Source organism: Peromyscus eremicus, unplaced genomic scaffold (genome assembly GCF_949786415.1).
Source record: "Peromyscus eremicus unplaced genomic scaffold, PerEre_H2_v1 PerEre#2#chr23_unloc_1, whole genome shotgun sequence".
NCBI classification, from domain to species: Eukaryota; Metazoa; Chordata; class Mammalia; order Rodentia; family Cricetidae; genus Peromyscus; species Peromyscus eremicus.
The window spans coordinates 713,724-785,812 of NW_026734287.1; the positions used below are offsets into that span (position 1 = coordinate 713,724).

The window sequence follows — 72,089 nt, forward strand, 5'->3', positions numbered from 1 at the left end:
CACATTCATGTTTTCTTTAATATTTTTTTAGAGAAACAATTAATTTTTATAGAAATAGGCTTTCTGATTTAGAAAAATATGTAGAAAGTATTAGAAGATGAGAGAATAAAGATGGATTTCATCAATAAATGAAATCAATATATACAAAACCTTAAATTGCTATATAATCTCTGAAATTGGGTTTGTGCTAAACAGGCTTGAAGTGTTCAATATAACTAAGAAAAACGTGAACTAAGTTGTACAATTCACTTTTCCTCTAGAAGGTACTTTGTTTCTGACATGATTAAGCACATTCCTATGTTGTCTGAACAAAATAATATAGCACTTGGGGAGAAAGATGCATCCTAGGAGGCCTGCACTGGAAGCCAAGATGGAGAAGACTTCCATGGCCACCATGAGTTTCCCCTTGGTGCTGTGGTAGACAGGGAGGAAGGTGACCCACACACTGAAGAACACCAACATGCTGAAAGTGATGAACTTGGCTTCATTGAATGTATCAGGCAGGTTCCTGGACAGGTAAGCCAAAGTGTAGCTCCCAAGTGCCATGGAGCAGAGGTAAGCCAGGACAGAATGGAAGGCAATACTGGAGCCCTTGTTGCATATAATAATTATGTGTCCATGTTCAGAGTAAGCATCTGAGTCAATAAAAGGAGGAGAGGTGCTCAGCCAAACTCCACAGAGCACAAGCTGGATGAGGGTGCAGACGGGAATGATGAGGTTAGGAGCCCTTGATATCATTATCCACCTCATCAGTCTACCTGGTACTGTGATCTTGAAAGCCAGAACCACGGTAAAAGTTTTGGACAAGACTGTGGAGAGAGCCACTGTAAACAAAACTCCAAATGAGCTCTGTTGCAGGATACATGTGGCTGTGTTGGGTTTGCCAATGAATAGCAATGGACAGAGAAAACAGAAGGTCAGAGTGATGAGCAGGATATAAGTGAGAGCCTGATTATTTGCCTTGACAATGGGAGTGTTATAATACTTCACAAAGACCCCAAGAACACCAGCTGTTAGTGCAGAGAAGCCCAGTGCCAAGTAGGTAAGTGCCATCCCCAAAGGGTCTTCATAGGCCAGAAATGTCACTACTTTCTGGAGGCATTGGTTCAGTTCTAAGTTTGCATAATGACTTTCTGGACACCTCATACATTGATCCATATCTATTTATGAATTAAACTTATTGTGAGTCTCTGTCTCTGCTCAGGTTCCCCTTTTACCTCAAGTCTCTTCCCACCACCAGCTCTCTGGCATTTGCCCACATTTCCTTTGTTATTTCAGACTCAAGTGAATCAGTGCTCAATAGTGAGAATTACCATATGCTCTTTAATCTCTCAATCCAGATCAATATTGCCCATCTTTTTTGTTGGAACAAAAGTGAACAAGTCTATCATTTTCATTGTTATACTTAAATATATTTTCAATTAAATGATAATTTGTATTTTTATATTGTCATTAATTATTGAATTAAATTACATAAACATAACTTGATCATAGTATAACCTCATTCTGAATTCCCTTGTGTGACTTTGTCATGTGAGTTAATTTTAAGATCACATGCTTTGAAATTTCTTTCTTTTAATATTATTCACAGTTCTACATAAATCAAGTATGAGTATCAATGGCCAAAGTACCATTTAAAATGATGATAAAATGAACCAAAACATTTTATTCTAAATGAAAGAATCACAGGACTTATCTCTGCTCTTCCTTCATAGAACTTGTTCATCTGCTTAGACATTGCAGAACACTGTAGAGGTGAGAAATACCTCAGTAACACTGGCACTTACCTGTCTCATTGGAAATCTCATTATCTGGACAATGAGTGCAATCATAGCAGCAGGCAGCCTTGCCTTCCTGGGGGGATTTCCTGAATCCAGGAACACAGCTTTCAGTGCACACAGAACAAGGAAGCTGGGAATTAAATACAGAAGAGAAAATACTCAGGAGTGTATAATTTTAAAACAATGATTTTATGCTATATTTATTTAGCATTTTCAGATTCTTGTTTTGATGCATTGCTTCTAATTTCAATATAGCACAGCCATGAAGTTCAATGTGTTAAAACAATGATCTAAAGACAATAGAAATCTGAAAAGCTGTGAAAATATGAGGTAGGGCAAAATAAGAATATATTTGGACAAAAAGTACATGTCTAAATGGGCAGCTTTATTGCCATATTGGTCCTGTTGTGGACTTACTGACACATGGAGTGAACAGTTTTGTTTCCCAATGATGATGCTTAATTTATATTTGTCAACTTGACAAGATTCAGAATTACCCCATAAACAAGTATTTGTAACTTTATGTGAGAGATCATCTACATTACGGTATTTGTAGTAGGAAGACCTGTTCTATAATTAGGTAGCGCCATTTTATTGGCTGTTTTTAAGGATTGAATGTAAAACAAAAAGGGATGTGAAGAGCAGTGTTCACCTCTATCTACCTCCTGACTGAAGATAACAACATGTCTCACTTTCTCAGATTCTTGACAACATGATTGCCTGAATCATTATAAACTGCTCACTCCAAGTGTGACCCAATAAAGTCTTTGTTCTTATGTTATGTCAGCCTGGTTTTTTTGTTGTTGTTTGACAAATTGCTTCATTTTTATCAGGAAGACATATAATTAACCCATGCACACATGCCCTTCATGCTACAGAGCATTGTCAAGTACCTGAAAGCAAAATGACCATGGACTGATATTTCCTAATCTGGGAGTCAAATTACTACACTCATTAGGTTGTTTCAGTACAGGAATGAAATCTTAATAAATAGACACTGTAGGTATAGCTGGAAATAAGTGCCCATAAGAAAAAGTATGGTAAAATAAAGAATCCCATTACTCAGAATAGGGCAAGAATACGTTCCTCATATGACTGTAGTTTTGTGCATTCTGTAAGGAACAACAATCATTACATCCACAAACGAAAAATTTTTTACACAGATAATACAACAATGAGATAGGATCCAGCCCACCTCTGTAAATCCTATAGGCCACTGTATCATATTGTCAGACAAGAACAGTTCTTGGCCCTGTGGAGCTTTAGGAGAAAATGTTCCAACTTTCATCTTTTGTCTGAGACCATCTGGAAAATTCCAGAGGTTGAGAATATCATATTCTGCATTAAATTTCCTTTGTGAATCCAAAACCACAAGGTTTCCAGCACCATTTTTGAAATGGATATTCTTGAGATAAGGGTGAAGCTAAAAGAGATGCAGAATTTGATGATAAATTTATTCTCAGTTGAAACCAATGAAGTCATGGGCCTAGTATCCTAAAACTCTGACATTAATTATAAGCTATACCAACCTATCTAAATTTTAAAGGATGAAGACTAAAAATGAATATATCATAATGTTTCCTGTCAGTTTCAAAAGAAAGAATTCACACACACAAACATAAAACAACAAATAAACTATCGAAATGATTTAATTACTGAATGTTGATTCAATAAAATGGTCAGGATACATAACCAAAGCTTCAGAATTTGAACTATAAAATTCTAATAGCATTTGACCATTTAAGGTCTAGAACTCCTATTTCAATTCAGAAATATACTTAGAGATAATGAAGTTTCAATTGAGTATAGTATCATGAGAATATTCTGAGGTTAATTGTAACACATACACATTTAAACATTCTTTTGCCACCCATTCATCATGAACAATGACACATGTGTCTGCAAAGACTTCTGGACTATGAATTACAAACAGTCTCTCAAGATGCTTCATGGTAAAACCTGTCACAGTGTACAATCATGTATTGTATGCTTGTAGAAAACTTCAGTATGACACAGGCTATTGATAAAATATACAGGAAGAGAATTTACCTCCCAAGGGTAGGTATTTACCTCCCCATTTGCATGATGGTGGATTTCTACTTGTTTGAGAGTCATCTCACGGAGACTGTGAGCCACAGCATATACAGAATTATATACATTGTAACTCTCTTCAGTAATGTCCATTTCCAAAGCATGTCCAGGCAACATTTCCAAAGAAGCATTGGGTAGACAGTTATCCAAAATTTTACAATCAGATCCAGAAAAAGAGCAATTGAAGTATTTGTTCCACAAAAGAGCAAGGATATAGTCTTCAGGATATTTGGAAGGGTTGTATGTCTGGATAAACTTCCTAAAACCAGAAATCTCAGCATGGTGTTGTTCAAAAATGAGACTCCCATGGAAAGGATCAAATAAGAAATAAGGAACATCAGTAGTAACATCCCATTGTGACTTTATGATCCACATTTTCCAAGTAACTGAATATTCCCCATATATTATTATACCATAAAAAGATTTAGTGACATCATAAAGGATAACCACATTTGCAGATGATTTCAGGATCTGCCGATGACTTGTTCTGGATTTGTAGCCCAAGTTAATCCAGGTGTCAGAAATCATTTCTACAAAAGCTACACACACATGATTACTGTCCATCTCTCTTCTGAATTGTGATAGGATCTCAGCCCCATTGTGGTCATCTATAAGAACCAGTCCCACCCAGGTCCAGCTGAAATGAACCATCAAAATGACAATGCTATGTGACAGAGATGTATCCTTGGGTGCTGTCTGGTAGAGAGAAGAAAACTGGACTCTGTCACTTAGGATAGTGTCAAATTGCCCAAAATTTATCTGAAGGAAATTTCAAATAGGAAAGAAGAGGGAAAACATTGACATAGAACACAGTCTTAAAACTGAGGTGACACACTTTGGATTGGTATAGACTACCTTCTGCTTATGGTGTTTTAAACTCCCATCTTATTTCTGAAGACATTTATAGGGAATTACTCACAAGACACAGAGTTTTTTAAACACCCAGTATAGGCCCCAACCTCTTCCTCTTCTCTATAGCAAGCAAAGTATATGAGGACATACATCCAAATGCCTGATTTATTCTCTTTGATAGATGAATGCCACAGCCTCATTTTATATTTGAAAACACCTCAAATGCCTACAGTTTAATATGGGTTTCTTGTTCCCTCACAGCCATGTTCCTCACCTGTGGATAGTTGTAGAGATTCAGCAGTCTCCCAACTTGTGCAGATATTTCCCATGCTGTCCCTGTAAGTAAAGCAGCAGCCTTTTTCTCCATTCTACATGTGTAATTGGGAATGTTTCTTCTCATTCCCGTGATGCAAAGAAACGTTTCCTGCAGAATATCCAGTTGATTGCTTTTGACATTATAGAGCTCAAATCCTAGAGATGTGTTGGGTAAAATGTTCAAATTCCTGTTGATCTCCTCAATGGCAAATATGAAGGCCAAAGAAAACTGGTAGCTCCTCAACCTGAACCTGCAGAAAAGGGTTGTCAATATATATGATGGGGACTCATATCATATTTAACAGTATGATGCTGAACCACATTATGTATGATATGAATGCAATGGCTTTTATATTATCAATGTTATATGTCTACTTACAACAAGTTTTGTCATTATGGTGATGGTAATAATTTGAATGCCATTGCATATAGTAAGTGATGGTTTAATTACCTAAAAGCCTAGGGTATATTTAAACTTTCTTGACAGGAATGTTGCCCTGAGCTAATATCAAACTTGTAATCTCTAGTATGGGATAAATACTAAGAAAACTCCTTAATTCTTGGATGCTTTAGTGAAATAACCAACAGATGGAAACTTACTTCCTTAAAGGCTCCCCTGTTCTGCACTATAAAAACCACAAGGCTACAATACCATATTCACTCTGTCTGTACATAGATGGAGAGAGTTCAGCCTTTCTGTTCTCCTGATTAAGGGACAATGTTGCTTATGGGAATATCTGCCTGTGTCTCATGCATCAATCCCAAATCAATAACCGGTTTGAGCCTGTGAGGGGTGAGGTTTCTCACACACATGTACATCTCTTTGAACAACCTTTCCTCTCTTCCATTGCCATCTCCTTTTTTCTTTCTGAGAGGCATAAAATGAAGAACAGAATATGTGAGTGTGCTTCTTATGTTTTAACAGCATACAGTCATGACTTGAATCCTCTGTGGGTTCTGTATGCTCAGGTTTTTTTTTTTTTTGTATTTTCCACCATCTTCCTGGTTCTCTCTTTATCCCTTCAGTGTGTTCTTACCTCCCACACAAAGTAGATTACACAAACTTGAATGCTCTGATATTTGATTAATTGCATTATTCTGAGATGAGTCCAACTTGAACAGAAAATATGACCTGGTTTATTGCACATGTGACTTCAGGATCCTCATCAATATGGAAGAAACCAGGTGACTTGGTGGCTAACTTTTCTGATGATATCACAAAGAAAGCATATGCCATGTGACGTTACCACCATTTTGGTAAATGTCACCACTTGGAACAATTCATAATAGTGGCTGTCATTATATGTCATTTTCCCAGTGATCCCAATAGGATCTCCACATCCATTTTATATATGACAATGGAGGAAATATTGGAACTCTATGGTGTTTATTTAGTCATTTTTAATATTTTTCTTTGTTTTTGACATTAATAGGTTATTAAATGATATAATTACTGGCTTCTACTGAGATCCTAATTGAAAATCACAGATCCCAACAGAGACTCTGAGGATGAATTGTCATGTGAGAGACAAACTGTAGCCAGGAAAGCACTACTATGGTGGTCTCCTGGGTCTAATTGCTAATTCTGACTGGTAAGTCCAAGCCAGTTTTCCTCAAACTTAGATAACTTGCCCCTCACACTCATTTGTTCTCTGAATATCTGCTTTTGTTTCTGCCTAAACTAACATCTTGTTGACTAAAGACCCCTTTGGTAAGTTTCACTTTTGTTATGCAAAAGATAAATATAATCCAAACAAGCAACAATCATAATTTTTATTAGAATTTGTCTTTTGCATTAATTATGTATAGACTAGACTGTCCATATGAAATATGTTTTAGTGTTCACATAATGTATTTAATAACAAAATGATTATAAGTAAATGCTCCTGTAAAGTGAAATTGTAGACATGGCCCTAGTTAATTTTGTTCATAGTAATACTAAACTTAAAAAAAAATCTTAAATATGTAGTTAATCAACATGACCACATAGGTAAAACAAATAGAAACGACTATGTTCCTGAACACTTCTTTGGAGCAATTAACCTGAGGTTTTACACATAAATTTAATGTCTACATTTAAGTCAAAGTCATTTGGAGTCATAGAATTTTGATCAAATGATATCTCCTTTATTCTCATAATAACTCTAGGTCTATAATACGGTTCATATCCCTTAAGGTTATCAATTACATTTAAGATATTATTATTCCTAACCTGGGATATGTTACTCATATTGGAAAATTGCCATCCTTCATGTACAAATAATTTATAACTGTGCTTTTAAATGTGATATATATACATACACATATGAATGCACATACATAAATAAATGTTTTAATGACTATAAGGATATTTCCCACCAATGGAGCCTCCTAAAATCATTAATGAATAATAATTTGTTTGAAGATCCATCTCTGGGTTTTTGTCCTTTCTGTTAAGTTAAACAATAGTCACTGTCATACCTTAAAATAATTAAAATAACCACAAAGGGACATCTTAATAGTTAGTACAACTTTAAAAATTAAGAAGATGCCTTGACAATATTTTTAAAAGGTGGGAGGAGAAAATCTGTCTAAGAAATGATGAATTATCTTCACACACACTGTGTAAAGCATTTTCAGTGTGACTAGGTCTGGATCCCCACACTCTCATCAGAAAGACCTTACTTATTGTCTGGAAGTAAGCCTCATGAATCATGGGTTCCCCATGGTAAACTTTGATGAAAATGAAACTTGGTGTTATTAAGAATTTTAAAAGAAGGAACAGGCATTACTTGAGGCCTTCCCATTGAAAGAATATTTTCACAATATAGAATAAATTTATTTGTTAAATCTCCTATGTTTCATGGTCTGTTAATTTGGATACTAACCACATGAAAATGATGTATGATTGTGTTTCCATTTGGCAAAGGATAGACTTGCAATGGTTATTCTTGGTTATCTACCTCACTACATATAATCTAGATCTTAGAGGTAGGCAAACATTTGTCTAATTCAATTATTTTACACACTTCCTTAATCTAGATCTTAAGGTAGGAAGACACACCTTTAGTGGAGATCAGATACGATGGACACCTATATAAGGACATGGAAGTAGGAAACTTTTGCTTTTTGCCTGCTTCCTATTGCCCCTCTAGAAAGCCCATTCCTTCACTGGCATTACAACCTAAAACTTCAGGATTCCAAAATATATATGAAGACATATGTCTTTGAAATTTCTAACCCTGTGATTTACCTTGATCCCCTACATCATGTACTCTGGAGTATATGTATACATGCAAACATGTATAAAAATAAAAATGTATCCATTGAGTAGTAATGCACACAGTAATAACTATATTGACAACAAAGTTAAAATAAAGCTTAATGTGCAGGATATAAATTTTAAAAAATATAAATAGAAAAAGAATATTTTATTTATAGAATTTGTAAGCTGTATCAAAAAACCTAAAGTATTCATGCTATACCACATCATCCACAAATTCAACACACACTCACACACACACACACACACACACACACACGTGCTCACGCATGCACGCACACACACGTAGTTGAAGAGCTAGAAAAGAAAAGAGAATGTTCTCATAATGAAGAAATGGTTAATATTTTGTGGAAATGTCTATCTAGTTATGCAAACATAATGAGATAAATGCAAATTTAGAGTAAAAAATAAAAAATAAACTTGAAAAATGTATTTAAATTATAAAACAAAACATTAGTAACTAAATACAAAAAATGGTAAGAATGTTATTCACAGTGATAGAAAATCCCTATGACTGAATGTAGAGTCTTCTGGAGATGAGGCCAGAAGTGGAGTTACTGTTTTATATGTCATTTTACTTAACATCTTTATAGATTTTAATGCCCACCAACATCAAATAAGTATTTGTCTTTACCAAGAGGCTTTCAAACACTTATGGTTATATTTCTTAATTATAGCATTATATAAGGGTAAGCTGTTACTTCTACGTAATTGTAATTACTTTTACACACCAATGCTACAGCCAAATATTTTGTTTAAGCAAGGAGGATAAACAGCCTATAAAACAAAGGCAGCTGAAAGCCTGGGTACCAACACACAGTAGAGTGTAAAGGGACCATTATCTTTCACCTTGTATAGGAATCAATTTGAAACAATCACAGTCCTTAGCTTAAAACATGAAACACTGAATGTGATAGGAGAATGAACACCTAATAATTTTCAAGACATTAGTGAAGGCAAGAACTTATTGAAGAGAATGCCAGTGTTACACAAATTAGCCTCAGATATCAAAAGATGGAACCAAAGAAAATGAAAATGTAACTAAAAAAAGAAAAAAAATTCTGTACAGCAAAGAAATCTACCTACCGAAAACCATATAATGGTAGAAAATATTCCATTTTTTCTTTGGATGTTGGACTAATGTCAAAATGTTTTAATTAACTAAAGAAGTTGTAAATCAAGAAATCTGTACCAAAGAAAAACACACACAGCTAGCACCTGCTTTATAAAGTTTTAGCATCACTGATCATCAGCTAAATGAGAACCTAAATAATTAAACTTTTATTGTATTTTAAGTAGAGTAATAATGTTTCATGATACAAAGAATCATGAGCTGGAAGGGACAAAGTACAAAATGTCAGCTATGGACTTCTGAATGTTTCCTGATTTCACATAACTTCCATTGAAAAATCAAAGGAGATAGAATATATTAGAAATTCAGTTAAAAGAATAATATGAAAGAATTGAAAAATTAACGGGTGGATAAAGCACTGATATTTCAGGGAACATTAAATGGCATGCAGTTCAAATCATTAATGAAGATTAATAGAGTTGAAAAATTGATATGCTTGTTTGTATACCATGGGTATACATGAGAAAAGAATAATAATCAAGATAAGGATTGGAAAGCTTTTGATCGATCTTGAAATTCATATTTTCATTTTCACAAAAAGAAATATAAAAACTTTTTAAAATGAATATAACTTTGTGAGAAATTTTAGAATAACCATAAAGCAAATGTTATACCTTTAACATGAAATATGTTTAATAAGAAGAAAGGCCCTAGTTGGAAACATCATGAAGTCCAAACTATCAAGGAATATATATTCTCCATAAAACTAAAAACATTCTCTAAGGCAAAGGACACTTCAAAATGTCAAAACAGCAATCTAAAGTCTATAGAAAGGGAAAAGTCTTCACCAACTCAATATCTGACAGAGGACTGATTATCAAAATGTATTAAAAACTAAGAAACTAGACATTGAGAAACCAAATAATCCAATTCAAAAATGGGGTACAAACCTAAACAGAGATTCTCAACAAAGGAATCCCAAATGGCCAAGATTCAACTACAGAAATGTTCAACATCCTCAGTCAGCAAGTAAAGAAAAATCCAAAGAATACTGGTCTTCCATCTTAAATATGTCAGAATGGCTAAGATGAAAAACTCAACTGACTGCTCATGCTGGTGAGAATGTGGAGCTGGGGGAACACTCTTCCAAAGCTGGTGGGAGTGCAAAATTGTACAGCCACTTTGAGATCAATATGGATGTTTCTCCGAAAATTGAGAAGAGATGTACGTCAAGACCAAGCTATACCAAACCTGGAAATACAGCCAAAGGCTGCTCCACTGTACCATGAGAACACTTGTTCAACTATGTTCATAGCAGCTTCATTTGTAGTAGCCATAAACTGAAAACCACCTAGACACCTTTCAACTGATGAATGGCTGAAGAAATTGTGGTACAATAGCACAAGGGGGGATTACTCAGCTGTTAAAACCATGACATCATGAAATTTTCTGGCAAATGGATTGAACTAGAAAAGATTATTTTGAGTGACATAACCCAGACCCATAAATATAAACATGGTATGTACTCACTTATAAGTAGATATTAGCTGTAAATGAGAACTATGCTACAATCCACAGATCTATAGAAGCTAAGGAACTATGAGACCTCAAGAGGGTGGAAGGAAGTATGCATTTGTTTCAGTTTCTGAACACAACATACAGACTTGCAACTGTATTGTTGAAATGCCACTTTGACTTGTCATGTCAAAGTGAATGTGAAAAAATGATGCTCACAGATGAGTAATGAGATTCTCTGTTTGGTTCATAAAATTCATAAATAACAAAAAATGTACTTCACAAGGAAACTAGCCATCTTGCTAACAGGCATTAATATGCATTAATCTGAAAGGAAATATTTTCCTTGTGATATGTATATATAAATAGTAATAAATATGTATCTGTATATTAACATTAAATATATATGTGTGTATATAACACCATATATATATATATAGTGTTTACATATTATCTTTTAAGTTAGGACTTCTCGAATGTAAAATAATATTAGAGATTATGACACAAAAACATTACTGTAATTGAATATATATCTGGCCACACATTCTATATACTTTTGTTGTGATTATCAGAAAGAATGTACCTATGTGCACCTAATCATAATGTGAGGAAAATCAAGTAAGAGTGAAAAAGACAAAAAAAAAAACACTTTCCAAGTATAGTCACATAGGCATACTCCTGTAAATAGATTTCTCTCACCACTTTTGCTCTGTCTATTTCAGTCTAAGCTGTCAGTACATACTTATATCTATCAATTGTTTCTCCTTGATCATTTTTCCTGCTCTAGATTCCCAGGGCTGATGACTTAACATTGCATCCAGGTTTCAGCAAAAACACAATTTTATCACACGGACCTAAATTTTTCTTCACTCTTGATGGTTTAACTGCTGGCTCTCCACCTGCACCTTGCTTCTGCATTTCCATTTTAGAGGATTTGGTTCTAAATAGAATGCAAGCCATCTTTCTCCATTTTAGACCTTGTTATATGAATTCTACAGCTACAGAAATGTCTGCATAGAATAAAATAAATTGTACATCCTACAAAGATCCTATACAGACATTTCTTTCTGACAGAGTCCAATCAAATCTACCAACTTGTCTGTGAATCCCCTCTAATACTACAGGCATCAAACTAAGAAACAACCCTCAGAGGTCACCAACAACAACCATATGTCTTGTAGAACACACCCATATCAATTGTAAATGATTGGAAATACTGGAATGAAATGGAGAGAATGGTACAAAATTGACACAATCTAAAAGATTACTAATCAAAATTATAGATAAAAATTTAAATCGTTTTGAAATCATTTTAAAAGAGGATGTCCCCAAGCCAAATTCTCATATTCTAATTTCCAAAACAGCAGCAGCTAGCACAGACAGTCCCTGTCACTCTACCACCACACAAAGTCTCTGTAGTCACTGCAATTTATAGCATTATTTCTTCTCAAAGCAGAAAACAACTCTTTGAAAATTGCCCAAAACAACATGTCAATTTATAAAAAAATATTCTGTCTGTGGAGAAAGCCATGGAGGAGATGGGAATGGGGGGTAGGCTGGGGAGTAGGGGGCAGGAGGATGGAGGACAGGGGAATCCATGGCTGATATGTAAAATTAAATTAAATTATAAAATAAAAAATATAATAAAAAAGAAAGAAAATGTTCCACCCATGAACAACTAAAGGCAAGGCAGAGCAATGTAGAGAAATTAAGAATACCAAATTTGTAAAATAACATGTATTAAAACAAACTCTACTTTCTTTGAGGGAAGAAAAAAGGAAACAGGAAGACACACCTGAAAAAATTTTGTGAATACAAGAGAGTGAAAGCCAGAATGGGAAATTAAAGTTAAATTTATGTGAATCCAAACTTACTTGAGGACAATGAAATCAGAAATCTGAAAAGGAATAAATTTTAAAAGCACTTACTCTATCATCATTTTATCTTCACATTTAAAATCATATATTTTTGTGCAATAATAATAAAAAAGTGAAAAAAGTCCAGCAATAATCACATTTCCATCACTATATATAGGATTTAGTGCTTTGGAATTGCACTGAAAATCATCAAGGAGATAAAAAGGAACAAGATTCTGCAGTAGCAAGAATAGAAAAATCCAAGAGGACATCATAAAATAGAAGCATCTACCACAGTATAAGCATGGGGGAAACAGATCCCAATGTGTTCAGCAGCTACATATAGAGCTCATGTATTTATGAGCACAAAAATTTGTAATATTTTTGGTGACTGAAATCATCACTCTAATCACATATATGTTTGACAAACCTATTCTACACTCCATGGAGAATTTTGGACAATTTTCTTCCCTAAGACTTCCCATCTGTGACCCTGCACTCAAGATAAAAATAAGCTTCAAGACTCATTTGAGATCTTCTTTAACCACAGGCCCCATGATTTCATCTAAGAGTACAGAACAGCAAGACCCCAGGGATAACTCCTATTGAGGAGAACTGGCAAGAGCTCTCTATTGTAAAAGTTAGTTACATGAGACAGTGATTCAGCATGATGCAAAGACCATGCAAGGGAGGATGCCAAGGGAGATAAAAAAGAAAGCATCCTGGAAAATGTCCCAACCAGACATAACTCAGTGAAAATCAGTAAGACATCCTGCTCTTTAAAACTGATTATTCCTTATGCCAATCTAACTTGTCAATGGCCTAGAGGAATCTAAAAACACTTTTTCTACAAATCTTGACTCTCTGTGTACCAATATTTCTTCAATGTCTCCCTATAATCCAAAATATTTTCTGACCAATCCTGGGACACTGAAAGGTTGAATTCATGAATTCAACATCAGTGTCTCAATAAATAATTAGACTACATTTTGTTTACTTTTTGAACTCAGACCTAATGTGCTATTGTGTGTTTTTTCAATGTTGAATCACTCATTTAACATAAAATCCTGATCCATCACATACATCCAGAGGAAAGATTCAGCCAATATTTATGTTTGGTTTGATTGTGGAGTACTGAAAACACTCCACACTTTCCATTAAATAAATAAATAGATAGATAGATAGATAGATAGATACATACATACATACATACATACATACATACATACATACATACATAAAATAAGTCCTGAATGCACCCCTTCCATTTTTCCTAAATAAATGAGAGCTTATATACTCCATGCATCATGTATAAAGTGTTCATTCAGAAAACTTTAAATGAAGTTAATCTTTGGATCAGAAAGTGCCATGATTGTATATTTAATTTCATGTGTGTAAATATACTTAACATGTTAGTCATAACTTCACATAGGTTGTATTCTACTACACTTAGTTGCAAAGTTGAATATAGCAGATAGCTTCTAATCTGTGCACTGCCACACAGCTCAATATTCATCTGCTGAATAAAGGAGAAAGTTCTGAAGACAACAATGACATTACTGACTGTCACAGTGGTCTGCATATTCTTTAGCTTGACAAAGATTATAAATGACTCTAGACTTGTATCTCCCAGATGGCTCTGTTAAGACTCTAACCCCTGATAACTGTGATTCCTGTTTGAAAATTGTAATTTTATGAGGTGATCAGTGTGGATAATCTCATTATTGTTGAACTAGATATCACTGGAAAGACTGATGGCCAAGATGGAGAACATGGAGCCAGGACTGCTCAGACATCATGATTTGGCACTCAGGGAAATCTTGGCACTTTTATTCAGAGGTTCAGGGTATCAGCACATTCAGGAAAACCTGGAGTTTGAATTTCTGGGATTCACGTTGTGGGGGAATATATTTCTCATGTGTTAAAACACTCATATTTGGTTCAGCTTTGTAGCATTAACAGAACAAAGCGCTATGTATATAGATGGGTGGGCTGGTGTAAATATTTTTCAGAAAACAATCTCCTGAGTAACACAGAAAACACCATACAATTCTTGTATATGACTGACATATTTTTATCTCCTTTCTTATTTTATTGTCTGATACTTGGAAGTTAATATTATGACTAGGATGTAAGTCCCTTCCTGTGATCTTTTACAGGTATGTTTCAGTTACAATTCATATGCCAGTGTGAGGGAAATCAAAACACTTTACATTTTCATTAGAGTGGGGAGAAAAATGTGGAATTTTGAACACATGGACATTGATATGAGAGAGATCTTAGAAATTGTGATGCAAAACATTGGCCTTGAGTCAGGCTGTTTCTGAGTTAACGTTACTGTTTATTTAAATTAGCTTATATGGTAATGGGTTCATTAGAGTATTTCTGTAGGACGTTAGATTTTATTTGTTCTCCTTCCCATTTTCTAACCTTCTAGACCTACTTAGGGTACCCTTCTGTGTCGTTATACCTAATCCTTCCATTTTAAATTGTCCTGTTTCTATGTCTTTCTTCTATGCTGTGTGCTCTTCCCTAGGGGAGACTATTTCTTCTGCAATCAGAATTCCTTACATACCATTTCTCCTTTTGAACCTTACATAAAAACTTTTCTTACACTGAAGCAGGACTTTAGGGTGATTTCCACAATATGTTTAACTCAGATTTTCTGGATGCTATTTCTAAAATGGATCTTCTTTTTGGTATCAGAAACTCAAATTCTGGTATTTTAGAAGTTTCTCGGACAACTTTGCAATTTGTTTGAATGACATGTGTTAACATTCTTGCTCTTCAGAGGGGCTTTCAGTCAGATGAGAAATTTCCATATGAACTATGTGTGTGTGTGTGTGTGTGTGTGTGTGTGTGCGCGTGTGTGTATGCATTGAATTATAGCTATTTATATATTTTTATATAAACAGTTAATAGCATGATTCCTTTTAAAATTGTCATATTTCCTGTCATTTAGCCCTCCTTCACCCCCTTCTGTATTTACCCCTCTCCCTTTTTCAGCTAAAGCCACCGTATAAGCTACCGTTTAAGCTACCCTTTTCATCATTTCCCCCTTCGGATCACTGGTTTATTGCTCTTCCTCTTTGCCCTGCCTCTCCTACACACCCTGTCATGAGTGTTTTCTCTTTTCCTGTTTTCTCTTTTGCTTCAAGTCATAGATTATTATCTGAAGATGTGCAGCTATGACTCCAAAAAAGGGTACTGAAGAAAGTAGTATAGGTTGTGATTTGAATAGAGAAGACATTCAATTTGAACCCCATCACCATCATGACAAATAATCCAAGTTCAAGACACTTTCAAAATTCTTTTACTAGGTCAGAGCATCTCATCTGGTAAAATGAACGTTAAGTAAAAGCCATAAAAACAGAATAATATTACTGTAATCAGTGTATACCAATCCATCAATTAAATATCTAAAAATACTTAGAATTCCAGTGCATGCAGCGCATGATTAACAGGGCAGAAAAGATGTCACAGTGATAGAGAAATATGAAGCCAATATTTTATCATCTGTTTTTTAAGGATTATTTTTGGTTTATTAAATCATGATGTGCAAAATCCGGGTGAAAACCTGAAGACATATCTAAAGTGATTTACTGAGCATAAATAGGCCACCATGTAACAGTATATTTAGTCAGACCACCAGCCCTCAAATAATAACACAGAGACTCATTCATTATGGAAGACCAGCCTATAACTTACATTTGTTCCTAACTAGTTCTTATAACTTCAATTCATCTATTTCTATTAATCTACATGCTTCCATGTGGCTTGTGGCTGTTACCTCTCATCTTTCACATCTTGCTTGTTATGCTTCCTGGTGTCCTTCCCCTCCTCCCAGACCAAGAGCAAACCCAAAATCTAGTCTCTGCCCTTACTTTCTGTTCATCTTCTAAGTCCAAACTGCTAGCTTGTCTGTGGCTTGTCTCACCCTTTGATTCAAGGTATAAAGTCATTGGGTGGTCTCAGGAGTGTCAGAGTGTGATCAAAATATCTCACAACATCAACCTATGACTTCTCACACTTTGTATTTTTTTTTTTACATAAGACTACAAAAATGAGGCTAACACTATTACCTATTTTCTTTATGCTGCTGATATCCAAATTATTTTTACATTGTGGTCTCAATTATAATCAAGTATTTAATTTCCAAACAAATAGGTGTTATATTCCAAACTGCAAAAATAGTGATCTCGGACTTAACTAACATGAAAGGAAGCTTCTCTTTGGAGCAGATAGTGACAAATACAGAGACAAAAAAAATGATCAAGGTACATTGTGTAAGTGTGGAGAATGGTCAGTCATAAGTGGGACATTTACTTCACATTGCCTCCTTACAAGGCTCCTGGATCATTATGAAAGTTTAGAAAGATTATAAGAGACACTGGCATTTGTTTTACTATAAGGAAACAGTTTATTGGTTCAGAAGAAGGCAGTTGAGCGTACAAACTCACATTAAGTGTGGCACAACACACAAGCCTAACGGGGTGACCACTTCCCTGTATTAAGATGGGAGATAGCAATGAAGAACTACCACTAACTGAGGAACTACTCTCATTTGATACATGCTTATCAAGGAGTAATGCAAATTTTCTCAAAAAAAATATTCCTGGTATCTTGTGTTCCACAGGATTGACAAACAATCCAGATATACATGGACAAGACTTATTAAATGATGTTTGAAAATTAGGGCAGAAAGTTAATATGATGAAGATAGAGGTTAGATCAAGAGTTCCTAAATCAAAGTGAAGATTATCATCAAACCCTCTGAACAAAATTCACAAGGGCTAATTAAAATAAATGGAGAATTACGTTATCTTAGGTCAAGCTTGGGGAGGTAAAGCTGCAGGCAATGTTGTTGCAAAGCTCCTGTAATTGGTAAAGAGAATACAATCATTACACAGAAAACATATGCTCTGCACAGTGAAAATATTTACAATCTCCACGAGGTGAAACAGCACCTATAGAATACTCAAAATGAGAAAATGACAATTCCTTTGAAACATAGTTGACTGAGAATGCTGATCAAAATCTATATTTGGAACTAATCAAATATAGACGTATTCCCATGAGTATCACAAAGAAGTTACTGTAAATTTGACACATGCACCAGGGTACAGTGTAAGATGATGAGAGGACATGTCAGAAGTTTAGAAATGGTTCAGTGGTATAGGAATGAAAAAGACTTGCTAATATGAGGGATCCAAGGAAGCTTGCATCAAGGATTCATAATTCACTGACAAGTTGTGTGAGGCGTGCCCATAGTCCCATAAGGAGACTCTTAAATTATGTTGCAGCTGGAATGTCTTTGGCTAAGAAAAACCATATGAATTATGTGGTGCTGATCCAAGACTTGGGTAATGTGTGTACAGAAGCTGATTTGAAAGTATGAGATATCCTAGTTTGGACTAGTTCACCCCAACTCTTAAATTTTGAATATAGATCTGAAATTCAGAGTCTTTGCTCAGTTCCTTCTTGTCTGGTTTAATTCAGTCTTTTTTGGTACCCAGGTTCTGATGATATGTGGAGGCTGTAGTGCTGTTAAGGTTTTGAGCCTATATAATGGAAGTATATTATTAGTCACAGATGTTCGAAAGTTCTACCGACCTCAGATTTGGCCTTCATTATCAGTTTCCTTGTCCTCTATGATGTTAAGAGATGATAACTCATGCTCTCATCACCTACAGCTCACCTTCCTCTTACTGTGTCTGCCCTCCAATAATGACGATATCTCTCCTAAAAAGGAAGCAAAGTGGGCTTATGTTTCAGTACCTGTTTTAAAAATCAGGTAACTTTTTTCAGGGAGGAGGGAAGTAACTCTTACAAAAGAAGAACAATTTTTTTGGTCATGAGTCAACATAATCCTTTCAGTCATGTACTGATGTACATGTTGAATTCATTACAAAAATAAAAATACTTGAATTTGAGAGGTGCATGTAAAAAGATGTTCTTTAAGTTTGGCATTTTAGAGTATAAATACTTTGTTATAGCTGATGTCTCTCACCAATGTAGTTGCACATATTGTTACTAGAAGAATAAATTTGAACACTGCTTTTTTATCTAAAGATAGGAATTTCCTTCTAGGGCTCCTTTAAGACACAACTTTCTGGTTCATGCTAGTAGCTAATTAAAATAAATTTAATTAGGTCCTGCTACCAAACACTCAGATGGGGTTTATGAGCAGCAAATAGAGTGCTGCTCAGGGGCATCATGAACCCAGAAGCTCCTCAGAGTTGTGGTGGCAAATGTGACTCTCACTGGTGCTTTCACCAAAACCTGGGCTCTTATGTAACCAGGCAGGTGGAGCCAAAAGCCAGGGCAGTTGGAGGCACTAGCCATGTCCAGCCATGGAGGTTAGCAGTTTAAAACTCATGCAGTCAGAATAAGTTTCAGGTTATGGAGTAAAGAAGGGGCTCAGAGGGGAGAAAGCTCTAAAAAAGAAGAGGTATATAAAAATAGTTTAGGAATAATAAAGTCCTTAAAAAGGGAGTAATGTGATACAAAAAATAAGTAATGCAAAGATGGAAAATGCACAGAGTCTTAATACTGTATGTTACTGTGTTATCTTTGAATTATTTTCTGAATTGCTAAGGAAGGAGCAATAGCTGCTAAGAGACATTGATTATAAATGCTACTTGATTGAAACAATCTATATATTTTTAAAATTCCTTGACTTCAAAGTGGAAATCAAAAGATGTTACTTTATGAAAAAAGGTTCTACTTTTATTTCCACAGAAATAAAAGGCTATGGATTCATTCAAAGTTAAAGAAAATCAGGTTTGATGGAGGAAGAATCCCTGAAAATCTTGATTGCAGACATAAAGAAATAAACCTAAAAGAGCTACAAGACACGTGTTGTATATTTTACCTGCTCAAACACAAAACAAAATGTCATGTTTGACTGACTTGTGTACAATGCATACTCTTTATCTATATTAATACACCTATGTAGGTCACATTTAAAAAATTATGTATTTTTAGAACAAGTGGACTAGGCATCATTGAAAAATGAATAGCCCAGCTGGTCAAGAATATTAAAATGCCTCTGTTGCAGTTTTCTCAGAGTTCTGCATCCAGAAAGATTCAGTGCTGCTGAGTGAGATTATCAAGCCATACAGAGTTCTCCAGTGAGGACTTGACCATAATCCTGAATTTTCTCATGTCTGTAAAAGATTGCCAGTGGCCCCAAACAAGAGGAAATTATCTAGAGAACTATACTCACCTACCCAAAAGATTGGTTATGGATGTTTGTCAAAATTTAAGAGGGATTGTTTACAAGTTGTTATTGGTCATAGCAAAAAAAAAGATGAGTTCAATTCAGAGATCTCTTTCTAAAGGCAAAAATGGTGATATATAGAAGCAATGAGACAAAATGACAGATTATTGTAGCTGAAAGTTTTCATGTCCCTACCCGGCTCCTGTGTCCTCGGGTCCTGCAACTGCTCAGACCCAAATGAACACACAGAGGCTTATATTAATGATGAACTGTATGCCCTCTTGGCTCAGGATTCTTGCTAGCTAGATCTTACATCTTAAATTAACCCATTTCTATAAATCTATTCTTTGCTGTGTGGCTCATGGCTTACCAGTATCTTTACATCTTGCTTCTCATGGCTGCAACTGTCAGAGTCCTCTCTTTTTGACTTTCAACTTCCTCTTCTCTAGTTAGAATGTCCTGCCTAACCATATTCTGCTTCACCATTGGTCAAACAGCTTTGTTTATTAACCAATCAGAGCAACATATTTTTACAGCATATAAAATGACATTCTCTCATCACTTCCCCTTTTTTGGTAAACAAAAGAAATGTTTTAACTTTAAACTAGTAAAATTACATATATGAAGCAAGAATCACAATTACAATATCTAGTCAATTTGTAGTTAGTAAAAATAAAGATAATACGTTATCTATCCTATATTTGTGAGTCATGAATCTACTTTAATCTAAAAAACAATTGTTAATCTCTAAAATTTTACATTGGTATGAATTTTAGTTTATTAATACAAATTTAAAGTTATTTATGTTATGCTGTATGCATGTTTCTACTGTTATTTGGGATATTGTACTTTGGCAGTTCATTTAATATTTAATGTAAAATAATTAATAAACACAAATTAATGGTCTCTATAATAATCAAAATTATAGTCATGTTAGGTGTGTTTCAATGGTCATTAACAGATGTATTTTGATAGATAGTCTTCAAAAACTACAATGTACTATGAAGTATGACATTTAATATGTTTTAGAAACTAAGGCTTTTCATGACATTGACACATCTGCTCCTGGCAGTACCAATCAACATCAGAGAAGATGATGCACATGGCAAAATCTAGCCATGTGGGCAAAGAAACTGCCATTGTGTCAATTGCTGACAATATACTGTTCAAACTGGACTAGCAGGATGCAAGAAAAGGGACTCCTGAAATTTGCCAAGACAAGCTAGGACTTTCCTTCAGAATCCCTTGCTTCACAGGAATGTCTGTCAGATACAATATGTCTATGGGCAAAAGATGGATGCCTCATGATTACAGAAGAACTTTAAGTGACTGTCCAGAGAGTGAGATGTCCCTGTTGTTGCATAACATTTCACACTTCTGTGGTCATTGATGGAGTTGAAGACTAGAGAGTCATAGTTAAATTTTTCCTTAGTTAGGATAGAATGTGAATTAGTTACAAAACCTTAGACTCACCAAGATAGTATAGATAATCTTCTCCAATGTAATAACAGTGGGTATACAAATGTAGGCCACTGGCTGCTGCACATGGTTCCCTCCCTCTTCCCTCTCCTCTCCCATATCTCCTCGCATGGCTCAGTATGTTCATGTCTATTCTTCACTCTCCCATTTTCTCTGCCTTTGGCTATGCTCTCACACATATCTATAACAAACTTTCCCTCCAGCATATCGAGCACCTTTCCTTTATTGTTTCTTTTTTCATTCATATAATATATACATATGTATTATATACTATATAATATATGTTAATATATAAAATAAATTATAAGATTAAAAAATGAAGAGCTCTGACAGGATATTATGATAGAAGGAACCTCTAAAGATGCCATTGATTTTGGTTCTCTTTGCCATCCAGTTCTGGATTTCCAGCCTAATCATTTTGCTATGAGCTAGGGGCATCAAGATTATGATGAGGGAACCTACAGAGACAACCAAAACAAGTTAGTTGGACCTCACAATCTTTAGACCAATAACTGTGGAGCTTCCATGTGACCTGACTAGGCCCTATTCATAAACAAGACAGTTATGTAGCTTGATCTGCTTAAGGGTCCCTCTGGCAGTAGGATCTGTATCCAACCCTGGTTAGCAGCCTAATATTAAAACTAGTTTATTTCTCCAGTGAGACAGCCTCAGAGAATATAATATTTTCATTTACAAGTGGTTACCAGTTGCAGATAACTACAGGGCAAAGAACTGAGCCATGTGTCCATTTCTCCTTTCAGCCAAATACCCCATGGGGTGCATTATGGTGATATTTTATTTGTGCTGAAATGTGATTTTCTGGGGAATCTGTGAATGTGTTGCTCTGATTGATTGATAAATAAAATGCTGATTGGCTAGTAGCCAGGCAGGAAGTATAGTGTAGGTGGGATAAGGAGAGAGGAGAATTCTGGGAGGTGGAAGGCTGAGTCAGGAGGTGCTGCCAGCTGCCACCAGGAGAAGCAACATGTAAAGATACTGGTAAGCCATGAGCCATGTGATAAGGTATAGATTTATAGAAAAGGGTTAATTTAAAATATAAGAACTAGATAGCAAGAAACCTGCCATAGCCATACACTTTATAAGTAATATAAGTCTTTGTGTGTTTACTTGGGTCCAAGCAGCCGGTTGCAGGGCTGCAGGAGCTGAACAGAACCAGGAAAATTTTAGCTACAGTGATTTTATTTGTATGTTAATAAATAAAGTTGCCTGGAGATCAGAGGTCATAGCCATTAAATGGAAGTCTGGCAGTGGTAGCACACACCTTAATCTGATCACATGGCAGGCAGAGTCTCTGTGTGCTCAAGGACACAGCCAGCATGGTGACACATGCCTTTAATCCCAGTACCAACCATAGAGACCTGGAGGTCTGTATAGACAGGCAGTGACAAGGAAGTCATATGGTTGTGTTTAGAGCCAATGAGAAGACAGAACAGAAAGGCAATAAAAAGACAGGACACAGCAAGAAGGTCTCTCTCTCAGGGGAAGGATGGCAGTAAGTGGTAAGATAAGGTGGTCTTAGCTCTTGGCTACTGTTCGATGTCTGGGCTCTGCATTTAGCTCTGATTTTTTCATTTAATAGGACCATTTAGAATTACATCTAATTGGTAATTGGTAATGAATTAGTCAAGAATTCATTAAAAACATTGTCAGTTACAGGCACCAGCTTTGCCCTGGCTCGGCCACAGTTTATAGAGCTACTGGTCTGGCTGCACTTGGTCAAGGTTGCACTCAACTGTAGCTGCAGCAGCTACACACAGCTGCAGCTGCAGCTGCTTACGGCCGAATTGACAACTCATGTGGTTTGGAGCTTAAGGAAGCCTGAGTTCAGTCTCAAATCAGCTCAAGCTGGAGCATGTGCCATGTAGCATTTTTTCTCTTCTCTTGGTAGATAGTAGGTTTGCTTGCTTGTTTTCTTCCTCTCTCTCTCTCTCTCTCTTTGTCTCTCTTTCTCTGTCTCTGTCTCTGTCTCACTCTCTCTCTGTCTCTGTCTCTCTGTCTCTCTGTCTCTCTCTCTCTCTCTCTCTCTCTCTCTCTCACTCACTCACTCTCTGCTCAACCACACTAGGTAGCTGTTTTGAAATTCCCTCTGATTTCTACTGTTCTATGTAAACTTGGTAAGTCAATTGAGATATCAGATACTTTAAAGGGAAAAACTACTTAAAAGAGAAAATTTTTCCACATTAAAAACATGGGTAATATCTGTACAATAGAAGGAAATCAGTCTTTGTTTGATAAAATATTAGGCAGTCTGAAAAATGGGACAATTGCATGAAAGGATTAATGTTGATGAGATGTATATAACAACAACTATGCATATTATTAGTTTACTTATCCTTATTTTACAATGTAAAAAGATAGTCAATTTAAGTGCCAGGATAAAAGCTTTAGAAAAATCTGTTAAAATGAATTATAAGGAAATTCAGACTCAGACAGAAGAATTTAAGTGTGAAATTATTTCAGGATTGGATTATAAGGTTACAGAAAGAAAGCCTGTTTTCAAACAGTCAAACTTAATTTATCTGGTAATCATACAGCAGCTACCTGGTCAAGTGCATGTACAAACTAATTGGACTCCAATTGAAATGTTAGATTTAAGAAGGTTTAAGGAGGCAATAGTCTCTTATGGCATGCATTGCCCATTTATAAAGCAAATGTTAAACTCATCATCAACTTGTATTAGGAATATCCCTCCAGAATGGAAAGAGCTGGTAAATACAGTCCTGGAACCTGGAGTACAGCTGCAGTGGCGCATGTATTACCATGATGAGGCTAAAACCATAGAAAGTCAATGGAGGGCTAGAGGTGTGGATATCTCCCAGGATCATCTTCTTGGAGAAGGCCAATATGCTGAAATATAAAGACAATGTTTATATGATAACCAAACCCTAATTCTGTGCTGCATGGCCACCATAAATGCATGGAACAAAATTGAGGAAGCAGGAAAGAAAATTGAGTCATTTACAAAAGTTATACAGGCCCAAAAGAATCCTTCATGGATTTCTTACAAAGACTGTCTTCAGCAGTAAATAGAATGATCCTGAATTCAGAAGCTAGCCAGATAATAATCAAATCTTTGGCTTTTGAGAACGTGAATGCAGCATGCAAGAGAATAATCATTCCATTAAAGGCCAGATCTATACCCTTGGAGGATTGGATTAGAGACACGATTAATGTTGAGTCTCATGGCCATGATGATATGTGGATAGGAGAAGCAATTTCTAGAGGTTTGAGGAATGTTAGATGTTTTGGATGTGGAAAGCAAGGTCATTTGAAAAGGGACTGTAGCCGGGCGGTAGTGGCTCACACCTTTAATCCCAGCACTCAGGAGGCAGAGGCAGGTGGATCTCTGTGAGTTCAAGGCCAGCCTGGGCTACCAAGTGAGTTCCAGGAAAGGTACAAAACTACACAGAGAAACACTGTCCCAAAAAAACAAAAAAAAAAGAAAAGGGACTGTAAACAGGGCATTCCTAGAAATAATTTTTCTTCAAGGACCAATGGCCACAGAATGCCCATTCCTTCTGGAGTATACAGAAGGTGTGGTAAGGGCAAACATTGGACCGACAAATGTAGATCAACAAGGGACAGACAAGGTAATCCTTTGCCTCAGTTTGGAAACTCCCAGAGGGGCCTTGGGTAAACCCTAGCAGCAAATCCAGTTAAGAGCTTTCCTGGCATTGTAGAGGATACCCCTACTCAGAGTAATTAAATAACCAAATGCCTATTGGAACAAACCAGGCTGCTCAGGGTGATGGAACAGCTGAGACAGAGAGAATAGAAAATTCAGAAGAAACCATAAAGCAAATTATTTGGCAAACTTCTATAAGTGAACAAAAACCAAAATTAATAATAAGAACAAATGATGTTTTGTTGTCTGGTCTAGTAGACACAGGTGCTGACATGACAATAATTGCACCAGAACTTTGGCATCCAAATGGGCCTCTTCAGGAGGTAAATGTTCAGCTGTTAGGGATTTGAACATTATCTCAAGTGAAACAGAATGCAAGATGGCTTGAATGTATAGGTATAGAAGGACAGAGAGGAAAATTAAAGCCATATGTAGCTAACATACATATGAATTTATGAAAGCAAGATCTGTTACAACAATGGAATACTCAGATTAACATCTCTCTAACCTCAGAAACAAATAATAAATTAGCACATTTTTCTGAGAGAAATATTAGAAGGTATTATTCTAACAAGTGGTCACCAGCCATCCAGATTGTACAAGAACAGGGCACAAAAACTGATGATCTTCCAAAGACATCAACAGCTCTACCTTTAAAATGGTTAACAGACAAGCCCATATGGGTTCAGCAATGGCCTTTAACAACAGAGAAACTCCAGGCTTTAGAAGAGCTGGTAGAAGAACAGTTAAATGCTCAGAAAATTGAAGATTCAACCAGCCCTTGGTATTCTCTTGTATTTGTTATTAAAAAGAAATCTGGTAAATGGAGAATGGTAACAGACCTTAGAGCAATTAACAAAGTAATTCAGCCAATGGGCTCTCTACAGTCTGGAACTCCTTTGCCTACTCTGTTCCCTAAAGGATGGCTTCTTACAGTTACTGATTTAAAAAACTCTTTCTTTTCAATACCCTTACAAGAAAAAGACAAAGAAAGGTTTGCCTTCACAGTGCCTACTTATAAAAATTCTCAACCAGTTAAGAGATATCAATGGAGGGTCTTCCCACAGGGAATGTTGAATAGCTCAAGCCTGTGCCAATGTTTTGTACAACAACCATTGGAAGTGATACATAAAATATTTCCTAAATCTATAATTTATCATTATATGGATGATATTTTACTAGCTGACTCAAATGCAGATACTTTAGAAAGAATGTTTGAAGAAGTAAAGAATATTTTGCTTTGTTGGGGTTTACAAATTGCTCCTGAAAAGGTACAAAGGGGAGATTCTATTAATTATTTAGGATATAAAATAGGTCTACAAAAGATTAGACCCCAAAAGGTACAAATTAGGAGAGATCGATTATAACTCTTAATGACTTTCAAAGATTATTTGGAGACATTTCTCATCTACGAACTATTGTTGGTGCAAAAAATGTTGAATTGAGTAATTTGTTCAAAACCTTAGAAGGTGACAAGGACTTAAATAGTCCAAGAGAATTATCACCTGAAGCTGAGAAAGAATTGGCCTTGATAGAACAGAAAGTACAGGAAGGACATATGGATTGTGTCGATCCAAAGCTGGATTGCATTTTGGTTATTTTACCTTCTAGGCATTCTCCTATACGAATTTCAATGCAGAGAGAAGCTATTAAATTGGCATGGATATTTTTACCAAATAAACAGGGTAAAAAATTAAAAACTTATGTGGAAAAGATTTCTGATTTGATTTGGAAAGGAAAATTGAGACTTCGTCAATTAGCAGGAATAGAACTAGCAGAAATTGTTGTACCTTTAACTAAGGAGGACATTGAAAAATTATGGACAGAAAGTGAACCTTGGCAAAGAGCTTGCAGTAATTTTTTGGGAGAGATTAACAGAAATACTGCAAAAGAGATAGAATTTATCTTATAAAGAGAGCTGATTGGATTTTGCTTCAAATTGTATAGGAAACATGCATATCTGAAGCTTGTACCTTTTATACAGATGTAAACAAACAAGGAAATGCAGACTACAAATCAGAAAATTTAAGTAAAGTGGTCCAAAATCCTTATATTCAGTTCAAAAATTGGAACCGTATGCTATTCTGTATGCTATTACAGTATATATACTTTAAAGATGTGCTGACTTCAGAATGGAAACCATGATATGTGTTATGTTGGGGACAAGATTGCTAACTTTTGAAGAATTCCCTTTTGGCAAGTTATATCTGATTGAAGAAAAGACGTGTGTTAATGGTAAAAGTTAGTTTTAATTGGATGGTGATGCTGGTTGATGAACTATCAACTCTTCTAATTAAGAGGTCTTTCTTGTTCAAATCGAACCTTTATCAATTTTGATTGTATCCACAGCTTGTTCCTTTCTCATTAGCAATGAGAAAATTCAAAGTTAATAGAGCATTATGCAGTCTATTTCTGGGTGGTTTTGTTATCCCTTTCTGTTTATTTAGCATATCCTTTAGAGTTCTATTTGATCTTTCTATAACTGCTTGGCCTGTAGGATTATGTAGTATACCTGTAATATGCTTTATATTTTAATAAGCAAAAAACTTAAATCTAAGCAAAGGAGATTAGATTTAAAGTTCTTTTTTAAAAAATGATATATAGAAATGATAGAATAGAGGGTAGATTATTGCGTCTACTCTGAAAAGTAAAGAGAAGATATAGATATAGATAAAAAGATAGATTACTGAATCTACTTTTAAAAGACAATTACTAGTTTTAAATATTTTACATTGGATTGAATTTTGTATATTGTATACAAATTATATATATTGAGATTGATATTGTTAGAAAATGCTATACATATATTTCTAATTTTGTTCAAGATATTGTACTTATACAGTTTATTTAACAATGTAATGCAATTTGCTAGTCCTTGAATGTTATTATTACCAACTATTAGGATATAAAGAAATGAAAGTTATTATTTAGACATTATACTCAAACTGGTAGTCATATTAGGTGTGTTTTCAAGAACAAGCAGATATATTTTAGATAGGCAGGTCATCTTCAAATCCTTCAGAGATCTACAGAATATGGGACTTAAAATGTTTTAATAACTTAGAAATTTTTTTATGACTATGAGACATGTTGGCTCATGGAAGCACTAATCTACTTTAGAAAATATATACACATTGAAGAAACTGCATATGGAGTTAACTTTCATTGTGGCAAAAGTTAGCCACTGGACCGCAAAGTGTCCTTGAATCGACTGCTGACAAACAGGACAAAATGGACAAACAGGACACAAAAGAACAGACTACCAATTCTTGGCAAGACAAGTGTGGTTGTGGCTTTAGCAACGGATATCCTCTTAAGCCAGGACAATATGGCACCATCCCTGAAGTGGCCTTTGGAATCCAAAAAAGCTACAGTGCCCTTTTCTTTGAAGGCAGCTGAACTGGTAGTGGCCCGATGGCTTCTTTTTTTTTTTTTTTTTTTTTTTTTTGGTTTTTCGAGACAGGGTTTCTCTGTGTAGTTTTGCACGTTTCCTGGAACTCACTTGGTAGTCCAGGCTGGCCTTGAACTCACAGAGATCCACCTGGCTCTGCCTCCCGAGTGCTGGGATTAAAGGCGTGCGCCACCACCGCCCGGCGCCCGATGGCTTCTTGTGTGCAGTGGAACAATAGCTGAAACAGCTATTCTTGAAAGAGTAACTAAGCTGATGGGGTCTAACCTCTCAATGGTAGACTGGCATTTAATAAAAGAGATGAAGCCAACCACAAGCCAAGAAGAATGGACAGCTGAATTTTTTTTAAAAAAATCAACAATTTCCATAATTTTAAATCCTGAATCATGACAGGACACTGGTGGAATTCAGTTGTTTCTGGTACATGGACTTCTCTCACCAAATGTGAGGTTGAACTGTAGGCATTGTGTACGTCATACTTCACAAATGAGTCTGTCAGACACACTAAGCTTATAGGCTGAAGATGATGCCCCAGTGCTATGGAGAAACCTTGGGTGACTGCCCAGGCAGCTGGCTATTTCTGTCAACTCACATTTTTTTGGAAGTCGCTTGGGTGCACTCTCTGTTTTTTTAAGTAATATTATTTCCTTCTTGGGTCTCTGAGGGAGTTGAAGAGTAGATATAGTTATAGTTACAGCTAAAGATTAGGTAGTTAGAGTTATAGTTTTTCTTGTTAAGAATTTTGGAAAAGAAACTCACTAAAGAGGTGTAAGTGTATAAATTTGAAAGACATTATATGATAGTTCTGTTAGTAATATAAGTTAGGATAGAAAGCAAATCAGGTACATTTTGGATTTACCAAAATAGGATAGATAATGGAATATTTTCTCTGAGTTTGTCAAATGCAAATGGACTAGACATTGTTTAGGTATTTGTTGCTTGTATATATTATATATAGTTATTGCACTTATTGTTTTTAGTTTTTAGTTATAATTTTTTTCCTTTTTTTATTTTATTAGAATAGAAGGGGAAATATGGTGATATTTTATCTGTGCTGAAATGTGATTTTATTTGTATGTTAATAAATAAAGTTGCCTGGAGATCAGAGGTCATAGCCATTAAACAGAAGTCTGGCAGTGGTAGCACACACCTTAATCTGATCACATGGCAGGCAGAGTCTCTGTGTGCTCAAGGACACAGCCAGCATGGTGACACATGCCTTTAATCCCAGTACCAACCATAGAGACCTGGAGGTCTGTATAGACAGGCAGTGACAAGGAAGTCATATGGTTGTGTTTAGAGCCAATGAGAAGGCAGAACAGAAAGGCAATAAAATAACAGGATACAGCAAGAAGCTCTCTCTCTCAGGGGAAGGATGGCAGTAAGTGGTAAGATAAGGTGGTCTTAGCTCTTGGCTACTATTCTGATGTCTGGGCTTTTAACTCTGCATTTGGCTCTGATTTTTTCATTTAATAAGACCATTTAGAATTATATCTACAGTGCATTCTACCTTAGCCTCTGTGAGTTCATATGTGCATCTACCCTGTTGATCTAGAAGGCCTTGTTTTCTTGGTATCTTCTATTCCCTCTGATTATGACAGTCTTTCTGCCATATCTGACACAGGGTTATTTGTGCCCTGAGAAAAGGGATTTTATGGAGGCATCTCATTTAAGTCTGAGTGTTCCAAGTCCTTGCATCAAGTTTGCCTGTGGGTCCCTGTATGTATTTCCACCTGCTTTAAGAGGAAAGTTTTTTGACAATGGCTGTGCAAAGCACTGATATATACCAGGATATCACCAGGAGTTATATTATTGCTATGTTCCTTCATTATAAAAATAGTATTTGGTTTTACCCTGGGTCATAGGGCTGCCTAGTCTCAGGTGCTTAATCATGAAAACAGTGTCAGGTATGTTTTACCTTTCATGGAGTGGACCTTAAGTCAAACCAAGTAATGGTTGGTACTCCCCAAAGATTTATGCTACTTTTGCACTAGCACTACTTGCATGCTTAATACCTATGTGCGTGTGTGTGTGTGTGTGTGTGTGTCTGTCTGTCTGTCTGTCTGTCTCTGCTATTGTATGTGTTTCTCATACTTTATCTTGATGCATTTCTGTTTTGTATTTTTGTGGGTTTTTTTACATTTTTCCGGTTCTTTTCCTACAGAAAAAGATGTAAGAGGGTTGTATGTGTGGGAAAGTATGAATAATATCTTCTCCTGCTCATCACTCTGACCTTCTGTCTCTTCCTCTTCATTGGTCATTCCAACACAGCCACATTCATCCTACTGAAAAGCAGTATGAAGATGAGGGCTGAAAAGCCATGATCAGAGCACATTGTATGAAAAAATGTATTTAAAATGTGATAATTGTGAACAAATTCTCAAAGGTAGAATCTGGCTAGTTTTCAACTTAACCACAGACTTTGACATAATTTGCACCTCCCTTATTTGTGCAAGTTAGCAGCCAGTAGATTATAAAAAGACTGGTTAGAGACAGATGACAAGATACAAGGCACACAACATTTAAAGTCCTGGTCATTTATGCAAAAGTACAGTATATAAGAAATGAGAGGAATCTAATAGTGTTTTCCCCAAAAAATTAATTACCTTTTATGAAGTGGTGGTATATTATTGGGAAATGGGTATTCATAAATATGCAAATCCACACAATACATGGTATTAATGAAAATAATATAGATCAATTTAGCAAAAGTGAAGATTTTTGAGCAAGGGAGTACACAAACCACTGTTTAAAAATCAATAGTCAGAGAGGCTAGAGCATAGGTTTTCATGAACTGGTTAGAGAAGGGCATTTCACATTCTTCACTGACTTATGAAAACTTCATATAATTATATCATACTGGGAGTACTTAACTGACTCATAAGAAAAATGGAGTTATAAAATAAAGATTTAAATGGTCTTCATTCACCTCTAGTATACAGCTTATTATGCCTGCACCTGGTTCAATATTAACTTCATCTTAAATTGTTTTCATTTTTTAAAACGTGCTTTTCTTCAGAGTGAAGAGATACAGGTACTGAAAGCAGGCATCGTTCCTAAAACTTATCAAGAGCATTAAAAACACATGCATACAAATGGAAACATTTGGTTCATTAAATGCAAAGTAATGAAATGTTGAAGAAGAAAAAAATATATCCATTTTTCTAATATTAATTGACAGGTAAATGAATTTCTATGTCAGTGAATTTTCTAATATAGAGAAATATGAAAATAATATAGAAGTTGAAGGCATAAAATGGATTTTATCAAGACATGAATACACTCAATATAAAATTCTAAATTGCAACATTATTTCTGAGTGTTGTAATAGTACCAAAATCCTATGAAAACTTATTGTAATTAAGAAACATGAACTAAGCTGTAAGATGGACATTTCCTGTAGCATGTGCTTCATCCCTGATTTGAAAAAGCAAGTAACTATGTGTTCTTACCAAAATGCAGTAGCATTTGGCAACAAAAATCAGCCTATGAGCCCAGCACTGTTGAACAAGAAGGAGTGCACCTCTGTGGCCACCATAACCTTCCCTTTGTGGTGTGGTAGACAGGGAGGAAGGTGACACACAAATGGAGGAATGAGAGCAAGCTGAATGACATAAAGTAGGCTTTACTGAATGTGTCAGACAAGGTCCTAGACAATAAAGCCATAGAGTAGCTCCCAATTGTCAAAAAGCAGAGATATCCCAGGACATAGTGGAAGGTAACAACTGCAACTGCACCTTTGTTGCACACAATGATGATGTGCCCATGGTCACAGTGAGCATCTGAATCAATAAAGGGAGGTGTGGTCAGCAAAATTCCACAGAACATAAATTGGATATGAGTGCAGATGGGAATGATGAGGTTAGGGGCCCTTGATGTCATTATCCACCTCTCCATTTTTCTTAGAACAGTGACTTGAAGAACTACAGTAAGACTTTTGGCCAAGAAAGTAGAAAGGGTCACTTTGAATAGAGCTCCACATGTACTTTGCTGTAGGATGAAGGTGGCTGTGTTGAGGTGAGCAATGAAGAGCAAGTGACAGAGAAAACAGAAGATCAGAGTGATGAGCAGGAGATAAGTGAGAGGATGATTATTGGCCTTGGCAATGGGAACATTGTGGTGTTTTACAAAGACACCAAGAATACAAACATCATGTACCAAATGCATTCAAAGCATTCACATCCTAGACAATGCTTTCTTGGTCTGAATTGTCCAACTCGATATATTTAAAAAAAACAAGTATTGAAATCATATTTTGCATGTTGTGGGTCAGGCTCATTGTACATCACAAATTAATGATAAGATATTTAAAATCATGGATGTACTCAAAGAGATAATTGCTATCCAAAATATGGAAATAATTATATAAATATTCTCAGTAAGTTACATAAAAATGTCTACAAAATGTGGAATCATCTTTGGGTCTTGTAGTAGGACAGGCAGATATGGTCAAGGAAATTTGCTTAAACCATTTGCTATGCCATACACATCATTTACTTCCTTATGAGCCAACCTAAAGTCAACCTGAGGGCCTAACAACTGGAGCTGTCAGAGGTCTTGATCATGCCTAGTCAATGAGGGACAACCACTCAATGTCATCAGGTCAGGGCACTGTCTGGAGCACCTGATTGTGCCTAGCCAATGAGCGGCAACCATGTGATGTCACCAGAATGGGTCATAGCTTGGGTGCTGAGAGGAGAGTATATAAGGCTTTCCCCATTATTGAATAAACGAGTCTGCGGTATGCTTTTCATCTGAATCTTGGTGTCTGTGTCATTGACATTGCACCTTCTTGTAGCTGAAGTTTTCCTGTGTCCAGCCTGGTCTGTGGTCAGAACAAATCTCTCTTACCTGCCAGTCCCACAGCCACTCTGACCCAAGTAAACACAGAGGTTTATATTATTTACTAACTATACGGCCATTAGCTCAAGCGTATTACTGACTAGCTCTTATACTTCAATTAACCCATAATTCTTATTTATGTTTAGCCATGTGGCTTGGTACCTTTTCTCAGTTCTGCCTTCAATATCTTGCTTCCTCTGTGTCTGGCTGGTGACTCCTGACTCAGCCTTCCTCTTCCCAGAATTCTCCTTGTCTGCTTATCTCACCTATGCTTCCTGCCTGGCTACTGGCCAATCAGCATTTTATTTATCAACCAATCAGAGCAACACATTCACAGCATACAGAACATCACCCATCACCTTCTTATCCCTGAGGGAGCAATTAGGACCCAACAACTTCTGGCTCCTGAACATGGGACTTCTCTTACTTTTGCTTTCCTGGAGCTGATTCTGATCATCTCTGTCTCTTGACTCATGGTGTGTTTCAGTGAGAAGGCCCCTCAATGTGGTGTGCTTTATATATCTTCTCCAGGTAAGCATTGAGACCCCCTTTTCTTTTCTTCTTTAATGTTGTCTGTCATGTTTCTCCACCCACCCAGTTGGGAAGGCATAATTTATTTTCTGTTTCATCTCACCTGGAACCTCTACATAAAGGCTGACTCCCACAGGAGGCAGAACCAAGACTTCACTCCCAAACACCATTTGTTGTTTGTAGACACCATGTGGGCGTATGGCCATGGCATAAAAAACCATGAATGTCCCCCATTAAGTACAAGACATAAAGGTCTGACACTAATTTCCACCCATGTTGAATGTCATCTTCTCTCTGACTGTTGCTTTTCTGTTGTCTGCTTCTACAAGATAGGTAACCACTTCATTACCTCCCACACTTCCATGGATAACCTCTCTATGGCATCCAACAAGGAGGAGACAGACATTTTGGGCCCTGTGAAATCTGTCAAGGAGAACACAGCTGCCATTAAGACCTGATGTAATGCTCCCACATCAGCCCCACTTCTGCCATGGGTGTCAACTCTCTGAACATGGTATCCCTGGGGTGATGTGTGCCAGGGCCCACTGGACTTGGAGGCTAGTGATTCCCCTTCTTCACTGTATACTCTCAACACCCACAGCCAGCCCCATTCATAATTAGGAGGCCTGCATAGGCTTTTCCAGTTAAACTGGGTCCAAATGCTACTCTCCAACCCTGGATTCCTACACCCATAGGTGAACTCTGCCTCATGACTAATGAGGTAGTCACCTCATGAAGGTGACTAATGAGTTGAGCTTAGATTCACCTTACTTTGAACATATCCTCAATCAATGGGCTATGCAATTACAGGCATACTTTGATTGGTATGGTCTGCTCACAGCTGTGCTAGAGGTGATCACCTGTCTTAGATGGAAATTGGCTTAAGATGATCCAGCAGAAACTCAATCATGAAAGAACCTCCTAATTAACATTCCAGTGACCCTTGACATGCTCACTGGATGAGGCAAATTCATCCATCCCATTCATCAGGCAAAGATTGGCCATCGAGCCTACTACCAACAGGGTTCTTACCTTGCCTTCAAGGCTCTTAAGGCATGCACCCTGTAGGACCCTTCAGCTTACTTCCACAATCTTATTCAACAGCCAGGGGAAATTTTTACTGATTTTCTCATGTGTGTCAATGAGGCAGTGGAGCAGAGAGTTGACCTGGGCCCCACTAAGGAAATAAAACAAGTGGTTTGGAAGGGCTTAATGCTCCCACCTGCAATAAGGTTGCAGTGGTCTGCAATCAGGACATTCACAAGTGGGTAATAGCCATAAGAGATCTTGACAACAGTAGTGGTCCCATCACCACTGTTAACTCTTTTCTGGACACTCTCCTTGCTGACAGGCAGCATGCCAATGACACACCCAAGGGCACATAGGTAGATAGAACTTGTTTGGGATGTGGCAAAGCTGTCCATTTTCAGTGTGACTGGCCCCCAAGTAAAACCTAGTACTCAATGTCCCAGATGCAATAAAGGATTTCATTGGCAAAGAATTGTAGGTTATAGCCTACTGAAACACCTGTCCCCTTTAAACTCCAGGCATGGCACTCATCAGCACTGGCAGTAGGAGAATGTTCTGGTAATTCAAGAATCCATTGGACAATGCCCATTTTTCCAAATGTTTAATGCTAACCATCTATCTTGATGGACAAGCTAATAAAGATTTGGTGGACACAGGTGCAGGTGCCACTATTTTAACTGTACCTAGGCGTTTTGCTTCCCTCATTGGAAGTTTAAACCCAGTCCCCCCCCCATCAGTGGTGTGGGAGGCCAGAAAGATTCTAAGATGACCACCCATTTGAAGAACTTGGTAGCAATTAGGGAGCCATTCTCCCTATCATTTCTACTGTACCTAGGAACCTGTGAGGCAGAGATATTTTGGAGGATATGGGTGTTTTCCTCACTAAAGATGACAGGGCCCTTTCTGATGACATCCAGGTCCAAGAAAAAGTGAGTCTTGCAGTCCGTGACCCTGCATAAGGTCTGCACCTCCAATTCTAAGGGCCACTGTCCCCATGAGGTCTACCATCTTTGATCCCCTAGCCCCATTCCATTGATGTGGTTCTCAGAACAAGATATGGGTGGAACAGTGGCCCATAATTGAACTGAAATTCTCAATCCTAAATGAATTAGTTGCAGAACAGCTAAAGATGGGGAACATAGAACCATCCACAAGTAATCATAGTACCCCAATATTAGTTATTCCCAAGAGATCAAAACACTACCACCTCCTGCAGGATCTTTGTGCAGTTAATGGTCAAATGGAAAATATGGGGTTTATACTGCCAGGCCTCCTTCACCCTATCACTATTTCTTCATCTTTATATTAATTTTAGAAATTAAGGACTGATTTTTTTAGATTTCTCTTGCACCACAGGATTGAGATCATTTAGCCTTTACATTGTGGGAACTCGCAATGGATAAACTGGCTAAGACACATCAGTGGAATTGCCTCTAGGATTGAACCATAGCCCCACTATTTGTCCCCAGGATGTTCTTTTGATCCACTATATGGATGTTCTCCTCTTGCTACACACAGGTGCAGTCTACCTGCAAAAGACTGCCAAGGGAGTATTAGAAGATCTTGCATCATTACATCTGATGGTGGCTCCAGATAAGGTCTACATGCAACCCTCCTTTGCGTTTTTAGCCTTTTCCATTGCTAAGCAGGTCTGCCTCCTTTCCTTTAAATTGGAAATGAAGGAATTGTACTTCCTCTCAGAATTACAACAGTTATGTGGCACAGCTAGTTGCCTCTAACCTTTCTTACATGTCCCTGACCAAGAGATGGGACACCTCTTTCATTGTTGGAGGTTATCACCTGTCCTTACCCAAGAAGCTAAAAGTTTGCTACAAAGGTTTTGGCCATTCTAGCCACCTACAGTCTGCAACGCCATGATCCCAAAAGACCCTTATCAGCAATGGATCTCCAGACACCCAGGGAATTATGGGGTCTGTATTGTAGCAATCTGGGCCCCTTCTATGGATACACCAAGAACATTCTGACCTGTACAAGGTCACCTCTAAGTTTGACCAGTCCTTCTAACTGGACCTTAAGGCACAGATGCTGACATGAGGAACATATGGAGCAGAGGCAGATACTCTTTCTTCCCATTTGTTTAAAAAATACCCGGTCCTTCTGGGCAGATTCTATCTCATTCCAGGAAATGGTTGCACTATTCACAGTATCTTTTGACAATCATTTGACAAAAGCGAAGATTTTAGCAGAAGTCTCCACACTTCCAGTAATAATACAGCCCCATGCAATCCCCTTCTCCACTCTCATCCCTCATGTAACTCTGGCCTCTTCAGATTCCAATAAAACAGATATAGTGTTCTTATTCAGAATCCTGGCTCCAAAGATGTTACATATGATATCCATAACCCTGGCCCCATTCAGTTGGGTAAGCTATTGGTCCTCCTCAATGTTATGGTGGAGTGTCAAGCCAAGCCCATTAATATTTTTTTTCTGACAGCCAGTATGCTGTACAAGCAGTTTATGTGATGGCCTTTTTTCGAGTCAAAGACTCACTGACCCCCATAGCCAGCACCATGCTACTCATACAAGATGTTCTAAATCAGAGGACTGAGCGTTGGTATCCCTCACTCCATATTACCCAGAACGTCTCCTAGAGGAAATAAAGTCACAGACACCATCATATTAACAGCCATTATGGATCTTGTAGAGCACAGGGCTCTTCAACAGCATTTCCATCTTTCTCCACAGAATCTGTGTAGACTTCTTCCAGAATTATTGCTTTCCCAATGTAAACGTTTGTCCCGGGCATATACCACTCTTGCCCAATTAAGACTGCTTTAATGTACCGCGGTTGTTGCCTAATGCCACTTGGTAGATGGATGTCACACATTATGCCCCCTTTGGCAATCTTAAATATGTTCATGTGATAATAGATACCTGTTCCTCCTATGTTTATGCCCTTGCCCTTTCTGGGGAGAAGGCTGTCAGTGCTATAAAGGCCCTTAAGTTGGCCAAGGTAGTTATGGGAGTACCTTGGCTACTTAAGATTGACAATGGCCCTGCCTCTGCCTCTTGTAAGATGAATTGCTAAATGGTCTTATTGATAAAAAAAAACCCAGAGCTAGATATTGGGCTAAAAACTGAGAGTTTAGAAAGGCAGAAAGAAGCCAGCCATGTTCTTACCACTTGGAAATCCTCAGCTAAAGTGACCTACTTCCTGTATACCCATGACTATACGCCATTCTTTTCTGCATCTCATTTCCTTTCTCTACCCAGCTACATCATTTCCTGTCTGTCTGTACAGACCTCAAGACCTTTATGGTTAGTGATGGGATTAAAGGCAAATGTTACCATGTCTGGCTTTGTTCCCCTGTGTGACCTTGAACTCACAGAGTTTCAGATGGATCTCTGCCTCCTGAATGGTAGGATTAAAGGTGTGTGCTACCATTGCCTGATTTCTTTGCTCTTTTTTTCATTTTTCTTTATTAAGAAATTTTCTACTTACTCCACATGCTATCCAAAGACCCACCCTCTTCCCACCCCCCAGTCCTCTTTCCCAAGCCACCCCGCAACCCCACACCCCCAAAATCAAGGTCTCCCATGGGGAGACAGCAGAGCCCAGCACACTGAGCATAGGAGTTCCAAGCCCCTCCCCACTGCACCAAGCCTGTGCAAGGTGTCACACCACAAACACTGGATTCCAGAAGCCTGCCCATAGACCAGGGACAGATCCCGATCCCCTGCCTGGGTGCCCAACAAACAACTGTCTTCCGTATCCAGAGGGACTAGTGCAGTCCCATGGGGGCTCTACAGCCACCAGTCCACAGTTCATGGGCTTCCCCTAGTGTGTCCGGTCATCTCTGCATGTCCTCCCGTCATGATCTCATCATCACTCACCTGCAGTATCTCTCCTCTCTCTCATCAATTGGATTCCCGGAGCTCAGCCTATGCCTGGCCGTGGATCTCTGTATCAGCCTCCATCTGTCACTGGACAAAAGACCCAATTATACCACTCTTGGGCATATACCCAAGGAATGTTCAATTTTCCCACAAGGACACATGCTCAACTATGTTCATATCAGCATTATTTGTAATAGCAAGAACCTGGAATCAACCTAGATGCCCCTCAACTGAAGAATGGATAAAGAAAATATGGCACATATACACAATGGAGTACTACTCAGCAGTATAAAACAGTGATATCATCAAATTTGCAGGCAAATGGATGGATCTAGAAAATATCATCTCGAGTGAGGTAACCCAGACTCAGAAGGACAAACATAATATGTACTCACTCATAAGCGGATACTAAATGGGAGGGAAGGGATGACCAGACTGCAACCCACAACTCCAGCGAAGCTAGCTAACAGGAAAAGACACATGGATGACCCTGTGAAGGAGAAGTGGATGAGATCTACATGAGTGGACTGGAGGTGGGGGGGTGGCAGAGGGCAAGGAGTGGGGGATGAGAACATAGGGAAATGGGAGGGTCAAGGTGGAACAGGGATAGAGTAGGAGGGTAGGGAGGAAGATACCATGATAGATGAGGACATCATGGGAATAAGAAGGGGTAGGGTGCTGGGGAGGCTCTCAGGATTCCACAAGGTTGACCCCACCTTGGTCTGCTGGCAGTGGTCCAGAGGGTGCCTGGACTGGTCTACTCTGGTGACCAGCCATTGCCTGATTTCTATGTTGAATATAGTGGCTGGCTTTTTCCTCTGATCATCAGATAAGCTTTATTAGGGTGCACAAACTATTTTAGGACTAGGTATATAACCACAGCCTCTCAACAGTTCAATGACTTTTGTTTCATTTTACCAGAGATGTATGGTGGAGCATTATCAGTTTTAATTCATACAAGTATACCGATGATGACTATAACTTCTAGCAAATATTTGATTAGAAAATGAGCCTTTTTTGGAACTCAACACAGTTGTCCATTGAAATACTGAATAGATATAAATGATGTGTTGTACATACTTCATTTTCCAAATTCTACAAAATGAAACACATCCATCTGCCAGATTTCATTCCTCTGAGTACCCTTTGGGTTACATCTTGCTGGTAGTAGAGTCTGATTGTAAAAAGAAAAAGTAGGATATTTCCTTATAATTTCCTTGGTTTGCCACCAGGTTATAGAAAAATTCTTTTTTAAACATTTACTATTGACATAATTTTTAATGAAATTGTGAGGCCTCTAGCACATTTCTTATCAACAGGTGATCGATCTCATCATTACTTTGTGCTAGAGGGCCTTGCAGACCTTTATGGGATCAGATGTGAATAATATATGAGGGATGAATCCTATTCTTGATTATTTCTTGTAACTGAATAAATAATGAAGTTAATTTTGACTCATTAGAGATAAATTCTGCCTTCTCAGTATGTAAGATCACTCTTTCAGCATACTGAGAATCAGTAACTATTTTGAACTGAAGCCTGGGCCAGAGGCCTTCAATGCCACAGGCAAAAGACTTTTTAGTGAATTTGTGCCAATAATGTTGGGTCAGCAGATATAACACGGATTGCTAACTGGTCTTATTGGCCCTGTTGATAGGGTTAAGGCACTGGAGTAAGCTGCCTCATACATAGGTACACAGATTCACAATATTAAGGTTAGACTTACTGCAGCTTGCCATATAATGCATAAATGGATTGTGTTATACTACTCTCTTAAAATTCTTCTCATTATCCATTGGAGCAAATTCAGGCTCATATTACAAGTTTATAGAATAGTTCTAATGTAGTTATAAATATTCATTCTCTTTATGAACAAATTGCTAATATTTCACATGCACATCTTCAGATGTCCTCTGCTGAAAATATAGCATCTCATTTTTGAAGTTCAATTATCTCCTTTTTACTATAAAATATTTTTGGATATTTATCATTAATTTGGCTTGTTGCTCTTGGTTTATTTTCACTTTTAATTATTCTGTTTCTAGTCTTCTAGAAAAAAAATTAAGACCAGCCCTCGCATTGCCCTTCCTGATATTCAAAAGCTCCAATTTAAAATGAGAAAAAGAGGAGATGCCAGGAACCGTGTGATTTCTTTGGGGTACAAGGCCTGAAAATACCATGAACAGATTCTTTTTGTGGCAAGGCCCTTGAGACGCTGACTCATTTGGGCCAGGCCAATGCATAGTTTGCTGCATAATTCTGGACAAGACCTTAGGAGCACTTGTGCTACCTGCTCTCCCTGCTTTCATTAAACAAAACATATTGCTGGCTATGTCTATATTTACATTCTCAGAGCTATGGATAAAATATTTATTACAACAGAAAACATACCCCTGAAGACTCTCCTCTGGGTGAGCCAGTGGGAATGTTGTTTAAAATATAAAGTGTACCTTATTCAGCTCCTAAAGTCTTTGATGTTTCAAGTGCAACCATGAATTCAGGATTCTCAAGAACAGGATGCTGCCTTTCTAAAGTACCTCTGACTAGCCTGAACAAGTCTCAGTAGTTCGTGACATTATAAATTTGCATAAATGTTCTGGATAGAAGGATCTTGACTTCAAGAGTCTAGGAGGAATGCTAATGAATAGATGATATCAAGAATTAATGAGAACAGTCTAGGAACAGGAAATGAAGCGGAATCATAGAAATCCACAATGTCCACATTTCTAATATCTGTGCCAGTACTGTAGGAAGTTGAGAGGAAGAGGACATGAGAAAAAGGGATAAACAGTTCCAGCTATTAATAGTAAGCTTTTAAGTTATGTAGGATGATAAGAAAAAAAAATCTGGTATATCCCTCATAGGAGATAGAGTAAGACATAATGGAGAATGAATTGATTCAGCCTTGACTGATGAGTTAAATGTAAGAAAGTTGATTTGACTAAGAGTAAAACTGTCTTTCCCTTGGCATGAAGCTGTAACCTCAAATGCTGCCAACAGGGCACACTGCTTTTCCTGTAGGCATGCCTAGTTAGAAATTTTCCTGTGTTGCTTGCAATACTGCTTATGCTTCTAACATTTGAGTTATCAATCAAGTATGTAAACATCAATCAAGTATGTAATCAGGAAATGATAATATTCCATTTAAAATGTGGTATTATTCAGAATAATGGCAAAATCCAAAGAAAATCCAAAGAAAAGCATAAGTAGTGAAACCTAAAATTCTTTTTTTCCTATTCGTATCCCTTTGATCTACTTTTTTTGTTTTATTGTTCTAGCTAGAATATCAAGTGTTGTATTGTATAGATTTGGGGAGAGTGGACAGCCTTGTCTTATTGCTGATTTTGGTGGAATCACTTTAAATTTCTTTCCATTTAATTTTATATTGGCTGCTGGCTTGCTGGACACCCCCTTTATTAAGTTTATGTATGTTCCTTGTATTCCTGATCATTCTAACACCTTTATAACAAAGAGGTGTTGGATTTTGTGAAAGACTTTTTCAGCATCTAATGAAATGATCATGTAGGGTTTTCTGTTAGTTTGTTTATATGATGAATTACAGTTTGAGATTTTCATATGTTGAAACATCCCTGAATCTCTGGGATGAAGACTATGGGATCATGTTAGATAATTTTTGATGTTTTCTTTGATTTGATTTGCCAGTATTTTATAGAGTATTTTAGCTCCCTGACACAGGGATACAGACTCTGCCAGCTCTGACTGGACCAAGTGGTGAATAACTGTTCTCCTAGATGATCATCCAGCCTGTAGGCTTTAGGCCCAGGTGCACACCCATACTCCCATACTCCTATCATTTGCCAACCAGTTACAAGCCACCCCTTCATTGAACCCTGTAACCTATAAGCCCCAATCCACTTCCAAATTCCCCTATCCCCCAAGACTATAGCTACTGCTACAGGTTTTCCCCGAGACACAGGCTCAGCCAGCTCTGTTTGGACAAAGATGTGAGTTATCATTCTCCTATCCAGTTACACGTCTTCTAGGCCTTAGGCCCAGGTACACAGCCAGTGCCCCCATACACCGATCAATTGCAGCTGCAGTTACAAGCACACAGGCAAGAATCCTGAGGACAGGCCTTCCCACCCACATTGGACACTTTAATTTACACTCTGTCCCCCAAACACACCCATCCACCCAAGACCCCAGCAGCTTCCTGAGACACAAATGCTTCCAGGGCTGATTGGATCAAGAGTGGCTCCATGAGACACAGACATAATTTGCACTGACAGGAGGAAGTGATGGATAAATGCAAGTGCAATAATACATTTAGCAATACAAAGAGTAATATGGCACCATCAGAACCTAGTGGTTCCAGTACAACAAGACCTGAACAACCCAGTGAAAAAGAGGCAGAAGAAAACTACATTTAAATGACTTTGTGAAGATGATAGATACATTTAAAGAGTAAATGAAAAATCCCTTAAAGAAACTGAGGAGAAGACAAATAAAAAATTGAGAGAAATTAGTAAGTCTCTAAAAGAAAGTCAAGAAAATCAAGAAAAAGCAATCAAACAGGTGAAGACAATAGTTCAATTCTTGAAAACTGAAGTAGAGACAACAAAGAAGACACAAACTGAGGGAATGCTGGAAATGGAAAAAAAAAATCTGAGTACAATAGAGGAAATGTATTTCTCTGTAAAGAAAACAGTAAAGCCAACAAAGTCATATAACAAAATGTCCAGAAAATCTGCAAGACTATGAAAAGACCAAATCTAAGACCAATTATGTGTTTTTATGTCATCTTTACCTTTCCTTTATATTTATGAAAATATCTCTTTTTCTTACATGACATATCCTAAATATAGTTTCCCCACTCTCTTCTTCTCCATGTTCCCTCTCAATATTCTCCATGTTTGGATCAAGCCCTATTTTATCTCTCATTAGAAAACAATCAGGTTTCTAAGGAATACTTGTAAAATATAATATAAGATAGTATATGAAACAAAAACTAACATATCAGAATAGTACAAAACTACCATTGATGAGGAAAATTCTCAAGAAAGTACATAAGAAACAGATATAACCACAGAGACCCACTGGTTCACACTCTCAGGAATCTCATAAAACCACTAATCTAGAAACCGTAACACATACACAAAATACACAATATATAATAAAAGAGAATAAAATGAAAAACTCTGAAAGGACATTATAATACAAGGAATCTCCAAAGACACCATTGAATTTGTATTCTCTTTGCAATGTAGTGCTAGTTTTGCATCCTATACTTAAGTTTTTATTGCCTTAGTGAGACTCTTAGAGAAGACTAGACTTTGATATGTGATTGCAGAACAGTTGGAAATAGCTACTGGGTTAGAAATGGAAGAATGCGAACACTTCCAATTTCAGGCTCTATGGCCACAGTTATTAAGAACCAGTGCAGGCCTTGTGTATGTTGTCTCAGTCTCTGTGAAGGCATATGTGGATCTATCTTGTTGATGTAGTGTGTCTTATTCTATTGGTGTCCTCTATTTCTTTCTTGTAATGTTGTTCTCAGCCATCAGACTCAAATTTAGCAATTTTTCCATGTGTTTATTGAATACAGTGCTTGTGGAAGGAGAATTATTAGATTCTTGAAACCTGAAAGAACTTCCTGTGTGAAACTGTTTAATTACTTCTGGAGAGAAAAGATCTATTTAACATGAGTGCGTGCCTGTATGTGTGTGTGCATACATACACACATGTGTTTGTGTTCACGTGTGTGTGTGTGTGTGTGTGTGTGTGTGTGCTTGCGCGTGCTAAATAACATGGTGAAATAAAGCAGACTACTCTGTGATTGGTAAAGTTGTTCTCTGAAAGCAACAACGGCTGTAGAGGAACGATAACATACATCAAGTATGAGTTTTCATGGCCTGAGCATCAATTAAAATGAGGATAAAATGAATCAAAACATTTTTATTCTAACTGAAAGAAGAAGGGGACTTATCTCAAATGTTTCTTCACAGAACTTTTCAATCTTCTTAGACTTTGCAGAAGAATGTTTAGAGGTGAAAAATTCCCCAGTGAGTCTGACACTTACTTGTCTCATTGGAAATCTCATTATCTGGACAAGGAGTGCAATCATAGCAGCAGACAGTCTTGCCCTCCTGGGGAGATTTTTTGAATCCTGGAACACAGCTCTCACTGCACACAGAGTGAGGAAGCTAGGAAGCAAATATAGAAGAGAAAATATTCAGGAGTGTACTGTTGTAAAAGAATAAAACTGTTGTTTTTCCATATTGAACAATGAGATAGAAAGTTTTCATATTTATTATTTGCAGGTTGCAGGTTTTTCTGTTGCGTTGCTTATCATTTCAATGAAGTATACCCTATGAAGTTCAATTTGTTTCAACAATGATCCAAAGACAACAGAAATCTGAAGGATTGTGGAAATATAAATGGTAGTTAAAAAAAATAAGTAAGTAAAAATAAGTAAAAAAATAATATGTTTACAGAGTACATATCATAGTGGGCAACTGTAATATCATACTGATCCTATTCTGTACTTCCTCACAGCTGGAGTGAGCATCTTTGTTTCCCAATGGTGTTGCTTAATTTATATTTGTCAACTTGACAGGATTCAGAATTATCATATAAACTAATCTTTGTGACTTTCTATGCAAGATGATCTTGTTACGGCACTAGAAGTGGGAAGTTATATTCTGTAATTATGTAGCAACATTTCATTGGCTGTTGGTAAGGACTGAAAAAAAAAAACAAAAATGAGATGAAGAGCAGTGTTCACCTCTATCTACTACCTGACTGAAGACACAATGTGAATCACATTCTCAGGCTTTTGCCAAAATGATTGCCTGAATTATTATCAAGTGCTCACCCTAAATGTGACACAAGTAAAATTTATGTTCTTAAGGTATGTTGTGATGCATAGACAAATTGCTTCCTTTTCAGCAGCAAGACAAGTAATTCACCAATGCATATGTGCCCTCTATGCTACTGTATATTGCCAGGTGCCTGAAATCAAAATAACCATGAACTGATATTTCCTAATCTGGCAGCTTAAGTATTGCTTTTGTCAGTTGGTTTCAGTGCAGGGATTAAATCTTAATAAACAGACACTATATTTATAACTGCAAATAAGTGACCATAGAATAAAGTATGGAAAAATAAACCATTCCATTACTCAGAATAAGGAAACAGAATTTTCCTCATATGACATTATTTTTGTATATTGAAATGGGCACTGAGTAAGGAAACAATAATCATTACATCCACAAACAAATGTTTATTGACATGGAGATCAAAGCAATGAGATAAGATACAGCCCACCTCTGTAAATACTATAGGCCATTGTATCATATGTTCAGACAAAAACAGTTGCTGCCCTTCTGGAGCTTTTGGAGAAAATGTTCCAACCCTCATCTTTTTTCTGAGGCTCTCTGGAAAATTCCAGATGTTGATAATATCATATACTGCATCTAATTTCTTTTGTGAATCCAAAACCACAATGTTTCCAGCACCAGTTTTGAAATGGATATTCTTGAGAAAAGGGTGAAGCTAAAAGAGATGCATAATCTGATGATTATGTAATTTCCAGAAAATTTCAATGGAACTTGATGAAGCAATGGGTCTCATTGTCCAAAATCTCTACCATAAATGACAAGCTATAGTAAAATACCAACATTTTAATGGATGAAGATAAAAAAGGAATATATCATGTTTCTATACTGCCAGTTAGTTTCATAAGAAAGATTTCACACACACACACACACACACACACACACACACACACACACACACAGAGAGAGAGAGAGAGAGAGAGAGAGAGAGAGAGAGAGAGAGAGAGAATAACAAACAAGCACAGAAAGATTTAATTAATGAATATTGATTCAAGAAAATGTCCACAGTTTTAAGTGCTAGACACATCCAAATATTTAAGTAATCTACTCAAATTTTCTGTTTGTAAATGGAGATTTTATACCCAAAGTGTATTAAAATGATCAGTTGGGTAACAATGTTAGCGTCATAATGTGAAGTATAAAGATCTAATAGCACTTGAAAATTTAGAATTTAGTTCTCCTATTTCTATTATTAAATATACTTAGGGACATTTGCTTTCAATTGAGTATATTATCATGAGAAGATTATGAGGTTAATTGTAACACAAAATAGATATGACATAGACACATTTTAACCTTGTTATTGCCACCCAGTCAGCATGAACAATGACACACGCTTTTTCAATGACATGTAGATGATAAATTACATACAGTCTCTCAGGTGCATTTTGGCAAAATATACCACAGTGTACAAGCATGATCTTAATGCTTTTATTAAACCTCAATATGTAACAGTGCTTTTGATAAAATATACCAGAAGAGAAATTACCTCCCAAGGGAAGGTATATATCTCCCCATTTCCATGGGGGTGAATTTGTACTTGTTTGAGTGTCATCTCATGGAGACTGTGAGCCACAGCATACACAGAATTATATAAATTGTAACTCTCTTCAGTCATATCCATTTCCCAAACATTTTTAGGCAACATATCCAAAGAAGCATTGGGTAGACAGTTACCCAAAATTTTACAATCAGGTCCAGAAAAAGAGCAATTGAAATATGTGTTCCAGAACTTAGCAAGAAAATAGTCCTCTGGGTATTTGGAAGGATTGTATGTCTGGATAAACTTCCTAAACTCAGAAACCTCATTGTGGTGATGTGCAAAAATGAGACTCTCGTGGAATGTATCAAATATCAAAGATTTAGTAAGAGAAGTTTCATCCCATTGTGACTTCAAGACCCAGACTTTCCTGTTCAATACAAGTGTTTCTATAATCATAACTGTACCATGTAATGATTCATGGTCACCATAAATGATAACCACATTTGCAGATGATTTCAGTATCTGCCTGTGAGTTTTTAGGGAAGGTTCATAGTAGGAGATAATTGGGATGTCTGGAATCATTTCTACAAAAGATAAACACACTCTGTTCCTGTCCATCTCTCTTCTCAAGTCTGATAGACTCTCAGCCCCTGTGTGGTCATCCATGAGAACCAGTCCCACTCAGGTCCAGCTGAAATGAACCATCAAAATGACAATGCCATGTGAAAGAGATATGTCCTTGGGTGCTGTCTGATAGAGAGAAGAGAACTGGCTTCTGTCATTCAGGATAGTGTCAAAAGGACCAAATGTAAGCTGAAGGAAATTTCAGGAAGGAAACATGAGTGAAGACATTGACATAGAACACAATCGTAAAGCTGAGGTGGCACTTTGGATTGATACAATCTAACTTATGCACACGGTGTGATAAACTCTGATCTTGTTTCCTAAAGCAATTATAGAGAATTCCTCACAAGACACAGAATTTTCTAAACACCCACTACAGGCTCCAATCTATTCCTCTTCTCTGTCTAAAGCAAAGTATATGGGGCTACATTACCAAATGCTTGATTTATTTTCTTTGATAGATGAATGACACAACCTTACTTCCTTACATTTGAAAACATCTGAAATGTCTGCAGTCAATGCCTGTTTCTTATTCCCTCACAGCCACTTCCCTCACCTGTGGATACTTGTAGAGATTTAGCAGTCTCCCAATAAGTGCAGATGTTGCCCATGATGCTCCTGTAAGTAAAGCAGCAGTATTCTTCTCATTTCTCCATTCATAATTAGGATGCACATTTTCAAATCCTGTGAGACAAGCAAAAGCTCCCCCAAGAGTAGTCCTTTGATTGCTAGGGACATTATAGAGATAAAATCCTAGAGACGTGTTGGGTAAAATGTGAGTGTTTCTGTTGATCTCCTCTATGGCGAATCTGAAGGCCAAAGAAAACTGGTAGCTCCTCATCTTGTACCTACAGAGAGGGATTATCATTATTAATGAATGGGACTCATATCATACTGTCTACCAGTATGATGCAGTGGCTCTCATACCTTCTATGTTATATATCTACAAACAATAACTTTTGTCATCATGGTAATGGTTATAATGTAAATGCCAGGGTATATAGTAAGTGGTGATTTAATTACCTAAAAACCTCAGATGGATCTAAAATTACAGGACAGGAAATTTAATTCAAACTGATATTACCCGTGCAATCTTCTGGTAAGAAGGAACACGTACAAATGCCCCTAATTCTTTGATGCTTTAACAGCAAATGGCATCTTCCATCCATTAAGGCTCCCCTATTGTGTACTATAAAACCCTAGGGCAACTTCCATCCTTTAAGGCTCCCCTATTCTGTACTATAAAACCCTAGAGAAGCCACAACACATTCCCTCTGTCTGTACATAGAGGGAGAGACTGCATCATTTCAGTTGTTCTAATTAAAATCAATGATGCTTATGGGTATGGATGACTGTTTTTGCATGCATCAATCCCAAATCAACATTTGGATCTGAACCTGGGAGGGGTTTGAGAGTCCCCCAACCAAGTGCATATCTTTGACCAAACTTTTATTTCTCCCAGTGCCATCTCCTTTTCCTTTTATAGAACCATACAATGAAGAGCAGAATCACTGAGTGACCTTCTTATGGTTTAATAGCCTACAGGCATGAATTAGACCCTTTGGTTTTTTTTCTCAGAATTTTGTATTTTCCCTCATCTACCAGCCTCTTTTTCTGTCCCTTCACTGTGTTCTTACCTCCCAAGACAAGTGGATTACACTAGAACCTTGAATACCCTGGCGGCAAATTTTGGACATTCAGAAAATATCAGACCTCTAAGGTGTTTATTTTGTATTCTTAATGTTTTGTTTTAGTTTTGTTTTACTTTAACATGAATAGGCTTTACAATATATATACATATATATGTATACTGACTTCTAAAGAGACATAATTGAAATTCACAGACACTCAAAAGATTGGTATTGCCAATGAGAGACAAGCTTCAGCCAGAAAAGCACTACTATATTAGGCTCAACAGGGTCTCACTGATAATTAGGACTGGTAAGTCCAAGCCAATTTTCCTCTAAGGATAAAATGACTTTTGCTCTTCATGCTGCTTTGTTCTCTGAGTGTCTGCTTTTGTTTCTGCCCAGACTAACAACATGTTTATTAAAGATTGCTATGTTAAGTTTCCCTTTTACAATAGAAGTGATAAAAATTTAAACTCAACATGCTTTAATCATAAAATCTTAGTTTATTAGAATTTGTCTTTTGTGTTATGTATGTGGAGATTACTCATATGGAATTATTTTTTGTTTCATATCATGTATTTAATAACAAAATGATTATAAGTAAGTGCTTCTGTAAACTAAAACTGAGGACGTTGACCTCATTCAATTTGTTCATAGTAATACTAAAATTACAAATTAATATTAAATTCAAATACTTATTTAATGAATATGACCACATAGGTAAAATAAATAAAAATAACTATGTTACTGAACAGTTCTTTGAAACAATTAACCTGAGGTTTTACATATAAACTTAATGTCTACTTTTAAGGCAAAGACATAGAGAATCATACAATTCAGGTCAAAATGATATTTTCTGATTCTTATATCAACTTTATTTTTACAATACGGTTCATATTTCTTAGAGTTAACAATTTTGTTGAAGATATTATTGTTCCTAACAAGGATATGCTACTTATATTGCAATGTTATCATGTCTTCATATACAAACACATTGTATCTGTGCTTTTAAATGTGATATATATGTACAGTTTATGAATACATATGCAGTAATAATTATTTTAATGATTTTGTGGATATTTTTCACCAGGAAACCTGATTAAAAAACAAATGAACAAATATGTGTTTGAAGATCCAACATGGTGATTTTATCTTATTAAGTAAAACACAACAAACTACTACTTTCAATTCTGTTAGACCAAAATGAGCACACCAAGATATCTTAAATGTTAATTTACCTTTAAAAAATGAAATGACTTGATGGTATGGTTTAAACCTGGGACAGGGATATCTATCTATATAATAATAAAATATGTTAATACTAGTGAGTAGAGAATTATCAGTGTGACTATATCTGGGTCACCCACATTCTCATCAGAAAGACCATGCTCATTTTCTATAAATAAGCATTATGAATTCATGGATTCTGTATGGTGAACTTTGATAAGAATGAAACTTGGTGTCAATGAGATTTTTTTTTCCCTCTGGGAATTGCTATTTTTTATTTATTTTATTTTACATATCAGCCATGGATTCCCTTGTTCTCCCCCTTCCCGCCCCCTCACCTTCCCCACAGCCCACCCCCCATTCCCACCTCCTCCAGGGCAAAGCCTCCCCTGAGGACTGAGATCAACCTGGTAAACTCAGTCCAGGCAGGTCCAGTACCCTCCTCCCAGGCTGAGCCAAGCGATCCTGCATAGGCCTCAGGTTTCAAACAGCCAACTCATGCAATGAGCACAGGACCCAGTCCCACTGCCTGGGTGCCTCCCAAACAGATCAAGCCAATCAACTGTCTCACCCATTCAGAGGGTCTGATCCAGTTGGTGACCCCTCAGCCATTGGTTCATAGTTCATGTGTTTCCATTCGTTTGGCTATTTGTCCCTGTGCTTTATCCAACCTTGGTTTCAACAATTCTCGCTCATATAAACCCTCCTCTTTCTCACTAATTAATTCCCGGAGCTCCACCCGGGGCCGAGCTGTGGATCTCTGCATCCAGATCCCTCAGTCATTGGATGGGGTTTCTAGCACGACAATTAGGGTGTTTGGCCATCCTATCACCAGAGTAGGTCAGTTTGGGCTATCTCTCAACCATTGCCAGCAGTCTGTTGTGGGGGTATCTTTTTGGATTTCTGTGGGCCTCTCTAGCACTTTGCTTCTTCCTATTCTCATGTGGTCTTCGTTTACCATGGTCTCCTATTCCTTGTTCTCCCTTTCTGTTCTTGATCCAGCTGGGATCTCCTGCTCCCCCAAGCTCTCTTTCCCTCGACCCTCGCCCTTCATTATCCCCACTCATGTCCAAGCTGTTCATGTAGATCTCATTCATTTCTCCATCATTGGGTGATCCCCGTGTCTTTCTTGGGGTCCTGTTTTAGAAGGGATAGGCATTACTTGAGACCCTGGCATTGAAAGAATATTCTCACATTAGATAGAAAATTCACTTGTTAAACCTCCTATGTCTCATGGGGTTTTCATTTGGAAATGAATCACAGCAAAAGGAAATATGATTGTATGTCACTTTGGCAAGGGGTGGAGTTGTGATGGCTTTTCTTGTTTACTAACTTGACTAAATATAATCTCAGTCTTAGAGGTCAGAAAGCACTCTTTAATCCAGATATTGTAGATATTTCCTTAATCAAGACATTGAGGCAGGGAGACATACTTTTAATGCAGCTCTAATTCTGATGGACACCTGTACAATGAAAAGGGAGAAGGAAGCTTTTGCTCTTTGTCTGCTTGCTATCACCCCACTAACAAGTCCATTCTTTTACTTGAATTAGAACCTACTTCTGATGGATTCTAGAATACATATCAAGATATGTGGCTTTGATATACTTAACTGTGAGATTTATATTGATCCTCTACATCAGGTACTCATAGAAGTAAATGAATACATGCAAACATGTGTAAAGTAAAAGGTAAAAAAAATTCATTGAACAATAATCACAAATAGTAACTATAAGGCAATCCTGTTAAAATAAACTTTAATATGTAGAATAATAATGTTACAGATAATATATGTAAGTAGAAAAATACAATAATATTCATAGAGTTTGAAAGCTGTTTTCTGAAACTTAAAGTATTTATGCTACACCATACAATACACAGATTCAACACATGTACACACAAACACACAAACCCATACATTTGAAGAGCTAGAAAAGAAAATAGAATTTTCTCACCATAAAGAAATGGCTAATATTTTGAAAAAAATGTGTACCTAGTTATGTAAACATATTGAAATAAATGTAAATGTATACTGAAAAAAATAAATTTTAAAAGTGATTAAAAATTAACAAAACAATAGAGCTACAACAAAAAAAGAGAGATAAGAACCTCATTCACAGTGAAAGAAAATCTCCAAGACAGGATGAAGACTTTTCTGGAAATGAGGTCAGAAATAGAATAAGTGTTCCATATGTCATTTTATTTCTATTTTCAATCTTTGATGGATGTCTAAAATGATTTCCATAACATCTCTATACATTTTCATGCCTACCTGCAGAAAATAATGTTTTGTCTTTGCCAACAGACTTTCAAAAATTTATGGTTAGCTTTCTTGATGATAACCACTATATTGTTGTAAGATGGTACTTACATCAAGATAGTTGTGATTTACTGTAAAAACCAAAGAAACAACTAACTATTTGTTTTTACAAAGGAGGCAAAATAAGCCATAGAGGAAATACAGCCTATACAACAAGTACAGCTGACAGTCTGGGTGTCAACATGCAGGGCAGTGACATTGGATCATTATCCTCCACCTTTTATAGAAATCAATTCAAAATGGATCACAGTCTTTAGCTTTAAAAATGAAACACAAAAATTTATAGACCACACACCTAATAATTGTCAAGGTATTGGTGTAGGCAAGAACTTACACAAGATAATGCTAATGTCACACAAATTAGCCTCAGCTAACACAAGATAGACCTGAACAAAATGAAGATTCAACTATGAAAATGATGAATGAAATATTCTTTACAGCAAAAAAAACCTTATCGTCAGAGTACCATATATGGGAAAAATCATTCGATTTTTGTACTTTAGATGGTAGACTAATGTTGAAAGATCAAGGCAATAAAACCTCAATTCATCAAATGGGTATTGGCATGTACAGATCTTGTACAAAAGAAAAGCACATACTATCAATAACTACTTTAAAAAGTTTTCAATATCACTGATCATCAGATAAATGCAAATGTAAAAAATAATCTAAGTGATGATTGCTTTTAGTACTATGAGTAGAGTGACACTGTTTCAAGATAAAAGATACATCATTAGAAAAATAAGAATAACAGAAATTGCCAGAATGAATATCTTAATGTTTCCTGAGTCACATTGCTTCCATTGAAATCTAAAGGAAATAGAACATGTTAGAAATTCAGAATACAATACTGGAAAAATTAATGGGTATTTAAATCATTGATATATCAGGGAAAATCAAATCACATGGAGTTCATGTTGTTAATGAATGTAAATGGGAGAGTAATTGATGAACTTATGTTTGTAGTTAGAGCCTGGGTATACATGAGAGAAATAAATAGTCAAGAAATGGATGAAAAGATTTTGATCAAGCCAAAGGCGGTGGTGGCGCACACCTTTAATCCCAGCACTCGGGAGGCAGAGCCAGGTGGATCTCTGTGAGTTCGAGGCCAACCTGGGCTACCAAGTGAGTTCCAGGAAAGGCGCAAAGCTACACAGAGAAACCCTGTCTCGAAAAACCAAAAAAAAAAAAAAAAGATTTTGATCAATCTTGAAATGTATAATTTTTCACAAAAAGGAAATGTAAAAATATATTTGAAATGAATATATCATTGTGAGAATTTTTAGAATAATCACAAAGCAAATGTTATGTCCTTTAACATGAAACATGTTAATTAGGAATAAAGGACCTAATTATGAATTCCAAATTATCAAGGAATATATTCTCCTGAAACTGAAAATTTTCTATAAGGCAAAGGACACTGTCAAAAGGACAAAATGGCTGCCTACAGAGTGGGAAAAGATCTTCACAAACTCCATATCTGATAGAGGGCTGATATCCAAATTATATTTAAAAAACTCAGAAAACTAAATATCAAAACCCCAAAATATTCAATTAAAAATGGATTCCAATCTAAATACAAAATTCTCAACAGATGAATCTTAAATGGTTGGGAATCACTTAAAGAAATGTGCAACATCCTTAGCCATTACGGAAATGCATATCAAAACAACACTAGTATACTTTCTTAAATTTTTCAGGATGGCTAAGGTCAAAATCTAACTGAGAGCTCAAGCTGGTGAGGATATGGATCAAGGGGAATTGCTCCATTGCTTGTTGGAGTGCAAACTTGTACAACCATTTTGGCAGTTTCACAAAAATTGGAACTAGATCTACCCCAAGACTCGGCTATAACACTCCTGGAAATACACCCAAAGATTCTTAACTATATGACAAGGACACTTGGTTAATGATATTCCCAGAAGCTTAATTCATAGTAGCTGTAAACTGGAAACAACCTAGATGTCCTTAAACTGAACAACAGATTAAGAAAATGAGGTACATTACCACAATGGAGTATTATTTGGCTGTTAAAAACAGAAACATCATGAAATTTGCTGACAGATAAATGAAACTAGAAAAGATCATCCTGAGTGTGGTAACCTGGACACATGAACACAAACTTGGTTTGTGTTCACTTATAAGTGTATATTAGTCATAAAGGATAATGATGCTACAAGCCACAGACACAGAGAAGCTAAGTAACAAGGAGGTCTCAAGGGGGAGGGTAAGAAACATCCATTTGTTTCATGTTCTGAACACAACAAATACACTCATAATTATATTGCTAAAATTGTGTTTGACTTGTCATGTCAATTGTACATTGAAGTAAATGTGAAAAAAAATGATGCTCACACATGAGTAGAGAAATTGTCTGTTTGTAATCACTTAGAGAAGATATAATCGTCCATTCACAAAACAATTTTAAAAAGTACCTTACCAGGAAACTAGGTGTCCTGCTCATATTCATAATCAGAATTAATATGAGAGGAAATATGTTTCCTTGAAATACATATATAAATGTATATAAAATTGGAAAAATCTACATATGTGTATGTCTATATATGTATATACATATATCACTATGAGGATACATATATTTATAAAAATCCTATTTACTTATCATTTTTAAAATTAGAACCACTTGAAAGTCAAATAAATTTAGAGAATAATACACAAAATTTACTGTAATCAGTCATATTCCTGGCCACACATTCTATGCTCTTTTTCTTATTATCATTATCAGGAAGAACATGCACATGTGCATCCTATCAAAATATGAGGAAAATCAAGCAAGAGGGTGAAACAAAATAATAATACTTTCTTCATGTAGTCACATTGATACACTCCAATAAATGAATATTGGTCACTATATTTGCTTTATCTGTTTCAGAATAAGTTGTCAAAACATATTAATATCTACCAACTTTTCCCCTCTGATTATATCTCCTTTGCTATATTCACTGTGCTGAAATCTTAGCACTTCATCTAGCTTTCAATAAAAACACAATCATATCACAAGGACCTAAATTCATTGTCACTCCTAATTGTCTATATTCTGATTCTGACTCTCTACATTAACTTTGTTTCTGCATTTTCATTTTACAGCATTGTGTTAAAAATTAGTATAAGCCATCATCCTTCATTTCAGATCCCATGAATCTTACAACCACAGAAAAGTATGCACGGAATAAAATGGATCTTACTTTCTTCACAAAGCATTATGTGTAGGCATTTCCCTTCAGAGAGTCCAAGAACTTACCTTATCTTATCTGTCATTGTCCTCTAATATTTACAAAACTAACTTAGATACTACCCACTGAGGTCACTATCAGCATCTATGTGACCTCCAGAATATATCTGTACCAGTTGTAAATAATTACAAACATAGGAATGAAATGGAGTAAATGGTACATAACTGACAGAATCTAAAAGAATACTAATCAAAATTCTAGATAAAAATTGTAAGTCATTTTGAAAGCATTTGAAAAGAAATAGACTAAACACCAAATTCTCGTATTCTGACTTGCTAATCAGCAGTAGCTACAACAGGCAGTCCCTGTCACTCTACCATCACACAAAGACTCTGTAGTCACTGAAATGAATGCCATCATTTCTTCTCAAAGGAGAACAACTACCCTTGAAAATGGCCTAAAACAGTGAGACAAATTATAAGATATTCCATCTGCATAGAAAACCATGAGAATGTCCCACCATTGGACAGATAAAGGAATAGCAGAGGAACACAGAGAGATTCAGAGTATCAAATGGGTAAAATAACATTAATTAAAACAAACTCTTTTTCTTTGGGCAAAGATAAAAGGGAACCTGAAGACACACCTGAAAAAGAGTTTTATGAGTACAAGAGAGGGAATGCCAGAATGGGGAAAAAAATTAATTCCTGTGAATTCAAACTTACTTGAGGATGATAAAATCTGAGTAATGAAAAGACATACATTTTAAAAGTAATTACTGGACCATACTCTGTTTTTCAGGTCTAAAATCATTTTTGTACTGTTAAAAATATTTAAAAAAAGTGGAACAAGTGCAGCAATCAGCACATTTCCATCTTGATATAAATGACGTTGTACTTTTGAATGGCATTGAGAAGCATCGAAGGAGGACAAAGGAACAGGAGACTTCAGGAGCCAGAAAAGAAAAATCAAAGAGGTCATTATAAAATAGAAGTGTCTTCCACACTGTAAGCATGGGGGCAGGGATGCCAATGTGTTCAGCAGCTACATATAGAGCTAATATTTTTGGAAAAACAAAAGTTTGTAATATTGTTGGTGTCTGAAGTCATCACTCTAACCACATACACTTTTTTGACATGTTCCATCTATACTCCATGGAGAAATTGAAAACCTTTCTTCTCTAAGACTTTCTATCTGAGACCTGGCATTCAAGATAAAAACAAGCTTCAAAAGACATTTGGGATCTTCTTTAACCACAGGCCCCATGACTTCATCTAAGAGGACAGATAGCAAGATCCCAGGGATGACTCTTCTTGAATAGACTTGCCCAGAGCTCTCTACCACAAAAGTTACATGAGACAATGACTCAGGATGATGCAAAGACCTTGCAAGGGAGGATGTCAAGGGAGATGAGATGGGAAACATCCTTAAAAAAATGCGCCAAATAGACTGGAGCAGTGAAAAGTAGTAGTGCATCCTGCTCTTTAAAATTTTTAAAATTGCCAATCTTACTTGCCAATGTCCTCGAGGAATCTAAAACCATTTTTTTCTACAAATCTTGCATGACTACATATCAATATTTCTTTTATGTCTCTATATACTCTAAAATGTTTTTTGTCTCAATCCTGGGAAACTGACAGGCTGAATTCATGAATTCCAAATCAATGGTTCAATCTATGATGAGATTAGGTTTTTTGTTTACTTTTTGAACTCTGACCTACTGTGCTATTGTGTGTTCTTTTCAATGTTGAATCATTCAGTTATTATAAAATCCTGATATCCTCTACATCCAGAGAAAGAGATTCAGCAACTATTTTTGCTTCTCTTTGAATGTGGAGTACTGAAAACACCCCCTCACTTTCCATTATTAATTAATTAAATGAGAGCTTACATATGCCACTCAACGTGTATAAAATACTCATTCAGAATACTTTAAGTGAAGTTTATCTGAGGAGCAGAAAGTTCAATAATTGTGAATATAAAGTTTGAGAACATTATCATGCACACATATACTTAACATCTCACCCATAGTTTCACATGGGTTCTGTTCTACCAGTTTACAGACCCTAAGTGGCAAAGTTGAATGTATCTTCTAGCTTCTAACCTGAGCACTGCTTCACACCTCCACTATACATCTGCTATGTATTTAGGAACAAGTTCTGAATACAAAAATGTCATTTATGACTGTCACAGAGGCCTGCAGTTTCTTTATATAAAAGGTTATAAATGACTCTAGACTTGTGTCTCCCAGAAGGCTAAGTTAAGCCTCTAAGCACTAATACCTCAGACTCCTGATTGAAAATTGTTTATTTTATGAGGTTATCAGTGTATATAAGGCCATTATTGTTGGAACTGATGTTGTTGGAAAAACCAGTAGGCCAGATAGGGAACATGAAGTTGAAGACTACTGATATTTCATGACCTGACTCACCGAAAAACGTAATCACTTTTATTCAGAGGTTCAGAGTATAAGCATGCCAGTTTGAATTTCTGTATTCCTGAGCTATGGGAAAATAGATTTCTCATATTTTACAACACTCATGTTTTGCTTGGTATTGGTCTGGTGCAAATTATTTTCAGCAAACATTCTCCTAGGTAATTTAAAACAAGCCATACCATTCTTCTGTATTACTGATATATTTTTTTACTCACATTTATTAATTTATTATCTGATACTTGGGGTTTCATATTAGCACTAGAACTTAATATCCCTTCCTTTGATCTGCCAACATATGTTTATATTACAGTTTATATGTCAGTATGGCAGAAATCAAAACACCTTACATTTTCATTACAGGTGGAAAGAAATGTGGAAATTTGAACAAAATGGTCATTGAGATGAGAAAGAACTTAGAAACCGTGATGAAGAACAAAGATCTTTAGTTAGACTGTATCTAAATTATCATTAGTTTTTTGTCTTTTTTTTTGGTTTTTTTAAATTATTATTATTTTTATTTTGCAATACAATTCAGTTCTACATATCAGCCACAGATTCCCTTGTTCTCCCCCCTCCCACCCTCCTCACCTTCCCTCCAGCCCACCCCCCATTCCCACCTCCTCCAGGGCAAAGCCTCCCCTGAGGACTGAGATCAACCTGGTAAACTCAGTCCAGGCAGGTCCAGTACCCTCCTCCCAGGCTGAGCCAAGCGATCCTGCATAGGCCTCAGGTTTCAAACAGTCAACTCATGCAATGAGCACAGGACCTGGTCCCACTGCCTGGATGCCTCCCAAACAGATCAAGCCAATCAACTGTCTCACCCATTCAGAGGGCCTGATCCAGTTGGTGACCTCTCAGCCATTGGTTCATAGTTCATGTGTTTCCATTCGTTTGGCTATTTGTCCCTGTGCTTTATCCAACCTTGGTCTCAGCAATTCTCGCTCATATAAACCCTCCTCATTCTCGCTAATTGGACTCCCAGAGGTCCACTCGGGGCCTAGCCATGGATCTCTGCATCCAGATCCCTCAGTAGTTGGATGAGGTTTCTAGCACGACAATTAGGGTTTTTTTATTAGCTTATAAAATAATGGGTTTGCCTAGATTATTTCCACAGGAGCTTAGATATTACTGATTCCTTTCCACGTCTTATATCCCTATGCACATTGTTGGAACACTATTCTACCTTCTTCAATTTTTTTAATTTTTTTTATTTTATAATTTAATTTAATTTTACATATCAGCCACGGATTCCCCTGTCCTCCACACTCCTGCCCCCCCCATTCCTCCCAACCAATCTCCCACTATCATCTCCTCCAGGGCAAAGACTCCCCTGGGGATTCAGTTCAACCTGGTAGATTCAGTCCAGGCAGGTCCATTCCCCTCCTCCCAGGTTGAGTGAAGTGTCCCTGCATAAGCCCCAGGTTCCAAACAGCCAGCTCATGCACTAAAGAAAGGTCCTGATCCCACTGCCTGGGTGCCTCCCAAAAAGTTCAAGCTAATCAACTGTCTTACTTATCCAGAGGGCCTGATCCAGTTGGGGGCTCCTCAGCTATTGGTTCATAGTTCATGTGTTTCTATTAGTTTGACTATTTGTCCTTATGCTTTTCCAGTCTTGGTCTCAACAATTCTCCTTCATACAATCCCTCCTCTTTCTGGCCAATTGAACTTCCAGAGCTCTTCCTGGGACCTGGCCATGGATCTTTGCATCTGCTTCCCTCAGTCATTGAATGAGGTCTGTATGTCAAATGTGTTGTTGATTGGTCAATAAATAAATCACTGATTGGTCAGTGGCCAGTCAGGAAGTATAGGCGGGACTAACAGAGAGGAGAATTGAGAGAACAGGAAGCTGGGTGAAGGAGACATTGCCAGCCACCACCATGACAAGCCGCATGGGAAGATCCCGGTAAGCCACGAGCCATGTGGCAAGGTATAGATTAATGGAAATGGATTAATTTAAGATATAAGAACAGTTAGCAAGAAGCCTGCCATGGCCATACAGTTTGTAAGCAATATAAGCCTCTGTGTTTATTTGGTTGGGTCTGAGTGGCTGTGGGACTGGCGGGTGAGAGAGATTTGTCCTGACTGTGGGCCAGGCAGGAAAACTCTAGCTACAAATGGCGTCCAACGTGTTGGCAAGAGTTTCCACCTAAAACCTGAGTAAAAAGATTCTAAAATGGAGCTAAAAACAGCTCCTAGTTGTCTCTTTCAAGCTAGCGGCAGCCTGCATGTTTGAGCTACTATGGCGGGTTCCTGGTGTGCATGCTTGACCTGCAGTATGGCGGGAATGAGGCCTCTGCAAGTGGTACATTAAGCTGTGTGGTGGATTTAGCCTTTGCTAGTACAAAAAAAAAAAGAGGTTTATGGGCTACACGCTACTTTGATAGAAGCATAGACCCACTATTTCTGAGAGTTGATGGCTCCCAGAGCTGGCGGAAAACGTACTACCGCCATGTTGGGAAGCTGAAGTGGGCGGAGCCAGCAGCCATAGCGCCAGCGCCATTTCAGGCTTAGAAGGCTACAGTTTAAAGCAATAGGCTCAAGCTAATATAAAAAAATAAGCCACGTAAAGATGGCTACCACACAGAGAATTTGGATTATGTTCTCTTTGATATTCATAACTGAAGAAAAACATTTGATTACAAAAGCTGTTGAGTTATGCCAAAATGTATATTTTAAAGGTACCTTGACTTCAAAGTTTGGATGTAAGGATATGTTGGTTTGGAAAAGAGTCTCTTTTGTTTCCACAGAAAGCCAGAGGCTATGGATTTGTTCCAGATTAAGATACATCCAGTTTGACCAGCCAAGACCCCCTGAAAGGTCTCCGATGACCCCATGGCTGAGATGATCCAACATCCAGAATGGTTTGAAGGCAACTGGCTCAGACGATACACTCTCATGGACTATTCCATAATCCTAAAAATTTTCTTTGTATCCCCATAAGATACAGCGCCCCCCTCCAGCAGGAAGTAGTAAGAGAAGCTACGCCCAAATTCCCAAATATACCAAGCTGACTTTGGAGATATGTAAAGGTTAAAACCTTCCTTTTTAAGAAAAGAAAAGGGGAAGTGCTGTGGGATGGTCTGTATGTCAAATGTGTTGTTGATTGGTCAATAAATAAATCACTGATTGGTCAGTGGCCAGGCAGGAAGTATAGGCGGGACTAACAGAGAGGAGAATTGAGAGAACAGGAAGCTGGGTGAAGGAGACATTGCCAGCCGCCACCATGACAAGCCGCATGGGAAGATCCCGGTAAGCCACGAGCCATGTGGCAAGGTATAGATTAATGGAAATGGATTAATTTAAGATATAAGAACAGTTAGCAAGAAGCCTGCCATGGCCATACAGTTTGTAAGCAATATAAGCCTCTGTGTTTATTTGGTTGGGTCTGAGTGGCTGTGGGACTGGCGGGTGAGAGAGATTTGTCCTGACTGTGGGCCAGGCAGGAAAACTCTAGCAACAGATGAGATTTCTAGTATAACAGTTAGGGTGTTTGGCCATCCTATTACCAGAGTAGGTCATTTCAGGCTTTCTCTCAACCACTGCCAGTAGTCTATTGTGGAGGTATCTTTGTGGATTTCTGGGGACCTCTCTAACACTTTGCTTCTTCCTATTCCCATGGGGTCTTCATTTATCAAGGTCTCTTTTTCCTTGTTCTCCCTCTCTGTTCTTGATCCAGCTGGGATCTCCCACTCCCCTAAGCTCTCTTTCCCTCGACCCTTGCCCTTCATTATCCCCACTCACGTCCAGGTTGTTCATGTAGATCTCATCCATCTCTCTGTCATTGGGCGATCCCTGTGTCTTTCTTGGGGTCCTGTTTTCTAGGTAGCCTCACTGGAGTTGTGAGTAGCTGTCTAGTCATCTTTGTTTTACATCTAGTATCCTCCTATGAGTGAGTACATACCATGTTTGTCTTTCTGAGTCAGGGTTACCTCACTCAGGATGATTTTTTCTAGATCTATCCATTTGCCTGCAAACCTCATGATGTCATTGTTTTTCTCTGCTCAGTTGTACTCCATTGTGTATATGTACCACATTTTATTTATCCATTTTTTCAGTTGAAGGGCATCTAGGTTGTTTTCAGGTTCTGGATATTATAAACAATGCTGATATGAACATAGCTGAGCAAGCACCCTTGCGGTATGATTGAGTATTCCTTGGGTATATGCCCAAGAGTGGTATAGCTGGGTCTTGGGAGAGATTGATTGCCAATTTTCTAAGAAAGCACCATATTGATTTTCAAAATGGTTGTACAAGCTTGTATTCCCACCAGCAGTGGAGGAGAATTCCCCTAGCTCCACATTGTAGCTAGAGTCTTCCTGCTTTGACCACAGTCAGGACAAATCTCTGTCACCCGCCAGTCCCACAGCCGCTCAGACCCAACCAAGTAAACACAGAGACTTATATTGCTTACAAACTGTATGGCTGTGGCAGGCTTCTTGCTAACTGTTCTTATAGTTTAAATTAATCCATTTCCATAAATCTATACCTTGCCACATGGGTCGTGGCTTATTAGCATCTTCACATGCTGCTTGTCATGGTGGCGGCTGGCAGTGTCTCCCTCTGCCTTCCTGTTTTCTCTGTTCTCCTCTCTGTTAGTCCTGCCTATACTTCCTGCCTGGCCACTGGCCAATCAGTGTTTTATTTATTGACCAATCAGAGCAATTTGACATACAGACCATCCCACAGCACCACATCCTCTCCAGCCCTGCCCCTACACCAATCCACCTGAGACCCCAGCCACTTCCTGAGACTTAGAGACCAGCCCTCAGCTCCCATCCTGCCCAAAAGCTCCCATCTGGATGAGGTGAGTTCCTGGGCTCATACCCAGAGAGGCTTGCCCATAGGTCCCATCCCTGGGCACCAGCCATTCTGGGAAAGACCTGCCCAACTTGACTCCAGGTTCTGGCCATCAGGCAGGATCCCCCGCACCCCCACCGGGAAGGTTCCCCTTCTCTAAGACCCCCGGCAGACCCTGCAATCTCCATGCCCTGCTCCCACGCCCATTCGCCCGAGACCCCAGCCACTTCCTGAGATTTAGGCGTGTATAATTTTAAAACAATAAAAACATATTTTCTCAATATTGAACAAGGAGATGACAAGTTTTTATAATTATTCTTTTTCAGAATCTTGAATTGCTGCATTGCTTCTAATTTCAATATAGTATACCAATGAAGATTAATGTGTTTAAACAATGATCTTAAGACAATAGAAATCTGAATCATTGTGAAAATATAAGTGGTAGGGCAAAATAAGAAGTTTGCTAGCTGAGTACGTGTTTAAATGGGCAAATGTAATGCCATCCTGATCTTGTTGTATACTTCATGACAGCTGGAGTGAGAGCATCTTTCTTTCCCAATGGTCATGCTTAATTTGCATTTGTTAATTTGACAGGATTCAGAATTACCGTATGAACTGGTCCTTGTACTTTTCTATGAGCGATGATCTATATTATGGTACTTGAATAGGAAGATGTGTTCTATAATTAGGTAGCACAATTTTATTGGTTGTTGTTAAGAATTGAAAAGAGCCGGGCGGTGGTGGCGCACGCCTTTAATCCCAGCACTCGGGAGGCAGAGCCAGGCGGATCTCTGTGAGTTTGAGGCCAGCCTGGGCTACCAAGTGAGTCCCAGGAAAGGCGCAAAGCTACACAGAGAAACCCTGTCTCGAAAAACCAAAAAAAAAAAAAAAAGAATTGAAAAGAAAGTGTCTATAGAGAGTGTTTACATTTTTCTACTTCCTGACTGAAGATACAACATGATTCACTTTCTCAGGTTCTTCCCAACATGATTGACTGACTTACTATGAACTGCTCACACCAAGAGTGAACAATCAAGTCTATGTTCGTAACTTATGTAATCCTTTTTTTTGTTTTTTGGTTTTTTTTAGTGTTTGACAAATTGTTTCCTTTTTCATTAGGAAGACATGTAATTAACACACGCATGTGTGCCCTCCATGCTACAGTGCATTGCCAGGTGCCTAAAAGCAAAATGATCATGCACTGATATTTCCTGGTCAGTGAGTCAAATTACTACTCAGGTCAGGTGGTTTCAGGACCTCAATGAAAACTTAATAACTTGACACTGTACTTATTACTGGAAAAAAGTGTCCATAGAAAACAGTATGGAAAAATAAACAATCCCATTATTCAGTATAAGGAAATGAAAACTTTCTCAAACGACAGTAGTTTTGTGCGTGCAGATGGGCACTGAGCAAGGAGCCAACAATCATTACATCCACAAACAAATGTCTATTGACATAATGATCAAAACAATGAAATAAGATCCAGCCCACCTCTGTAAATCCTGTGGCCTACTGTATCATATGGTCACACAAAAGCGGTTCTTGGCCCTGTGGGGTTTTTTGAGAAAATGTTCCAACTTTCATCTTTTGTCTGAGACCATCTGGAAAATTCCAGAAGTCGAGAAGATCATAGTCTGCATCTAATTTCCTTTGTGAATCCAAAACCATAATTTTTCCAGCACCATTTGTAATGGATATTCTTGAGATAAATGTGAAGCTAAAAGAAATGCAGAATTTTATAATGAACTTATTTCCAGGAAGGTTCAACAGAACCCAATGAAGCAATAGGTCTCATTGTCCCAAATCCCTGACATTAATTGCAAGCTATACCAAGCTATCAACATTTTAATGGATGAAGAATAAAATGAATATATTGTGTTTCTAGACTGTTATTTCAAAAGAAAGAATTCACACACACTTACACAATAAAAAGCGGACGAACAAAAAAATTTACTCAATGAATGTTGATTCCACATTCCACAGTCTTGAAGTGCTAGCCACATCCAAATATTTAAGTAATCTACTCAAAGTTTCAGTACATAAATTGGGGTGTTTATGTACAAAATGTAATAAAATTGTCTGTTAGGAAGCATAATCATAGATATAGAATTTGAACTATATGGATTTAGTAGCATTTGACCATTTAGGATCTAATTTCCCATCTCTGTTCTGAAATATACTTAGAGATAATGTGGTTTCAGTTGAGCATAGTATCATGAGCAGATTCTGAAGTTAATTGTAACACAAAGTAGATAATGACATACACACATTTAAATCTTTTTATTTCCACCCATTCATCATGAACATGCCATATGTGTCTGCAAAGACTTCTTGATGATGAGTTACATACAGTCTCTCAGGTGCTTTCTGGTAAAATCTGCCACACTATCGTGTATTGTGGGCTTTTCGAAAACCACAGTATGTCACAGGGCTATTGATAAAATATACAGGAAGAGAAATTACCTCCCAAGGGTAGGTATTTACCTCCCCATTTCCATCATGGTGGATTTCTACTAGTTTGACAGTCATCTCATGGAGACTATGAGTCACAGCATATATAGAATTATACACGTTGTAACTCTCTTCACTCATGTCCATTTCCAAAGCATTTCCAGGCAACATTTCCAAGGAAGCATTGAGTAGACAGTTAACCAAAATTTCACAGTCAGGTCCAGAAAAAGAGCAATTGAAATATCTGTTCCACAGAAGAGCAAGGATTTGGTCTTCTGAGTATTTGGAAGGTTGTATGTCTGAATAAACTTCTTAAAATCAGAAATCTCAGAACGGTGTTGTGCAAAAATGAGACTCCCATGGAATGGGTCAAATATGAAATAAGGAACATCAATAGATACAGCCCACTGTGACTTAATGATCCAGACTTTAAAAGTAATTGAATGTATACTTATGTACAGTATTATACCATATAAAGATATAGTGACATCATAAATGAAAACCATGCCGGGTGGTGGTGGCGCATGCCTTTAATCCCAGCACTTGGGAGGCAGAGACAGGCAGATCTCTGTGAGTTCGAGGCCAGGCTGGGCTACAGAGTGAGTTCCAGGAAAGGCACCAGAGTTACACAGAGAAACCCTGTCTTGAAAAACCAAAAAACCAAAACAAATAAATGAAAACCACATTTGCAGATGATTTCAGGATTTGCCAATGACTTGTTCTGGATTTGTAACCAGAGTTAATCCAGTTATCAGGAATCATTTCTACAAAAGCTACACACACTCTGTTCCTGTCCATCTCTCCTCTCAAATGTGATAGAATCTCAGCCCCATTGTGGTCATCTATGAGAACCAGTCCCACCCATGTCTAGCTGAAATGAACCATCAAAATGACAATGCCATGTGACAGAAATGTGTCCCTGGGTGCTGTCTGGTAGAGAGAAGAAAACTGGCCTCTGTCACTAAGAATAGTGTCAAATGGCCCAAAAGTAAGCTGAAGGAAATTTCAAATAGGAAATAGGAAAGAAAATATTGACACACAACATAGTCTTAAACTTAAAGTGACACTTTAGATTGGGACAGACTAACTTCTACTCATGGTGTTTTAAACTCCCAACCTGTTTCTGTATACCTTTATAAGAATTCCTCACAAGACACAAAGTTTTCTAAACACCTATTACAGGCTCCAACCTCTTCCTCTTCTCTATCTCAAGCAAAGTATATGAGGACATATATCCAAATGCCTGATATAGTCTCTTTGATAGATAAATGTCACAGCCTCACTTCTATACATTTGAAAACACCTGAAATGTCTGCACTTTAATATGGGGTTTCTTGTTTCCTCACAGCCATGTCTCTTACCTGTGGATATTTGTAGAGATTCAGCAGTCTCCCAACACATGCAGATGTTACCCATGCTGTTCCTGTAAGTAAAGCAGTAGCTTTGTTCTCCCTTCTGCATGTGTAATTGGGAATGTTTATTCCCATTCCTGTGAAGCAAAGGAAACTTTCCTGCAGAATATCCAGTTTATTGCTTTTGACATTATAGAGCTCAGATCTTAGACATGTGTTCGGTAAAATGTGAGTGTTCCTGTTGATCTCCTCAATGGCATACATGAAGGCCAAAGAAAACTGGTAGCTCCTCAATTTGAACCTGGAGAGAAGGATTGTCAATATGTATTGTGGGGACTCACATCTTATCTAATAGTATAATGCTGGATCACAATCTGATGATATAGTACCATGGCTTTTACACTGTCAATGTTATATATCTACAAATAATAATTTTTGTCATTAAGGTAATGGTTATAATTTGAATGCCATGGTATATAGTAAAAGATGTTTTAATTATCTAAAAGTCTCAGGTATATCTAAAATTTTTGGACATGAAAGTTGACCTGAACTGATATCAACCTTGGAATCTCTAGTATGGGAAAACACAAACAAAAACCCCATAATTCTTTGATACTTTAGTAAAATAACCAGGAGAGGAACATTTCCATCCTTAAAGGCTCTCCTGTTCTGTACTATAAAAACCCAAATGCTCCAACACCACATTCACTCTGTGTGTACATAGATGGAGACTGCAGCCTTTCTGTTCTTCTGAATAAGGGACACTGATGCTTCTGAATGAGAACCATGTCTGGTGTGTCATATGCATCAATCCCAAAGCGATCTTGGATATGAACTTGGGAGGGGTTAGGTTTCCCAACACCCATGCATATCTTTTTGAACAACCCTTCCTTTCTCCCATTGCCATCTCTCTCTCCTTTCTGAGAGCCATACAATGAATCAGAATGACGAAATGAGCTTCCTATAGTTTAAAAGCCTACAGTCATGACTTGAATACTCTGGGCACTGTGTGCGCTAGGATTTTGTATTTTCCACCATCTGCCTGCCTCATTCTTTATCCCTTCAGTGTGTTCTTACCTCCCACACAAAGTGGATTACACAACAACCTGGAATGCGCTGATGATAGATGTAATTCATTACTCTGCAGCTGAGTTCAACTTGAACAAAAAGTATGATCTTGATTATTGGACACATGACTTGAAGATTCTCATCAAGATTGAAGCAACTATGTGACCTAACAGCTAACTTTACTAATGATATCATAAATAAAGCATATGCCATGTGATTTCTTGGGACAATCTGAAATGGTGGCCACCATTATATGCTATAGGCCCATTGAGTCCAGTAGAATCCCCAAACTCATTTTACATATGACCATGGGGAAAATATCAGAATTATTTTATGTTTATTTTGTTCTTTTTAATGTTTTACCTGTGTTTTGTTTTTAATATTAATAGGTTATTAAATGATAAAATTACTAGCTTCTACAGAAATCCTAATATGAATTTACAGATCTCAACGAAGACTCTAAGGATGAATTGCCATTTGAGAGACAAGTTGTAGCCAGGAAAGCACAACTATGTAGGCTCTATTGAGTTTCACTGCTAATTATGACTGGTAAGTCCAAGCCTATTTTCCTCTAACTGAGATAAAATGTCATTGGCCTCTCATGCTCCTTTGTTCTCTAAATGTCTGCTTTCGTTTCTGCCAAAACTAACAACATGTTTACTAAAAATCTCTGTTAAGTTTCCCTTTTACAATGAAAAAGGTAAAAATCTAATCCCAACAAGCAATCATTATAAAATCTTGGTTTATTAGAATAGTCTTTTGTATTAATTATGTAAAGACTGTCCATGTGAAATCATGGTTTGTTGTTCACATCACGTATTTAATTTTTAAAAAATGATTATAAAAGTAAATGCTCCTGAAAAGTAAAATTGTTGACTTGGCTCTAGTTCATTTTGTTCATAGTAATACTAAACTTAATACAATCTTAAATAAAATATGTACTTCATCAACCTGACCACATAGGTACAATAAATAGAAATGAGTATGTTCCTGAATACTACTTTGGAAGAACTAACCTGAGGATTTACATGTAAATTTAATGTATACTTTTAAGTCAAAGACATATGGAATCATACAGTCTGGTCAAAATGATATCTCCTTGATGCTTACCCCAACTCTAGTTCTACAATATGGTTCATATCCCTTAAAACTTTATCAACTATTTTTTTTTTAATCTTTACCAGCATTAGCTGTCATTTGTTTTATTGATCTTAGCCATTCTGATGTACATAAGGTGAAATGTCAAGTAATTGGATTTACATTTCCCTGGTGGCTAAGGATGTTGAACATTTCTTTGTTTCTTGGCTATTTGAGTTTCGTCCATTGAGAATTTTCTATTTAGATCAGTATCCCATTTTTAATTGGGTTATTTGTTTTCTTGACAATCTGGTTTCTTGAGTTCTTTGTATATTTTGTATATTAGCCCTCTATTGGATGTGTAGATGGTAAAAATATTTTCCCATTGTGTAGGCTGCCACTTTGTCCAAATGACAGTGTCCTTTGCCATGGAGAAGCTCCTCAGTTTCATGATATCCCATTTCCTGTGTTAACTGTGGTCTGTTCAGAAAGTCTTTTCCTGTGCCAATGAGTTTAAGGCTATTCCCCACATTCTCTCCTATCAGTATCATTGTATCTGGTTTTATGTTGGGGTTTTTGATCTATTTAGAGTTGAGTTTTGTGCAGGATAATAGCTATGGATCTATTTGCGTTCTTCTACATGCAGACATCTAGTTTGACCAGCACTATTTGTTGAAGATACTGTCTTTTTTTCAGCAAGTTGTAATACACACAATAAAAACTACACTGGCAACAGAGATAAAATAAACATTAATGAGTAGAATAAAAATTTTTAAAATGTAAATAGAAAAAAATAATATAGTCATAGAATTTAGAAACTGGTTAAAATAATCTGAAACATATTGTCCACAAATTCAACAAACACATACAAACACACACACACACACACACACACACACACAACTCTTACATTTGAAAACCTAGAAAAAAAAGAAAACCTAGAAAAGAATGTTAATATTTTTTGAAATACGTATGTAGTTGTGTAAACATATTGAAATAAATGTAAATTTATACTGAAAAATAAAAAAATTGAAAATTTATTTAAATTACAAAATAAAACAAAAATAATTTAAAGCAAAAAATGATAAGAACATTATTCACAGTGATAGAAATTCTCCATGACTGAATGCTGAGTTATCTGGAGAAGAAATCAGAAGTGGAATTACTGTTTCTTATGTCATTTTATTTCTATTTTTAAAATTGATCAACTCTCAAAATGATTTCCAGAATATCTCTGTATTTTAATGCCCAACTACATCAAATAAGGATTTCTCTTTGCCAACAGACTTTTAAATGCTTATAATTAGATTTCTTGATGATAACTATTACACTGGGATAAGCTGGTATTTCTAGATAGTTGTAATTATCTTTACACCCCAGTGGTACAGCCAAATATTTTTTAAACAAGGAGGAAAATGAGCAGTTAAGGACAAACAGTCTATACAACAAAGGCAGCTTCCAGGCTGGGTATCAGCACACAGCAGAGTGAAAAGGGACCATTATACTCCACCTTGTATAGGAATTGATTCAATATGATCACAGTCCTTAGCTTAAAACATGAAGCACTGAATGTGATAGAAGAATGCACAACTAATAATTATCAAGACATTATTGTAGGGAAGAACCTACTGGAGAGAATGCCAATATTACAGAAATCAGCCTCAGATATCATAAGATGGAAGCACACTAAATGAAAATGCAACTATAAAAAAGAAAAAATATTCTGTACATGAAGAAACTATTATCAGAACACCATAGAATGGGAGAAAACACATTCCATTTGTTGTTTAGATGTTGGACTAGTGTCAAAACGTTTCAATTAACTAAAGAAGTTGTAAATTAAGGAAATAAAGCCTTCAACCAAAAAATGGGTAATGACATGAACAGATCCTGTAACAAGGGAAAACACATACAGCTAGAACCTATTTTACAAAGTTTTCAACATCACTGATCATCAGGTAAATGCAAAACTAAAAAAAAAGCATTGATTGTTTCCAATATTTTGAGCAGTGTGATAATGTTTCAAGATACAAAGATACAGGAGCAGGAAGAGACAAAGAGCAAAAATGTCCACTATGGATTTCTGAATATTTCCAATTCACAACATTTCCATTGAAAAAAAATCAAAAGAGATAGAATATGTTAGAAATTCAGTAAAAAGGATAACATGAAAGATTGGAAAAATTAATGGGTGTTTAAACCATTGACATTTCAGGGAACATTGAATGACATGCAGTTCATATTATTATAAAGGTAAATGGAGTAGAAAATTTGACATACTCATGTTTGTAGACTCTGGGTAAAAATGAGAAAAATGAAAAATAAAGATAAGAATGGAAGGCTTTTGATCAATCTTGTCATTCAAGCAAAAACTATTTGAAATGAACATAATATTATGAAAATTTTTATAATAACCACACAGCAAATGTTATGTCCTATAACATGAAACATGCTTATTAGAAAGAAGGTATCTAATAAGAAAAATTATGAAGTCCAAATTATCAAGGAATATATTCTCTATGAAACTAAAAACCTTCTGTAAGGTAAAGAACACTGTCAAAGGACAAAACAACAGTTTACACAATGGGAAAAAATCTTCACCAACTCCACATCTGACAGAGGGCTGATATCCAAAATATATTAAAACTCAGGAAACTAGACATTGAGATACCAAAAAATCCAACTCAAAAATGGGGTACCACCTAAACAGAGATTCTCAACAGAAGAATCTGAAATGGCCAAGGATCTCTTAAAGAAATGTTCATCATCCTTAGTCATCAGGCAAAGGCAAATCAAAAGAACACTGGTCT

The 72,089-nt window shown here is 36.9% G+C and overlaps 1 protein-coding gene and 1 pseudogene across 1 annotated transcript; both read right to left on the minus strand.

Moving 5' to 3' along the window:
- Positions 1–231: 231 nt before the first annotated feature.
- On the minus strand, positions 232–21,106 carry LOC131900863 (vomeronasal type-2 receptor 116-like). Its single transcript, XM_059252191.1, has 6 exons — positions 21,042–21,106; positions 4,999–5,290; positions 3,831–4,631; positions 2,977–3,204; positions 1,788–1,911; positions 232–1,160 (listed from the first exon to the last, which is right to left on the minus strand). Exons 1-6 carry the CDS (start codon positions 21,104–21,106, stop codon positions 232–234), a joined length of 2,439 nt encoding a protein of 812 aa, XP_059108174.1.
- A 10,768-nt stretch (positions 21,107–31,874) lies between these two features.
- Positions 31,875–48,565, minus strand: LOC131900864 (vomeronasal type-2 receptor 116-like; annotated as a pseudogene).
- Positions 48,566–72,089: the final 23,524 nt, after the last annotated feature.

Bases quoted from the DNA above. Each gene is read 5' to 3' on its own strand.
- LOC131900863 (XM_059252191.1), bottom strand. From the start codon at position 21,106: ATGGCAGTTTCTTTGCCCACATGGCTAGATTTTGCCATGTGCATCATC. The intron at 5,291-21,041 runs GTACTGCCAGGA...CCTTTTCTGCAG, and splicing joins ATCTTCTCTGATGTTGATTG to GTTCAGGTTGAGGAGCTACC. The intron at 4,632-4,998 runs GTGAGGAACATG...AATTTCCTTCAG, and splicing joins ATCTCTACAACTATCCACAG to ATAAATTTTGGGCAATTTGA.